The 69596-nt window shown below is 49.6% G+C and overlaps 3 protein-coding genes across 6 annotated transcripts in view; 2 read left to right on the top strand and 1 right to left on the bottom strand.

Annotated features, from left to right (window-relative positions):
- TINAGL1 (tubulointerstitial nephritis antigen like 1) overlaps positions 1-7139 on the top strand; it is a 9918-nt gene extending 2779 nt beyond the window's left edge. Inside the window, exons 4-12 of the mRNA XM_066269827.1 lie at positions 2744-2836; positions 3048-3162; positions 4236-4359; positions 4444-4594; positions 4944-5133; positions 5233-5278; positions 5550-5673; positions 6486-6531; positions 6626-7139. Coding sequence (XP_066125924.1) covers positions 2744-2836; positions 3048-3162; positions 4236-4359; positions 4444-4594; positions 4944-5133; positions 5233-5278; positions 5550-5673; positions 6486-6531; positions 6626-6766 — 1030 coding nt within the window. The 3' untranslated portion in view covers positions 6767-7139. The remainder of the gene's footprint in view (positions 1-2743; positions 2837-3047; positions 3163-4235; positions 4360-4443; positions 4595-4943; positions 5134-5232; positions 5279-5549; positions 5674-6485; positions 6532-6625) is intronic.
- Positions 7140-31828: 24689 nt separating this feature from the next.
- Positions 31829-39814, top strand: HCRTR1 (hypocretin receptor 1). The gene is made up of 8 exons (XM_066265102.1): positions 31829-31998; positions 32178-32513; positions 32713-32891; positions 33901-34144; positions 34486-34601; positions 36059-36285; positions 37276-37397; positions 39038-39814. Exons 2-8 carry the CDS (start codon positions 32315-32317, stop codon positions 39226-39228), a joined length of 1278 nt encoding a protein of 425 aa, XP_066121199.1. The 5' UTR covers positions 31829-31998; positions 32178-32314; the 3' UTR covers positions 39229-39814.
- Positions 39815-41961: 2147 nt separating this feature from the next.
- Positions 41962-69154, bottom strand: PEF1 (penta-EF-hand domain containing 1). Of its 4 annotated transcripts, XM_066269824.1 has the most exons (7): positions 69019-69061; positions 58656-58973; positions 50119-50395; positions 45225-45380; positions 44609-44752; positions 43412-43464; positions 42816-42951 (listed from the first exon to the last, which is right to left on the bottom strand). In XM_066269824.1, the coding sequence occupies exons 1-6, from the start codon at positions 69040-69042 to the stop codon at positions 43421-43423; spliced, it is 963 nt and encodes a 320-aa protein (XP_066125921.1). In that variant the 5' UTR covers positions 69043-69061; the 3' UTR covers positions 42816-42951; positions 43412-43420. The 4 variants fall into 4 exon arrangements, with proteins under 4 accessions (XP_066125919.1, XP_066125920.1, XP_066125922.1 ...); XM_066269822.1 differs by lacking the exon at positions 43412-43464 and having other exon boundaries at positions 41962-42951; XM_066269823.1 differs by lacking the exons at positions 43412-43464; positions 69019-69061 and adding an exon at positions 65969-65986 and having other exon boundaries at positions 41962-42951.
- Positions 69155-69596: the final 442 nt, after the last annotated feature.

Raw genomic sequence — 69596 nt, 5'->3', positions numbered from 1 at the left:
GTGCATGAGTCTGCCAGTCCTGATAGGTGCCTCTGGACTCTGAGAGGTTAACGCTCTCTTCCACGCCTGTCCCTGGGGCCTGGCCACCCCAGAAGCCTCTCTGGAATGCTGGGACCTGCTGTCACCAGTCCAGTCTAGACCTGCTTGGACAGCCCTGGGGGAAAAGGGGAGGTGGCAAGCAAAGACTGACCAACCCACTGACCCCATGCCAGCTCTGGACAGCTGTGCTCCCTGTGCTCGGCACCTGAGGGAGGGTGTGGGGCCGCGCCTGTGGGCCTTCCAGGCTGTGCGCGCCCTCGATGGATGCTTGGATGGATGCTTGGAGAGAGTCCCAGGCTGCAGGGAAAGAGGAGGAGGAGGGCCTGCCTTCCCCACAGTCTCACTGGCCCTCCCTGAAAGTGCCCCGCCCAATCCTGGGACTGGAGAGCCCAGCCATACTGGGTCTTGGTTCCCCTGAGGCTCCTTAAAAGGCAACATTGGAGGCGGGAGCCGGCGGGCTTGGAAGGAGACAATTTAGAATCTTGTAATAGCAGTTATGAGCTTGTAAAAGCGTCGAAGAATTCATAGAATGCAACTGTTCAGTCCACACCTGTTTTTTAAGGACCTACTATGTGCAACTGGAAGGCACAGGTCTTTGTCCTTGCACTGGAGCTTCCATTCGGGTGGCGGAGAACGAGACACACAAACGTCTCACTGCAACCTCCTATACTGTGTATGGGGAAAGACAGAATATTGGGGGACCCTGGTTTAGAGTGGGTTGGGGGCAAGGGAAGCCCACTCAAGAAAGGTCATTTAATGCTAATAGCAGGGAGATGGGAGGCCCGGGATGGAACATGGGAGGAACAGCTTGTCGGAAGACCAGACGGTGGGACCCAGCTCACTGCAGCTGGAGCTGTGAAACAGGGAGAGGCCCCAGGAGGTTAGGGTGCAGGCCACCTCCCATGGGTCTCATAAGCTGTGGCAACGATTTTGCATTTTGTTCTCAGTGTTGTGAGACTCCACTTAGAGGGCACACAATCTGATTTACAATTCTTCAAAGATCTCTCTGGTTCCAGAAAGGGGTGTGGGGGATCATCAAAAGGCAGGGAGCCTGGGTAGGAAGCCACGGCCATGGTCCAAGTGAAAGGCGATGAAGGACCAGGCAGATGGACTCAGAGCCTTTTGTTATGTGACTTCCTGCCCCTGCTGATTGAGGAGGCATGGGGTGGGGGTGGGGGAGGAGTGGGTTCAAGAGACCACAGATTACACAGAATTCTGGCTTAAACACCTGTAGATAAGGTGCCATAATCTGAGTTGAGGATGTTAGGCAAGCAGCAGGCTTGGGGAAAGACAGGACATTTTAAGTCTGAGGTGACTTTTACACACCCAGAGGAGCTGTCAGGAGGCCAGTTGGATCTGAGTCTGAAACTCCAGAGGGGTGGGGGTGGGGGCGGGGTTCCTGTAATGAGAGCAATCATGGTTGATAACAATTCTGGAACACTTAAGATGGGCCTGGCCTTGCACTAAATGCTTTGCGAGCCTGCCATTGCTCCCCTGAAAGGTGGTACTGGTATTGTCCTTATTTTACAGACAATAGTTTAAATAACTTACCTGAGGTCATGTGACTAGTCAACTAGGACTGAAACCCAGGATTTGAATTTCAGAACCTATTCTCTTAGTCACTCGGCTATACTGCCTCATTCATTCATTCAACAAACATTTATTGGGTGCCTGCTATATGCTAGGTTTTCTTTTGTAGGCACTGAAGATACCAAATAATACCTGCACTCAAGGACCCTAGAGACTATGAGGAAAGAGGTCTAAAATAACTACATACGTAGTGTGGCAGGTAGTGATGGATGCTGCGGGGAAAAGTAAAACAAGGAAGGAAGATAGGGAGAGTGGAGGATGTTGGATTGTAAGATCGGGGGCCAGGGCCGGCCTCCCTGAGAATGTGACATTTGAATGAAGATGACATTTGAATGAAAACTTGGAAGAAGTGAGTGAGCCATGCGGTGCTGGAAGAAGAGCAGCTCAAAGGCCCTGGGGCAGGAGTCAGAGAGAGGACAGGAGGACAGATCATGCAGGACTTTGCTGGCACCATAAACACGTTGGCTCTTATTCTGTGATGTGAAGCCAGTAGAGGGTTCGGGGCAGAGGAATGACGTGGGTTTAACAAGATCACTGGCAGCTGTGTTAAAAATATACTGAAGGGAAGGTGCAGGGCCGAAGTGGGGAGAAGAGTGAGAGGCTGCAGCATAATCCAGGTGAAAGGTGATTGAACCACGGGGTCTACAGGAAAAAATGAGACATGGTTTGGATTGTGGATGTGTTTTTAAGGTACAGCCAACAGGATTTGCCAATAAATTGGATCAGCAGATGAGAGAGTCCGGCTTTTGGCCTGAGCTCCAGGAAGGATGGAGTGACTCTTTTCTGGGGACTGTGGGCGGCGCAGGCACGGGAGTAGGGGAGACCAGGAGTTCAGTTTGGGATGTGTTAAGTTTGACCCGTTAGTAGACACCCCAGTGGTGATGTTGAGTAGCAGGAAGATTCTTGAATCTGGAATTTAGGGAGAGATCTGGGAGGATATAAACTTGAGAACCGTGAACTTGACATTTAAAACCAGCAGGCTGGGTGGGACCATCTAAGGGTCTTGCCACGCACACTGGTACGGAATCACAGGCCCGCGTTGACCTCGGAGGCCCCTTCCCTGGAGTGGCTGCCCAGCAACCCCTCACCTCTTCCTTCCCTCCTGTTCTCCCAGCACTTGCCAGGAGAAGGGGCAGTGGGAGTGTGATCAGGAGCCATGCCTGGTGGACCAAGACATGATCAACGCCATCAACCAGGGAAACTATGGGTGAGAGGCCCCGGAAAGGCCTTGGTGGGCACACATGCGCATGCACACGCAGCACACATGCATTCTGTCCGCGCTGCGTGTCCTGCCAGCACACCCACCCTCAGACCTCATGTATGTGCACACGTAGCCGGTACACGTCTCTCCCACCACAGGCACATACCTCCAGGGCCCCCTGCTTTAGCAGGTCTGTCACTCGCATCCCCTCTTTCAGGTGGCGTGCTGGGAACCACAGTGCCTTCTGGGGCATGACCCTGGATGAGGGCATTCGCTACCGCCTGGGCACCATCCGCCCATCTTCCTCCGTCACCAGCATGAATGAGATTCACGTAAGTCCATCCTTGCCCACAACCCTGCCACCTCGTGGCATAGGATTCGAGGGATCTTGGTGCCCTGTGCCCTATTCATCCAAGGGCCTGGGCCTATCCCTCTCTACCAGGCTGCGTGACACTGGACAAGTCACTCTTTCCCTGGGCTTTCCGCTCTTGCCTATAGCAAGATGTGCTGCGCTGGAAGAACTGATGCTCTAATTCTGAGTGTCGTGGCTCCAGCCCGAGCCCCTTCTTGGCCTGCCCAGCCTGGGAAAAATGCTGTTGGTCCCAGTACGGCTAAGTCATGGCCCAAAGGGCCAGGAGGTCACCTTGGTATTTTGGGAAGGGAAGGACAGACACTCCTCCAGCTCTGGCCAGAGAGCAGCAATTCTCGGAAACAACTCAGTGGAAGCTTAAGGGAGGAGGGGGCTTCTCCTTTCCCACTCGCGGGACCCTCTCAGGGGTGAAATGGGAACCAAACCCAGAACAAAGGGTGAGGAAGGGGCACATGCTGGAGGCTCCATCTCTCAGCGGTGGGTAAGGGAGGGGGCTGGCCAGAGTGGCCCTCCCTGAAGAGGGACTCGAGCTCAAGGCTGGGCTAAGCAGAGCCTGCCTCTGCCCTTACTCCCTGGGGCCTCTGCTGTTTGCCTCCTGCTGTTTGCCTTGGCAGCCTGCCCGGTCACGGGACCTGACTGCTTCTTCCCTCTCCTGCTCTTTGCGGCCCGAAGCCCAAGATCCTGATGGGAAAGAGGATGCAACAGACTAGAAGATGCAGAAGAGGAAGGAGGCAGGGGTTAAGGATAAAAAAGCAGGGTGACTCTGGCCTGGCCTCTTCCCTGTTGCTGGCCTCAGTTGTCTCATCTGTGAAACGGGACTAGTCACTCCTCACCTGATACTAGGAAGGGACCAAATGGTGGTTGGGTCTTCTATTTGAGTCACCATGGAGGTTGCTGGAATCCCTCCAAAGCAGGAGGTCTCAAGATCAAACCACGGAAGGCCTTGGACTCTTGGTGGCCCTCCAATGCCAACAGGCCTCTGAGGGGCAGGCCAGGCAGAAACAGGAGGCAGACTGAGTGACTTTTGCCTTGCAGACAGTGCTGGTCCCAGGAGAGGTACTGCCCACAGCCTTTGAGGCCTCTGAGAAGTGGCCCAACCTAATCCATGAGCCTCTTGACCAGGGAAACTGTGCAGGCTCCTGGGCCTTCTCCACAGCCGGTAAGTCCGAGGGCAGGGCTGGCTCGGCCGGAAAGGAGGCCACAGCCTGAGCCCTCTGATGGCCCTCTCGCTTCCTTCCACCAGCCGTGGCATCTGATCGCGTCTCAATCCATTCTCTGGGGCACATGACACCTGTCCTGTCACCCCAGAACCTGCTGTCTTGTGACAAGCACAACCAGCAGGGCTGCCGTGGAGGGCATCTGGATGGCGCCTGGTGGTTCCTGCGGCGTCGAGGGTGAGCAGTAGGGGGTGTAGGCAGGGAGGAGGGCATGTGGCAGGGCCTTAGAAGAGGCCATGCTGCCTGACCTGTGGTGGCGCAGTGGATAAAGCGTTGATCTGGAAATGCTGAGGTCGCCGGTTCGAAACCCTGGGCTTGCCTGGTCAAGGCACATATGGGAGTTGATGCTTCCAGCTCCTCCCCCCTTCTCTCTCTTCTCTCTCTCTCTCTCTATCTCTCTCTCTCTCTCTGTGTCTCTCTTTCCCTCTCTCTCTCCTCTCTAAAATGAATAAAATAAAATAAAATAAAATAAAAAACGAAGAGGCCATGCTCACTCTGCCTTTGCTCCCTCCTGCTGCCCCCTCAGGGTTGTGTCTGACCACTGCTACCCATTCTCGGGTCAGAAACAGGACGAGGCTGGTCCCGCACCGCGTTGCATGATGCACAGCCGTGCCATGGGTCGGGGCAAGCGCCAGGCCACGGCCCGCTGTCCCAATCGCGATGTCCATGCCAATGACATCTACCAGGTCACTCCTGCCTACCGCCTTGGCTCCAGTGTAAGTCTGCACTTGGGTGAGGGGGCAGAGGAAGAGAGCTGGAAGGCTGGCCAAAGGCTGGAGCCTCACTGCTAAGGGATACTCTCCTCCCCGCTCCAGGAGAAAGAGATCATGAAGGAGCTGATGGAGAACGGCCCTGTCCAAGGTAAGTGCTCCTCACCCTGCTCCCTGGCTCCAAAAGCTTGTGCCTGCTTAAGATGGGACACAGCAGCACAAGTGGTCTGTACAGCATTGAGCAGCAAGTTCACTGGGGCCAGGAGTGGGGGGGGACCATGTCCCCTCCCCATGGGCAGCCCCTAGGGGGGCATATAGATTCTTGGTAGGAGAGGCCCTGGGGCCCGGGCATGCATCTCCAATCGGGCTTCGGTGCCTGTGCTAAAGGGCTGAGCTGGCCCAACTTTGACCTTTGCCCACAGCCCTCATGGAGGTACACGAGGACTTCTTCCTGTACCAGGGTGGAATCTACAGCCACACACCAGTGAGCCTGGGGAGGCCAGAGCGATACCGCCGGCACGGGACCCATTCGGTCAAGATCACAGGGTGAGGGGCTTTGGGGGCAGAGGAGGTTGAGGGCAGTTGAGTTGACACTGGGGGCTCTAAGCCTACCTTGAATCCAGACCATCTCTCTGAAAAGCCCTATTTCAAAGAGGAAAACTGAGACTTAAAAAGATGGAGGGACTTACCCTAGTCACACCAAAAGCTGGGTGCTTTTTAAAGTTTCCGAGGACTGCTCCTTCCTTACACGTTGGGGTAAAATAACTCCAGTGAAATACAGACAAGGAGGCAGGAGCTGCTCACCTCTCCCATCTCAGCGCCTGCTCTCAGCTCTGCCTGGCTCGGCAACTGACCTCCCCAGCCTTCAGTTTCCCCGCCTGAGATAACAGGAGACGTTCGAGTCTCTGACTTCAACTGTCCAACCATTGAGGTGTACTTCACAGCGGGAGTTTGGGTCCTAAGTTACCCACATTCTCTGAGTCTCTTCTTTCCGGTCCCTGGCACCCACCCCTCCTCGGCTCCCCAAGGGAGGAGGGAGGGCAGGCAGAAGTGCGAGGTTGCAGAGAAATGGCCCGCAGGATGGGGGTCCCTGGAGGACGGAGGCCCACGTTGCCCTTTTTCTGCACACCCCTCAGTATTCCTTCCGGTGCCTTCCCCCACACTGGGCTCGGCCACACAGACTTAGAGATGTGGAGACCTAGGGAGGTGCAGACAGGGACAGAGACCTGCCCAGGTCCTAAGAGTTTACCCAAATGACCAAAGGCAACAGGGGCCTGGCTAGGGAAGGTCCCCGGGGTGGGGAGCTCTGAAAGCAGGTGCAGTCAGCAGCCCTGTCCCTGCCTGGTTCTGGCCCACAGGTGGGGAGAGGAGTCACTACCTGATGGGAGGAAACTTAAATACTGGGTAAGTCCCTGGGCTGTGGGCCCTGCAGCCACTGTCCCCTTCCCCCAGGCCTCCGCTTCTCCATGCCACTGCTCACCCCCCTCCTCATTTCCAGACCGCAGCCAATTCATGGGGCCCAGCCTGGGGCGAGAGGGGCCACTTCCGCATAGTGCGTGGAGCCAACGAGTGCGACATCGAGAGCTTCGTGCTGGGCGTCTGGGGCCGTGTGGGCATGGAGGACATGGGTCACCACTGAGGCTGTGGGCACCATGCCAGCCGGCAGAGGAGCCCCCCGTGGGGTGGTGCCCCTGCCTCATCCGTCTGCCCGATCATGCTCCAGACCTAGGCAGGCGCCAGGAGCCTAATCCTCGCAGGTTCCGCTGACTCAGCGCCCGGCCTGGGAGCCGGGCAGGCGAGGCTGGTGGAGCCCCCAGACCTCCCAGCGGGTACGGGACAGAGCCTGGCCTGGGAGGAACCAGCCTGAGGACCTCAGGCTCCCCGCACCTCCACTCAAGACCACTGAAGCCAGGACACCTCCAAGTCTCCAGCCCCACCCCCCTGTACTCTTACTCTCCAAAGATATTTATTTTTGTTTTCACTGTTTTGAAATAAAAACAAAGTATTGATAACTCTAGTAATTTGGAACTTCTGGGAGTAGAAAGCCAGGCCAGAGTTGGGGTGGCATATGGTTAGAAAGCAGAAAAGACTGCCTGAAGTCTGGCTGGATGGCAGGGTGGGTGGACTAGATACCTTAGTCTCCATTCAGTCCTCATTGGCAGTGTCCCTGAGCACTGACCTCTTTGGAGGTGGAGCACGGATGGCGTGACCTTTGGCCCCCAGAGAGATGAGAGCCCATGGGAACCACCTTTCAGATGCCGAGTCAGCACTACCTGGGGAGTGGGCAACCCACCAATCATCAGAACTGGCGCTGGTGCCCAACAGGCGAGAGGGGCACAGCCCCACAGAAGCTGAGCCTCTGTCTTTGCAGATCAGACTCTCCAAGCCACCCAGGCGAGGGGGACCCCCCCCTTCCTCTGCCCCTGGGCTGAGCTGAGTCTGCCTCTCTAAGCCTTCTCCTTACCTCATCTTCCCAGGCTCCTAGTGTCCAGTCTCAGCCGGCTTTCAACACCATCAGGACCCGCCTGACCAGCATCCTGACAAGCTTCTTCACCTTGTGCCCAGGCAACTCCAGAGTCCCCACTGCTCCTCAGATGTCCAGGACACATGCAGACCACTGGGCATTTGCACATGCTATTCCCCCAGTCCAGATACCTTTCATTCTACCTACCCTTTGTCCCTGCCCCACTCCCATTCAAAGCCAACTCCAGGGTTCCTTCGTTCAGACAGTTCCTGAGGAGGGCCACTGATGTTTCCCAAAACACCCCACCCCACCTAGCACGGCTTAGACAACTCCGCCCTAAACTCACCTGCACCCTGCCCTTTCACCCAGGAGTTCACCAATCTGGGTGTCTACCTACCTCTTCCATTATGCTAAGGGCAGAGATTGCGTCTGGTTCATTAGTGTGTGCTGGTACCCACACAGGTTCCCTGGCATAGGGTGGCACTACAGTTTGTGAAATGGTTGAGTGAATGTGACTCATTCTTTCCCTTCCACTTGCCTCCAAGACCCGAACTCCATCCAGCCCATCCAAACACTGATGTCAGTAGGGAGCCCCGGCCTTTCCAGGAGCCCAGCGAGGCTGTGCCTGGGAGGAGGCTCCCGCGGCAGGAATCTTCCTCACCCACAACCCAGTCACTGCGGAGTGGCCGGGCGCGCGAGGCGAGGGGGGCGGTCCTCCTCCCTGGCTGGCAGCCCCTCGGACCCGCGGAGTCCCCTGGCTTTGCGGGCATCACCTGAAAGGAATGCGGAGCCGATAAGGAGCCGCCTTTGTCTCATTTCCTGTTTGCCAGGACGTCCCGAGCCTGGCTCCCCCGGCGGGCCCGCCCATACCCAAAAAGCCGAGGCGGGCCAGGGGCCCTGGGGACGCCGACGGCGGGAACCCCCACCAGGGAACGCGCGCTGCCGCGTACCACCGCCTCGGGATGCGGCCGCCGGGACACACCCCGCCGCTCCCACCCGCTGGGAAAACCCCGTCCAGGGGCCGCTTGGCCCGGAGAGGCGAGGCTGCAATTTTCTACAAGGATCTTTGGCGGAAGCTCCAAGCGGTTGGGAAGGGGAGGGGAATAAGGGAGCAGCCGGGGCTTGAGGCTTCAGCTCCGGCAGCCTTGCTGAGAGTCCCAGCGGCACTGCAGACCTTGAGCGGTCAGCCCAGCCCTTCCTTAGTCCTGTTCCCGGGGGAGGGAGCCCCAGGCCAGCCCGGCGCAGGGAGAGGGTTGGGTGAGACTGGCGGGCGCGGGGCTTAGCCATGCCCAAGTAACCTCTATGAGCCACCACCCCTGGTTCTCTGATGTTAGTAATGGACATGTTGTTTTAAAGGTCCAGGCAAACATCAAGCCCCACTTCTCAACCAAATGACTGACCTTGAGTCTGTCCATAAGAAATCCTAGTACCCCAGCCCCTTGCTGTGGTGTGTCCTGAGGCTAGTCCCTTCCTGTCTCTGGGCTCGGAGCATGGGTCATTAGACAATCCTGGGTTTGAACCCCTGCTCTGTTTATTCCACACTGGCTATGTAATCTTGCCTGTCAGAGCCCATTTTCCTATATTTAATGGAGTTAATAGCACAGTCCTGGACAATTAAGAAGGGGGCTATGTTCTGAGAAATTCATAAGGTGATTTAGTCATTATGCAAACATCATAGAGTGCACTTACAGAAACCTACATGGTCTAGCCTATGATACAGCTGGGCTGAATGGTATAGCCTACTGCTCCTAAGCTCTACACCTGGACAGCACGTTGCTGCACAAAATACCACGAGATTAAAACAAGTACAAGAGAAAATGATACAATCAAGAGGCAGGTAAATACGAGATGGGGCTGCTGCCCAGTATAACACAGCGCACTGAGTGACAGCAAGCTTTTTTTATAAGTAGAAAGAGTGCACTTTAAAATAAGGATAAAAAATATAAGATAGTAAATACCTGAAGCAGCAACATAGTTGCTTATTATCAAGTATTATACTCTGCATATAATTGTGTGTGCTTTCCTTTTATTCAACTGGCAATACAAGAGGTTTATTTACACCAGCGTCACCACAAACAAATAATGCATTGCGTTCCGACCTTACAACAGCTACAACATCACTAGGTGATATGAATTTTTCAGCCCCATTATAATATTTTTTTTAATTTAAGGCGTGATATTGCTCAATAAGAGTACATAGGTTTCAGGTAAACATTTCTATAGCATTTGAACTGTTGATTGCATTGTGTGTCCACCACCCAAAATCAAGTTATTTTCTATCACCTTATATTTGTCCCTCTTTACTCCTCTCCCTACCCCCCACCCCCTGGCAACCACTTCACTTTTATCTATGTCCATGAATCTCAGTTTTATATCCCACCTGTGTGTGAAATCATATAGTTCTTAGCTTTTTCTGAGTTACTTATTTCACTCAGTATAATGTTCTCAAGGTCCATCCATGTTGTCGTAAATGGCAACATGTCATCATTTCTTATGGCTGAGTAGTATTCCATTGTATACATGTACCACATCTTCTTTATCCAATCTTCTATTTAAGGACACTTTGGTTGTTTCCATGTCCTGGCCACTGTGAATAATGCTGCAATGAACATGGGGGTGCATGTGTCTTTGTGTACCAACGTTTTCTAGTTTTTTGGGTAGATACCTAGTAGAGGGATTGCTGGGTCATGTGGTAGTTCTATTCTTAATTTTTTGAGGAACCACCATACTTTCTTCCATAATGGCTGTACCCACCAGCAGTGAATGAGGGTTCCTTTTTCTCCACAGCCTCTCCAACAGTTATTATTACCTGTCTTGTTGATAACAGCCAATCTGACAGGTGTGAGGTAGTATCTCATTGTAGTTTTCATTTACATTTCTTTAATATAAGCTAGCGAAGATGAGCATCTTTTCATATATTTATTTGTTGTTTGTATGTCTTCAAGGGAGAAGTGTCTGTCCAGATTCTCTCCCCATTTTTTAATTAGAGTGTTTGATTGTTGCTGAGGTTCCTGAGTTCTTTATATATTTTGGATATTGGATCCCTATCAGAGCTGTTGTTTGTGAATATCATCTCCCATTTGGTTGACTGCCTTTTTGTTTTGTTGTCAGTTTGTTTTGCTGTGCAGAAGCTTTTTAGTTTAATATAGTCCCATTTATTTATTTTTGCCTTTACTTCTCTTGCTTTTGGGGTCAAATTTATAAAATATTCTCTACAGCCAAGGTCCATAAGTTTAGTACCTATGTTTTCTTCTCTGTAATTTATTGTTTCAGATATCATATTTAGGTCTTTGATCCATTTTGAATTAATTTTTGTGCATGGCAGCTCTATTGTAATTTATGGAACCATTGTCATATATGTGGTCATTGTTGAGTGAAACACTGTTATGTGGTGCATGACTGTATTCATCTCCTGGAGTTGTGGGAAGATTACATGAGACAAAGCATGCTGAGCATTTAGCACCACGGTTGGAACTTAGGGGCTCAACAAATGGTAACAGCTCTAGTCATTTTAAGGGGATTGGACTGAATTGATAATGTAAAGGTTTTTCTTTTTTTTTGTTGTGTTTTGTGGGTTTTTTTTAATAATTTTATTTTTTAATGGGGCGACATCAATAAATCAGGATACATATATTCAAAGATAACAAGTCCAGGTTATCTTGTCATTCAATTATGTTGCATACCCATCACCCAAAGTCAGATTGTCTTCTGTCACCTTCTATCTAGTTTTCTTTTCCTTTCCCTCTCCCTTTCCCCCTTCCCCCCGTAACCACCACACTCTTATCAATGTCTCTTAGTTTCACTTTTATGTCCCAGCTACGTATGGAATAATGCAGTTCCTGGTTTTTTCTGATTTACTTATTTCACTTCGTATCATGCTATCAAGATCCCACCATTTTGCTGTAAATGATCCGATATCATCATTTCTTATGGCTGAGTAGTATTCCATAGTGTATATGTGCCACATCTTCTTTATCCAGTCATCTATTGACGGGCTTTTTGGTTGTTTCCATGTCCTGGCCACTGTGAACAATGCTGCAACGAACATGGGGTTGCATGTGTCTTTACGTATCAATGTTTCTGAGTTTTGGGGGTATATACCCAGTAGAGGGATTGCTGGGTCATAAGGTAGTTCTATTTTCAGTTTTTTGAGGAACCACCATACTTTCTTCCATAATGGTTGTACTACTTTACATTCCCACCAACAGTGTATGAGGATTCCGTAAAGGTTTTTCTTAATAAGCTAAACATTTATTGAGTATTTAACTGCAACATCACCACATTGCTCTGACGGCTTTACATATGTTATCTCCTAAATACAAATGATTTTCTTATTTTGCAGATAAGGAACAGAAGCATAAAAGAGCCTGAAGTTTGTTTGAGGCAGGATTCAAACCCAGACCATCTCTATCCTCAAACTAATCAGCTCTGTATGAATAGTGGTTGATTGGAAGTGATAGTTCAATGTCCCTTTCCAAGTCCTTTCCTTGTTGGCAAACTTTTATTTATCCTTTAAAACCCAGCTAAGATGTCCCTTCCCTGGAAAGCCTTTCTTGGCATCCATGGAACCTGCAGGAACTTCAGCATATATTCCTGGCACAGAGGGAGGATCTGTTGACAACTTTTTTTCCCACAAAAGGATGGGGCAGAATTTTTTTTCCTTAGCCCCATTCTTTTCCATCCACCAAGTGTTCTGCTGGGCATTCCTTCTGGTCTCCTGTGGGGCTCCGCAGGGTCCCAAGGCACCTGACTCTAGTTTCCTAGGAGCTGCTAAGTTACATCACTTCGCTAGTGCTGATGCCTCACATCTTCCTGGTATCTTGCCAACCCCCTTGCCTAGTGCCCATTAAGGGAAAGGAATTCATGCCTACTGAGCCTGCAGTGGGCCAGGCTTGCGCTGAGTTCTTTATACATTTGAGCTCATTTGATTCTATGCACATCCCTGTGAGAAAGTATGTAATTGGAAACCACTGCCAACCAGCGAGGTGATTCTCAGAATCTAAGCGGGTGAACTCCCAGGTAGCGAGCTTTCTCCACCTCAGTACCTCTTGCTTACTGTAGGCTTCTTGAGAACCGGGCTGCGTCTCATCCTCTCCGCTTCCAATATTGCCCAAGATACTGCTGGGGATGGAAGAGACACAGGAGCTCTCTGCTGGGAGAGGGGAGGATTGACTAAATGAACCGGTGTGCCCAGGCAGGGCTCAAAGGTGCTGTCAACCTTGGCAGCAGGGCCCCCTGGTGGCTGAATCTTCACCAGCCACAGCCGAGAGGAGAGAAGTGAAGAGGCCTGTGCCGAGTTCCAGATCTGAGCAACTACTGTGGACTGGGCGTCTCACATACATTCCCTGGCGAGTCCTCATGACTGCTCCGTGAGGCCTGGACACCAGCACCCTCACTGCTGTGGCACCCCTCACTCGGATGTTGTACCTGGCTTGACTGGGAGAGGGTGCCAGTTTGGCTTTGAGGTTTCCCTCAGCTGTGGCACTGTCCTTCACTCATGCCTTCGCTCGGACTCCGCTGTATTCCCCCAGCATCCACACACCTCCCTCGGAAAGCCTCCAACTCCGAGCTAGATGGAGCCAAGCTCAACTTCCAGCTCCACTGGACTCCCGGAAGCTCACTTTCCACTCTGAGCCTCAGTTTCCTAGTCTGCAAAATGAGAACGGTGATCTCTGTTACCTCTGCGCACCCTAGATTGAGGATTTCCCTGAGAATGAGGAAATGAAGTTAACAAGCCAGGCTCCCGGAGAGTTAGATGGAAGAAATCGGTACCTAATGAATCAGAGCAAAGACGTGCGATGTCACCTTAAAGGGCCAGGTTAACTCAGGGTCCTGCAGAAGGTGACGGGCACAAGTGAAAGGACTGACCCCTCTGGAGTAGTGAAGCATCCTCAGACAAGATGAGTCCCCATGACCCCAAATGTTGAGTTTGTCCAGAGAGAGGCAGCTCTGGCCATCGGACCAGGGGCCAAATTGAGCCAGTGTTGACATGGACAAAAGGGGGGTGGCTGGTAGACTGTGTAGTTCCTTTCCCCTTGGCAGGATGGTGCGCTGCAGACCTGATGCGATGGTTCTCTGAGCCTGGGACCATTAACCCCAGTCTCTGCCATCTCCGCTTCAGTTGTCTTTGAGATAAGGCAGATACAAGAGTGAGCCAGGAGTGTCAGAATAGGAAGTAGTGAGGCCCGTGTCCAGCATGCATGGGAGAGTGCACATTTGCCTAAAGGCATTCAGAATCAATGACTTCTAAAAACATGATGCCAGCCTGCATCACTCAGGATCCCAACAGGAAACAGATGGCGTGCTCTAATGAGAATTTGGGCCGAGTTTATTTTCAAAAGGATTAATGACAACACAAGAGAGAGTGCGGCCTCAGGCTAGCAGCAGCATAGCTCTCACCCCCCAGGCCTGCAGGGGGCCAGAGCTCTGATGGAGAGATCCTGAGAGCAGAACTGACCTCATGGTGAAAGAAGTGAGGATTAAATACTCCAACCTCACTCTCTTCCTCCACTCCCATCGCCTGCTGGGCTCCTCATTTACCAAATACCACAAGAATGGTGCTAAAGGTTTTTAAGTAAACAGGAAGTACACCTGACCAGGTGGCGGCACAGTGGCTAGAGCATTGACCTGCGATGCTGAGGACACAGATTTTGAAACCCCAAGGTTGCCAGCTTGAACTCAGTCTCATCAGCTTGAGTGCGGGGTCACTGGCTTGAGCATGGGATCATAGACATGACCCCATGGCCGCTGATTTGAACTCAAAGGTTGCTGGCTTGAGCAAGGGGTCACTGGCTCGACTGGAGCCCCCCAGTCAACGATTTGATGCTTCTCATCTCTCTCCCTTCCTGTCTGTCTTTCTCCCTCTCACAAACAAACAAACAGGATGTAAACTTCTGTCTTATTTAAGCCACTGTGAGGGTTTTGTGTAACAGCAGTCGAACACTTACCAATACACTGAGAAGGAACTATCTGCCAAGAATATATAACAACCTTGAACTGATAGGTATCATGAACTTATATTTATTTATTTTGGTGAAATATATAAAGCAAATCTGGCAGAACTGCCAGGAGAAAGTCACAAATATATAAACCAAGTGGGAAGTTTTCATTAGACTCTCTTAAAACCAAGTAGCAAATCAGTTAATTTGCCCATTGTTTTCAAGTTGACAAAGAACTTTTTTTTTTTTGGAGGGGGGGTGGAGAAGCAAATGGGCGCTTCTCCTATGTGCCCTGGCCGGGAATTGAACCCGGGTCCCCCGCACGCCAGGCCAACGCTCTACCACTGAGCCAACCGGCCAGGGCCGACATAGAACATTTTTTAAAATGTAACATACATGGCCATTAAAGAAGTCAAAACATTTTTCACAGAATCAATATCATTCAGTCACATTCTCTAGTACCAATATAATCAAATTAGAAACCAACAATAAAAAGCTGGCCAAGGAAACTCAATATGTTTGTTAACTTAAAACCTCATTTCTAAATAATTCATGGGTTGAGGAGACCATTATCACGAAAATTATAAGATATTTAAAACTGCATAGCAATAAGCTAAAGTGGAACTTGGAGAGAAAATTATAGCCTTAAATGCATTTATTAGAAACAGGAAGGCTTGGCAACAGATGAATTAAGCATTCAACTCAACACTTGAGGACAAGCCTGACCTGTGGTGGCGCAGTGGATTAAAACGCCAACCTGGAACGCTGAGGTCGCTGGTGTGAAACCCTGGGCTTGCCTGGTCAAGGCACATATGGGAGTTGATGCTTCCTGGTCCTCCCACTCTTTTCTCTCTCTCTCTCCTCTCTAAAATGAGTTTTAAAAAAAAGGATTTGAGGACGAGACCATAAGAAAAACCCAAAGAGAGTATAAGAAAGCCAATAATAAAGATAGAGCAGACACTAATGCTATGAAAAGCAACATGTTGAACTAATTCTTTTAAAAGCCTTAATAAAATACACAAATCACTAGCAGAAAATACACAATATTGGGAACAAAAAGAAAGATGCGACTAGAGAGGCAACCAAGGTTTTTTTTTTTTTAAAAAAAATCACTAAAAAATATGCCACAGGGATCTTCAGTTCTGGCAACATATCAGATTAAGCTAATATGAAAAACCAAGGAAGTAAACCCTGAAGGAAGAAGTAGTTTGCAAGAGGAGAGGTGGGGAAAATGATTAAGCTAGAGAAACTCAGAGAAGCATGGAATTTATTTAAAAATATTTAAAGAATGATTTGGGAGAATGAAATAAATAAGAAACACCAAAAAACTGGAAAACAATCAAATTATAGGCAGGAAGCTCTGATCAGAGTTCAAAAGCATCCTAGGTTCCTTTGGGTGTTCTAGAGGAGGAGATTGATTAACTTTAGACTTTGTTAACTGAAGTATGTTAAAAATTTAAGGATGACTAATGACAGAACAGAAATAGAATGTAATCTAAATCAGCAGAGAGGAAACAAGGGGGATAAAGGCAGTCCAATCAGTCCACCTCCAGGCAGGAAATGACAAAAGAAGCAAAGGAAATCTTGGTGTAGTGGCCAGTTCCTAGGCTGACCTCACTGACCTCTGCCTCTGGGGACCCAGGCCCTTGTGTAGCCCTCTCCCATAACATTACTTGTTTCTGTTCAGTAGAACATGGTAGAAGGGAGAGCATGTCACTTCTGAGCAGGTGGTCTGTCTAGGAAGGCAGCCCGTGCTCTCCAATATAATGCCGCCCTCAGAACGGCTCCGCGGTGGTGTAATGTTCTGCTCTTGATGACTTGAAATTCCTAAAAATACTTAAATAAGGAGCCCCACAAACTATGTAGCCTGTGTTGCTTCCAAGAATAGGTTATAAAATAAGGTTGCCAGATAGAATACAGAAAGCCCAGTCAAATTTGAATTTTGAATAAACAATGAATAATTTTTTAGTATAAGTATGTCCAATGAGAATATTGAAATATCTTGAAATTTAGATTCAAGTGGGCATCCTGTATTTTCTTGGTGAAAGCTGACAATCCTATTAGGAAAGACCTGTGGCTTCTGTTTTGGTTGCTCTGTCGCTGAGCTCTGCATGTCTCTCTCGGATCACTAACTCCAGGGAAGAAGACATCACGAGCAGCCCAATGGAGAAGCCCCCAGGTCGATGAACTGAAGCCTCCTGCCCCCAGCCTTGTCTGTGAACTTGGAAGCCAACCCTCAGCAGACCCTTGAGATGGCTGCAGCCCTGGACAACAGCTTGACTGCAAACTCCCAGACAGCCTGAGCCAGAATCGCCTAGCTATGTGGCTCCTATCCTGACCCAAAGGGATTGTGTGAGATAATAAATGTTTGTTGTTTTGTGCCGATCAGTTTTGGGGTAATTTATTACATAACAGTCAATAACTAGTGATAATACACAGGGAAATAGAAAACACAAAATAAGATTTAGAAATAAAATTTTAAATGATGGTAATAAAAAATATATAAGTGGGCCAATTCCATTTTATAGATGATCAGCATGCAGGAAAACACAAAATCCAGCTATATGCTATTCATGAGAGGCAAGTATAAGAAGCAATAAACAACTAAAGTGAAGCAGGTATGAGTTGATCTCATCTCATTCCTCCCCCTCTCCCTCTCCCTTCTTGTCTCTTTCTAAAAAAATCAAAAAGAAAGAAGAAAAAAAGGAAGGAAGGAAGGAAGGAAGGAAGGAAGGAAGGAAGGAAGGAAGGAAGGAAGGAAGGAAGGAAGGAAAGGAGGAAGGGAGGGAGGGAGGAAGGAAGGAAAGAAAGAAAGAAAGAAAGAAAGAAAGAAAGAAAGAAAGAAAGAGAAAGAAATAATAACATTAAAGAAGTAGCTGTTTTTATCTTTTAAAGATTTTTTTTATTTACTGATTTTACAGAAAGAGGAGGGGGATGGAGTGAGAAGTATCAACTCATAGTTGCTTCACTTGAGTTGTTCATTGACTGCTTGTTGTATGTGCCTCAACTGGGAAAGCCTGGGGATTTGAAGCGGCAACCTCAACATTACAGGTCCAAGTTTTACCCACTGCACCACCACAGGTCAGGCTGTTTTTATCTTTTAAATCTCTCCTGGATCTGCAGTTATTGTATTCTTTTTATTCTTAATATTTATTTACCTGTATGTTTTCTATTTTCATTTTCATACAAATTAACCTTAGGGGTTTGACTCATTTAGTAATCTTTTCTAAGAACCAACTTTTGGCGTCATTAATCCTCTCAATTGTGTCTGGTTATTTTGTGTGTGCGGGTTTTTTTTTTGTTGTTGTTGTTCTTTATCATCTCTTTGTCCTACATTCGTTGGGTTTATTTTATTGTTTCCTTTTATTTCCTAAATTAGAGTAAGCTATAGAATTTTTCAGCATCCTGCTCAAAAATTGCCCCAGACATAACCACCATTCTGACTTTTATCACCATAGACTGATTTTGCCTGCTTTTGAATTTCATGCAAACGGAATTATCGAGCATTTACTCTTCCTGCCTTCTTTCACTCAACACTCTGTGAGTTTCTCCCATCTTGTTGTCTGCCACAACAGTTGCTTGTGTGTGATTTATTTTGGTGTGTAGTATCTCATTGTATGAATATACGACAACTTATTTAGCCATTCGACTGCTGATGAACATTTGGGTTGTTTCCAGAAGTGTGTATTTAAATTTCCAAACAGGTGCAAATTGTTTGTTGTTACCACTTCTTAACTTAATTGCCTTTTGCTCAGAGAATATGGCGTGCATGGCTGACTCTTGACAGAAAGTCTTGCTTTGTGGCCTGATATGTGGTCCGTGTTTGTCAATGTGCCATGTCAATAGGCTTGGGAAGAGGGTGTTGGGTGTTGGTTTCTCTTTGTGTGAATAAATCACACTTGTTAATTTGTTGCTCAAATCTTCCATATCTCTCCTATTATTTTTCTGATTAGATGCATCAATCAATAAAGTAGGAGTTTTGAACTATCCCATTTAGAACTGTGTATTGTCAATTTATTATCATCACTAATGATTTTGGTTTGTCTCTACTGTTTTACCTTTTGCTTTCTATTTGTCCCACTTTTGCTCTGCTTTTTGTTGTCCTTTTTTTTTTTTAATAGAGACAGAGAGAGGGATAGACAGGGACAGACAGACAGGAATGGAGAGATGAGAAGCATCAATCGTTAGTTTTTTGTTGCAACACCTTAGTTGTTCATTGATTGCTTTCTCATATGTGCCTTGACCGTGGGCCTTCAGCAGACTGAGTGACCCCTTGCTTGAGCCAGCGACCTTGGGTCCAAGCTGGTGAGCTTTGCTCAAACCAGATGAGCCCGCGCCAGCTCAAGCTGGCAACCTTGGGGTCTCGAACTTGGGTCCTTGGCATCCCAGTCCAACGCTCTATCCACTGTGCCACCGCCTGGTCAGGCTGTTGTCCTTCTTAAAAGAAACTGAGTTTCTGTTTTCTTATTCCATTTTTCTGTCCACTGATTTGGAAGTCATTGGTTCTCTCCACTTGGCTCTATTCTTAGAGTGGCTATCCTTAAAATTTTACATTACACACTTAACCAAGCCTGAATTTAATATCACAACCTTCCTGTCAAACAATACAGGAACCTGGAACACTAACTCCCTTTCACCTTGCATTCAAGTTTCATCTTAGCCCTTTTCTGTAGCCCTCAAATTTGTCCTCATGATCATTATATTGTATTATACATTGTTTAGATTTATCAACAAGATTATCATTTTCTTTTCTGAACCATCTTCACATCTCAGACTTGTCTTTTTCGATCGTTTTCCTTTTTTCTAAGCTACACATACTTAGAAGTTCTTTTAATGTAGGTTTGGTGGTGGTGAATTAATTTTTTCTTATATTGAGATCATTGTATCTGAGAGCTAGAGAGAGCCACTGACTTGAAACTACTTTAACAAACTTTCAGGGTTCCTGTTCAAAGTAGCAATCTCAGACTCAGACTCAACTTGCTGTTGGCCTCCTCAGTGCTCCTGGTTGCTGTGCTGAGTAAGCAATTGCCATTAGGTCACACCCTTCTCTGAACGTGTGCCCCTATTAGCTCTGGGTTCAATTCACAATTTTGTTTTGTGGTATTTCATCTCCTCAGAGATTTCACTTCCTGGAAAACCAGCAATAAAATTTTTCAACTTATGGGTGTATTCTTTACAGTATCTGGTTCTTTAATTTTTTTTTTAATTTTTATTTATTTATTTATTCATTTTTTAGAGAGGAGAGAGGGGGGGGGAGAGAGAGAGAGAGAGAGAGAAGGGGGAGGAGCTGGAAGTATCAACTCCCATATGTGCCTTGACCAGGCAAGCCCAGGGTTTCGAACCGGCGACCTCAGCATTTCCAGGTCGACGCTTTATCCACTGCGCTACCACAGGTCAGGCCAGTATCTGGTTCTTTTGGAGTGGGAGGGCCTTTCAGAATATGTACCTAGTCCACCATACTCCCAAGAATGAATGTCCTTTCTATGCAAAGTGGTATAATTGTGCTCCTCTTGTATTATCCTTGAGCAGGTGATAGTATTGTTTTACCTGTTTCAAAACTTAATATAATATGGTACATATCCTTCTGTCTTTTATATTCAATATGAAGTGTGAGATTTGTCCATGTTAGCACACAGCACCTCACTTAGACCCTTGCCCTCTTCCACAGGTTAAGGCAGGGGTCCCCGAACTTTTTACACAGAGGGCCAGTTCACTGTCCCTCAGACTGTTGGAGGGCCAGACTATAAAAAAACTATGAACAAATCCCTATGCACACTGCACATATCTTATTTTAAAGTAAAAAAAAAAACGGGCCCTGGCCGGTTGGCTCAGTGGTAGAGCGTCAGCCTGGTGTGCAGAAGTCCCGGGTTCAATTCCTAGCCAGGGCACACAGGAGAAGCGCCCATCTGCTTCTCCACCCTCCCCCTCTCCTTCCTCTCTGTCTCTCTCTTCCCCTCCCGCAGCAGAGGCTCCATTGGAGCAAAGATGGCCCGGGCGCTGGGGATGGCTCCTTGGCCTCTGCCCCAGGCGCTAGAGTGGCTCTGGTCGCAACAAAGCGACGCCCCGGAGGGGCAGAGAATCACCCCCTGGTGGGCAGAGCATCGCCCCTGGTGGGCGTGCCGGGTGGATCCCGGTCGGGCATGCGGGAGTCTGTCTGACTGTCTCTCCCCGTTTCCAGCTTCAGAAAAATACAAAAAAAAAAAAAAAAAAAAGGGGGGGAACAAATACAATATTTAAACTAAAGAACAAGTAAATTTAAATCAACAAACTGACCAGTATTTCAATGGGAACTATGGGCCTACTTTTGGCTAATGAGATGGTCAATGTTCGGTTCCATATTTGTCACTGCTAGCCGTAACAAGTGATATGACGCGCTTCCGGAGCCCTGACGTGTGCGTCCTGCATCACCGGAAGTAGTACTGTACGTGAGCAACCGGCGCTGACCACCCCCCTTCTGGAAGTGCGGTGGGGCTGATAAATGGCCTCAGGGGGCCACATGTGGCCCACGGGCCGTAGTTTGGGAACCCCTGGGTTAAGGAGTTCAGGCCTACCCAGAACCCTTCTCTTTCTCTTCTAAACCATGGTTGGGATCACAGAATCTTAAAATTCCCCTCATCCAAGGGTGCAGAGCCTGTCTCTAAGGCCAGAGCAGTAATTTCCCTAGGGTTCCTCCTCTAGGTGACCACACAGCCACACACACATAATCCTAAGGAGAGGGCGGGGGGGTGGGGGGGTGGGTCTGTTCCTGGCAGATGGGATAAGTAGACAGAATTTGGGCAAATGAGCTGAAGTGTCCTCAGCCTGCCCCTAATATTTATGAGACCCAGGGTCAGAGTAATCTGGAGGCTCAGGGCCCATCTCTAATCTCTTCCCATTCTGGCTCCGTCCCACCCAGTGAGGGCCCTCCATGTCCGCCTGATCTTTGCTGCAGAGGGCCACTTTATTTTCATTATACGGGACAGTAAGCAAATCTGCCTTCTGCTCCGGAAGGGGACTCTTTATATTTTAGAGACAGTTGGCACACAAACATCCCTGAAGAGATTGTAAAAAAACAACAAACTAAAGTCTAATGCAAAAGGGCAGTCAGTATCTCTGTAAGGCATCCAGAAATGCAGCAGACCCATGAAAACTCGTCTCCTAACGTGAATCCTCTCAATAGTTTTACTAGTTTTTCTGTAGAATCTCTTTGATTTTCTAGGTAGACAATCACATGATCTACAAATATAGGAGGACCATTTTGTTTCTTCCTTTTCAGTGGTTTACACCATTTATTTCTTTTTCTTTTTCTTATTGCACAGGCCAGGAAATTCAGAACATCTTTGAACAGAACCGGAGATAGTGAACATCCTTTTAGGTGATTGACTTTAAATGGAATACTTTCAGTTGTTACAATTAAGGGTTTGCTTACTGTAGGTTTGAGAAAGACACTCTCGATCATATGTCACATTAAGGAAGTTGCCTCCTATTTTGAGTTTGCCAAAAACTTTTTTTTAAACTGCTTAATTTGATATGGTCATAAGAGTTTTGTGTCTTTCAATCTGTTAAAGCTGAGACTTAACATGACAGTTTTCGAATGTTGAAATATCCTTGCCTTCCTGGACTAAACCCAACTGGGTCAAGATGTATTTTTTAATATATTGCTGTATTTAGTTTGATGATATTCATATTTGAATCTATGTTCATAACTGAGAGTGGACCTAAGATCTTTCCGTCTTAAACTGTCCTTGTCTAGGTTGAGTACTAGCCACAGAAAATGCAAAGGGTAGTTTTCCCTTTTTCTATTTTTTGGTGCAATTTCTACAAGATATGAACTGTCTGCTCTCTGACTCTGTACCTGAGCCCAAGATCCCTGACTCATAGCCACGTGCTAGCAGCGCAGTGGATGAGAGAGGCGTGGCTGAGACTGCGAGCCCGCCACATGTAAGGGGTCAGACCATCCCCCTCGGCAGTCAGTGATGGCCATGGTGGAGGCATGGTCAGCAGATCCTTTAGCTCTTACCGTAAGCTAAGGCCTCTCACTTTATCATCGACAATGAAAGTGGTATTTTGTCTCCTGTAATTACTCCTTCAGTTTATTTCTGAGCATGTCAGAATCAGGCCGAGGAGGAGAAGGACTATTTAAAGGAGACCTCCTTGGAGGCCCAGACTGGCAAGTACACAGAGAAAGCTCAGACAATTGAGTAGAGGGTAATTAACACAGTAATTAATTGAAGACATATTCCCCAGAGTATGGTACATGCATGCGCCACTGCTATGATGACATTTAGTGGTAAATAAAAAACCCTCTGTCATCTTGAAAGTTATGTGTTTATATTACTACAGATAAGAAAATATAACTATATAGTTGCAAACAATAAGAGAAACAAATACAGCACCAAACTTGCAACTTCACAGGTATAGTGTAAGGCTAGGATAGTCAATGTGAAGAAAAACCACAAGTAAATACTAATACAGGCAACAAGAAGATATGGCAAAAATTGAAACAGTGGCATGGGAATAATCAAAGTTTGGAAAATATTCAAATAAAGGCCTGTGTCATGAATAATAAACCAGCATCTGCAACCAACTCTCCCCTGCAAACATACACACAGAGAAGACATGGGGGGGGGGGACTAAAGAACAAGAGAGGAATGTTTTCTAGAGGAATTGAATGCTCTTTCTCAAAAGGACTAGGGTTCCCACTCAGAGTGTTGACGTCGAGAGTAAATCCCTCCTTGTCTTGCCCAGACTGGCAACCGGGGGCATCTGCTTGCCTGTCTGCCCCCTTTCACATGCCCTGCTGGTTCATCTTCCCACTCCATAAGGTAAGTGGAAGAACAAATTAAAGACATTTTCAGACATGCAAAGATTCACAAAGCTTTCCTTCCATGCACTCCTTTTTAAAATGTTATTTGAAGATATACTCCAACAAAACAGAGATGAAACCAGAAGAAAGAGATACTGGATTCACAAAACATTGGAATGAACCCTGGAGTGCAGTGAATAGAAATACCAGAGGTTCATAAAATCATCAGTCAAAGTTAGAACAGGAAGTCAGAGGGTTTGGAGAAAACCGTCCTTAAGAAGGAAATGGGTTTCATTCAAGAAATAATGTAATTAAAGAAGCTGGAGGGGTGTTTTTTTTAGATTTTATTTATTCATTTTAGAGAGGGGGGAAAGAGAGAGAGAGAGAAGGGGGAGGAGCAGAAAGCATCAACTCCCATATGTGCCTTGACCAGGCAAGCCCGGGGTTTCAAACTGGTGACCTCAGCATTCCAGGTCAACACTTTACCCACTGCACCACCACAGGTCAGGCAAGCTGGAGGTTTTTAATGACCTGATTTAAAAAGGCATATGTTTTTTTTTCTCAAGAAGAAAAGAGAAAAGCAATTAAAAACTCCAGTGGAACAAAAAGTTGTATAAGAAAGTCATGCTCCAAATATGAAGCAAATTAAAATTTAACATGACTATCTGAGGGATTGTAGGAAAATATATTTGAACTTGAAGCTTGGAGCATTTCCCTTTAAGCAACATTTAAACCCTAAGATATAGTTTCTTCTGATTGTGTCTCAGGATGCTAGTTAGCTCTGCAGAGAATAATGTTTACATAGTCATAACATTTGTTAAAAACACTATTGATTTTCAAGTTTTGAAATTCAGAGATAGACAACACACAAAACCAGGACATTAATTTGGATACAGAATGAGATGCAAATGAAGTGGTTTATCGGAAGAAGGTGGGAGAACTGGGCAAGAGGATGAAGGATGTCTCCTTTTACACAGTGGGGGGTCAAGAGTCAGTGCATAAAATTAATGGCACAAGAAACCAGAGCTGGAAAATGTGTATCTATTCAAATTCTGGAGGGAGGATACCTTTGCTAACCTTCTGGACCTTTGTGCCAGACTCTGTTAGTTCTTCAGTAACCATCTCCCCAGCTTCCTTTAGTCATCGAACCCTTACATTTCACTGGGCACCTGGTGACCCCCCAACACACACAAATGATATTCCCCGACCACCCTTGCAGCTACATGTGACCAGGTGACCAAATTCATGTCTAGTAAGTATAAGCAGAAACGATGTGCCTCCCTGCTAACTGAAATATGGATGTGACCAGGCCAAGAGTTTTTGCCACAAATGGTAAGAACTTGTATATATGCTAACTATGAGTCAGGCACTTTCTAAGTGCTTTAAGTATATTGACTTATTTAACTTAATGAGGATGTATATTAATTTCTTATTGTTCTTATAATAAATTAGCATAAACTTAGTGGCACTACATTATCCCCATTTTACAGATGATGGAACTCAAGCACAGAGAAGTTAAGTAAAATGTCCAGGGTCACACAGCTTATAAGTGGCAGACCCATTATTTAAACCTGGACAGTCTAGCACCAGAACCTGTGCTCATAACTGAGATCGTCTTCTATTCTGGCAGAATTATAACTTCCTGATATAATTCTGAGGTAGAGCCACCTGGCCAGCCCTGGATGGTCTGCAAAGAAAAATAAACTTCCATCTGACCTGTGGTGGCGCAGTGGATAGGGCATTGACCTGGAATGCTGAGGTTGCCAGTTCAAAACCCTGGGCTTGCCTGGTCAAGGCACATATGGGAGTTGATGTTTCCTGCTCTTCCTCCCTTCTCTCTCTCTCTCTCCCCTCTCTAAAATAAATAAAAATCTTAAAAAAAAGAAAAGAAAAATAAACTTCCATGTTTCTAAGCCACTGTCTTCTGGAGAGTCTTTGTTACAGTAATTGTATTCTAATACAGGAGTCACTAGCTATTCTACAAAATTAAAAAATAATCATTTTACTTTATTTTATTACAGTTTGAATCTTTTACAAGGGAAAATATACTCTTTATTTATTTCAAATGTTTTTAAGTTGAGGGCCTGACGGCCAATCTGTCCAAATCACAACTTGCTTAAACCTTCTGTGTTCTTCCTGCTTTTGGAATTGAGTCAACACCCTCAGCCTAGACTCAAGGCCAGCCCTTTATTTACCTGTCTATTTCTCATTGCTCCCCTTCATGGGAGCACTGTCAGGCCAAACTAGTGTTTACGGTGGCCCCAGAACAGCCCTTTATTCATGCTGTCCCCTCAGAATTCTATGTTTGGACTCTCACCCCTTCTTCCTCTCCCACTCCTGCCTAGCGTGATTCACTTAAAGCTCATCTTTAAACTCCTATTCATCCCTCAAAACCCAGTGCAAGTTGCCTCTGAAACTTTTTTTCTGTTCATGTTGGTCTTCGTCTGTCCTATTAAATATTTCCCACAAATATCCAGTAATTCAGGACATAGCTCAAAACCCACCAGTCTACACACATGTGCGTGCACGCGCGCACGCGCGCACACACACACACACACACACACACACAAGATAAAGTATCTCCCAGAAAAATCAGCCTGCTCCTTTTCTTTCTCCTTGGGTGTTCCTGTTTCAAAATAACCGTCACATCATCATTTATTACTAATATGACTTCTTATTATTTTATGATTTAGATCTTTAGCAGCCTCCTGTACCACATATGACTCAAAATAAATACCAAATGACAAGATAAGCATAAGGATGTCTGACAAAGTCCTGATTCTTCCCATGGTGACCTCTCTGTTTTTTTTTTTTAATATTAAATGATTTTTAAACCAGTATGAGTCTCCATCTTGCTGGTGCCCAGCCCCTGTGGCTCTGCACACCTGCCATTGCGTGAACCCTTCCACAACTTGATATGGCCAAGGCTCCTGGGGCTCTTGCCTTATAACCAGTGAAGCGCGGCACAGAGAGGTTGTTTATATAAGAGTCCTATGGCTGCTGTAACGATTATCACTAACTTAGTGGCTTAAAACAACACAATTTTTTTCTCTAACACTTCTGGATATTCAAAGTCTACAATGAATCTTCTGAGGCTAAAATCAAGGACTCGCCAGGGCTGTGTTCCTTCTGGAGGCTCTGGGGCAGAATCTGGTGTCTTTTCCAGCTTCTAGGAGTCACCCACACTCCTTGGCTCATGGCTCCTTCCAGCATTGGCATCGCTCCAACCTCGTCTTCACCATCACTTCTTCTCTTCCTGACCCTCCTGCCTTCCTCCTAAAAGAACCCTTGTAATTACAATGGGCCCATCTGGATAACCCAGGATAGTCTCCTCGTCTCGAGATGTTTAACTTTGTCACATCTGCAAAGTCCCTTTTGCCTTGAACCATATTCACAGGTTCCAGGGGTTAGGATGTGAACGTTGTTTTGGCGGGGATGTGAACATCTTTGGGGGGCCATTACCCAGCCTGTCACAGAGGTATAGTGACTAGTCTAAGATCACACAGCTGGAAGCAACAGAGTCAGGAACTTTCTGGCCTTTCTGGCCCCCAATCCTGTGTTCCTAACCTCCTTTCAACACTAGACTTAGCTTGACCAGGTGGTGGCACAGTGGATAGAGCATCAGACAGGGATGCTGAGGACCCAAGTTCGACATCCTGAGGTCGCTGGCTTGAGCACGGGCTCACCAGCTTGAGCGCAGGGTCGCCAGCTTGAGCATGAGATCATAGACATGACCCCCTGGTTGCTGGCTCGAGCCTAAGGTCGACGGCTTGAGCAAGGGGTCACTTGCTCTGCACATATGAGAAAGCAATCAATGAACAACTAAGATGCCACAATGAAGAACTGATGCTTCTAATCTCTCTCCCTTCCAGCCTATCTGTTCCTGTCTGTTCCTCTCTCTCTCACACTAAAACAAAAACAAAAACAAAAATACACACACTAGACTTAACAGACAGGGGTGTTTGGCTTGTTTTTCCTTTGCGTTCACATGCACTATCATTGTGGGCTCCAGTCTCAACCTGGCCCCCCCTGCCCTGACTACACGGGCTCCCCTCCTAATGCATTTCATGCCCACACCCAGCCATTTGCTTACCTGGGGTCCCCCAGCCTAACCAGCAGGGCCCCCGTCTCTGCAGTCCACCTGCCAGTGTTCGTTGACTAAGGATCTGACTGAAGGAACAGATAGAAGACTGCTGTCTCCAGCACCTTCCCTCTTGCCCCTGCCCATAGTTTAAAGATGCCCTCAAGCTTGTGAAGCCCCCAAGACACTGGACTCTGGGCCCTGAGCCTCCTGTACTCACATGGATGTTGGTTCACCCAAACCCTGAAAGAGGGCCAACCCTCCCCAGGGAGAAGAAGCACAAAGGTTAAGCACCATGAGGTCCCTGAGTCTTTCCCATGGGGCTCCAGGGGCCAGAGCCGTTGGACCCAAGGACCAAAACGTCCCCACTGCCTCAGTGGCCTGACCAGAATCCCCCTTCCAGGCCCACAGCCCAGTGACTGCTGGCCCTCCCGCACCCCACCCCACACCTCTGCTTGTTTTCTGATCTCCGTCCTTCCGAAAAGCACCTCTGCCCTGCCCAGAGAGTTCCCATCCACATCCCAGGTCTGTGGCAGCATTAGCAAGTTGAAAACCTAATTACATTTCGATTACTCTAGCCCTAGCCAGACAGAGGTTACTTGAAGTCACACTGGAATTGGAAGGGAAAGGGGATAGCACCTGGGGCCAGTGCTGGGGCTGACAAAGATGGATGTGACAGGGATCTGTGGCTCAGAGGCTCAGGATTAGATCAACAAGAGGTCATGTGGCCACCGGGTGACAGACAGCTCGGGCAAAGCAAGGCTTCAGGCCACCCTCCCTGGGTGGAGGAGGTGTCAGGACTGAGTGACCAGCCTGGAAATGGAGGACATGAGGTCCCTGGGTCCCTTGACATGGCACTTTGCCAGCAGCTCCCAGAGGCCCGTGCTGTTGGGCCCAAGGACCAAAACACCACAGCTCCTTGTGGGTCTCCATAGCGTTACTGGCCCCCCTTGGGCCCCCTCTGAGTCTGCACCTGGGGTCTCTTCCTAATGCCCATCTAGGATGAATATCTGGTCACCCCCTGCCCCACTGTGGCTGAGGGAGCCAGACTCAGGACCAGAGGGACCTGGGGACCCTGAGCCTCCTGCCTGGCCAGGGTCTGATACAGGAGGAAGAAAGATCTGCCACCTCGGGGTAGCAGGAACCACTCCCGGTGCTTTGTCCTGGGGAGCAGCCATCTCTGGGTACCACTGGGTGAAGAGGGGTTGGCAATGGAATCCCTCTTAAGGATGGATGGAACTGGTTCTGTAAAAGTGGATACTGCGGGTGAGAGGGTAGATTCTCCCACTGTGTGTTGGTCTCCTTCCCCACAGACACATGCACCCCTATATAAGGATTTGGGGGGGGCCCAGGGAGCCCCTGCTCACTCCAGCCCAGGGTGCCTGAATTGTGGAGTCCTGAACTACGAGCTGAGCTCTAAGCCTGGCTGTGCTGGCTCGTTGGTGCCCTCCGCCCACGCCCACACGCACACACGCGTCTGTGCCTTTCACATCACATCTGCAACTGTCATTTCAGCGTCTCCTGTGATCTACCTCCCATCCCGCAGGTACTGCAGCCCTCTCCCCTCATGGCAAAGACTCCAGCAGCTTTAGATGGCGGGGTGAGCGTGGGGGGATTAGATGAGTCATCCCTGTAGGGGCAGACATACCAACTTCCACATACACACGCTTACAGAGCCGTGGACAAAGGCATGCCCACACTCACAGGGAACACACTGGGAAGCCAATGTTCGTCAAAGCCATGCTGTGCATCCAGACACATAGAAACAGACACCTACACACACACACACACATTCCTCAGAATATAAAAACACCGACACACCAAATACACACAGACACCTATCCAGACACATCCCACACAGGGTGACCTCCCCTACCTAGTCATCAACCAGAGCCTGTCCCCTATCCACACGCACACTCAGAGACACAAACACACACATGGATTCCCCAAACACTCACAGCCCTTACTCGAATACAGACACTCACACACACACATATGCGCAGGCTCAAGTGCAGGGAAATGGCGCGCGCGTGCACACACACACACACACACACACCAGCCATTCCTCTGTGTTGCCTCATCCCTCCCCTACCTCTGCCAGCACCTGGGCAGGCAGGACAGAGCTTTGCAGCCAGAGGGATCCATGACACATCATCCTCTGTGCAGATGCAGTGTCTGCCCAGGACAGCGTCTGCCTTAGGGTTACCTCCACTTCTCCCTCCTGCTCTGGAAGGGGGAAGGTCCTATCCCCCCTGTGCCACCCCAGCTCTCCTAACAGCACAGCTCCAGAGCTTTGAAAGGGAGCTTTGGTTGCAATAGGGAAGATAGAGGTTACATTTCGGGCATCACCTGGGGGGGGGCAGAGGGAGGGGAGAGTAGGTCTGATGTGCTAGGCAGGTCCTGTCCTGAGGCAAGAGACAGCCAAGGTGACTGCCTGATGCCTGGAGGTCACCCTTCACCTACTATGTTTCCCAGAAGGCCTGAACTCCAAATCTTTGCACCTGCTGTTTCTTCTACCTTGAATTTTCTCTGCTGCTATCACAATCCTTGGGCAGAGCCGCCTTCTCATTCTTCAGATCTGCATGTGCTGGTTCCTGCTCTAGGAAGCCTGACCTGATGTCCTGACTGAATCAGTCTGTCCTGTGCCTCACAGCCCCCTTGGGTTCCCTCACAGCTCTCCTCACACCATAGAGAACTTCAGGCCAGCCTGGGCTCTTCTGTCTGGTGAGGAGGCAGATAAACCTGGAGAGAAGCTCTCAGGCTTGAATCCCAACTGTGCCTCTGCGGTGTGACTTTGGGCAAGTCACTGAACCACAAGAGCGCAATGTTTTCATCTATAAAATGGGGACAAGAACAACTATCTCACCGGACTATACAAGTGGCAGCTTTATTATTGTATCTCATTGCCTGGCACACTGCTTAGTAAATGTTTGTTAAGCAATCACCCCTCTGACTTTCTACTTCCTACCCCCACCTATGGTGTCTGTTTTGAGAAGGGGAACATAGGTATGAACAAAAATGATTGGCGGCGGGGATATTTGCGGCTGGGAGATGGGCGCAGGGCCTCTCACGTCACTGGGAGCTAGCAGCTCCAGCCAGCTCCAACCTCAGCTAGAGCTTGGCTGGAGGTAGTGCAGGCGTCTCTCACTCTGTGACCCACCTGTGCCATCCTCCTCCTCAGTTAGGTGGGGCAGCGAAGAGAGGTGGAGCTAGGATCCCCTCTGCTCCGTGACTCTCCGAAGTTGTTCAGGCAGGGCCCGCCAGCACACAGTAGGTGCGCTCTGAATGCGGAGTGGCAGGAGGCAGAAATATTGAATGAATGTGAAAGGTATGATTAAACAGAGGGATGCATGAACGGAAGTGTAATGAATGGAAGCGTGAAGTGGGAGACGAGGAGGAATGAGCATTTCCCTCCGCCCTCCGGGTATCGAGGCTGGGAAACATGAAGAGGAGACTGGCTGGGGGGCTCCCCTCCCCACCCTGCCCCTCCCGCCCTGGCCACCCCGGCTGGCGGCGCGCAGCCCAGCGGAGCCCGCGCCAGCCACAGCCCGCTTTGGAGCCACAGCACCCCCAGGAGCCCGGCCTTCGGGGCAGGGAGGCGCAGTCCCCAGTGCAAGGTCCGGGGATCAGCAACCGAGGACGCCGGGGTCCCGGAGCCAACAGGTGCGGGGTGTGGGAGACCCCCAGACCCAGGGTGGGGGTTCCAAACGACCCTCGGCGGCAGCCAAAAATCTCTAGGGATAACCTAGGCGCTGGGAAGCTGAGTCCCCAGCAGGCTTTCCTCACGGCAGGTTCGTGCAAAACCCCTAAAGCGCTCTCTTCCCCCAATCCCGCCCAGCCCTGCAGCCCCCTCACAGCTCCTGAGGTGCAGGGAGGTCCCGCTTAGGGAGCCGGTTCGCCAACGCTCGGTGGGGTATGAAGGAGCCCCTTCCCCCTGTCTCAAGGGGTCTCCAGTGCAACCCTCCTACACAAGTACAGGGTCGTCCCTACCCAGCCCGGGAGAAGGAGGGGTCTGAACCAGACAGGAGGGGCGGGGAGCGAGGCTGGATTTATGAATGGAGGGAGCGTCCTGCGAGCCGGACCCCAGCGACCCCTGGCGGCCTCCGGGGCGCATCGCGGCCCCGGGGATTCAAGATGGGCTAGTCTGGGGGCCGAGCTGCCCCGCCGCTGGGTCTGGGGTTCTCCACCCACTTCCAGATAGGTCATCAGTTCCTCCCTGCACCCCTTCCTCACCGTGTGTGCGTGTGAGTGTGCGTGCGTGTGTGTGTCCACCGAGGAGGGTTGGACCGGTCTTGTGGACGTGGCCTGGGTCTCTAAAGCTTCCTTTGACCCTTTTATCCAACCAAAAATTCAGGCCTGTGAATTGATTGAAGGGAGAATAGTTGCAATCGGATGGCTTCCCCTCTCAAATCTGTGGTGTTTGGTGGATTCAGACAGACCTGGCAAAGTAGCGTTGTGACCTTGAGCAAGGGACTCAACCTCTCTGGGCTTCCATCTCATCTCTGCAAAGCAGGATTCGCTAGCATTGGGGAAGCCGTCTTCCCGCACCACTTTCTGGGTAAAGCACTAGGCATGCTTTGGAGCTCATTACTCTCCATTTGAGGTAGGTATGGTCAGTACTCCATTAAACAGATGGGGCATCCGAGGCTGGACGGGGTGCGGTCTGTCCCTCTCCACCATAACCCACAGCACAGAACTGTGAGAATTAAAGGAGTTTATATGCAAATTGCCTGGCACACTACCTAATGTTTCTTTTCTTCCTCGCTCCTTCACTTCCTTCAGGAGGTTTGGGGCTGGGACCCCAAAAGACCTGAGTGCAAGACGCCGGGTTCCCAGAGAGAAGTGGGCTGAGACCCAGCCCGGCTCCCCTCCCTCCTGGGAGCCCAGGATGCCCCTTGGCCGCAGCGGCTCCTGAGCTCATGGAGCCCTCGGCCACCCCAGGGGCCCAGACTGGGGTCCCCACTGCCAGCGGGGAACCGTCTCCGGTGCCTCCCGACTACGAAGACGAGTTTCTTCGCTATCTGTGGAGCGATTATCTGTACCCGAAGCAATACGAGTGGGTCCTCATCGCAGCCTACGTGGCTGTATTCCTCGTGGCCCTTGTGGGCAACATGCTGGGTAAGTTCCCATGTCCTTGTGATGCTACGGGGTTCCCTTGCAGACCGGAAGGAGTCCTGGGCCTCGATTCTCTCCCCCTCCCTCCAGCTTCTCTCTCCCGGCGCTGGGTAGTGTGGGAGGGGCGCTCGCTGATGGGCCTGCAGCTAGGAGGGGTGTGGCTCTGCCGCTGGCTCCCCCTCATCCCTGCCCCGCCCCGCAGTCTGCCTGGCAGTGTGGCGCAACCACCACATGAGGACCGTCACCAACTACTTCATCGTCAACCTGTCCCTGGCAGATGTACTGGTGACGGCCATCTGCCTGCCAGTCAGCCTTCTGGTGGACATAACTGAGTCCTGGCTCTTTGGCCATGCCCTCTGCAAGGTCATCCCCTATCTACAGGTGAGCTCTGCGGGTGCCCCTCCTTATCCCCTGTCACACCAAGTACAAAAACTTGGCCTTCCCTAAGTCTCAGTGACCCTCAGACCCGCCTTTCAGACAGGACACAGTGGCTCAGTACCCATGTGCTGTCTTCCTCTACTGTCAGCAAGTGCAGGCTATCAAGCCCCACACCGGAGGACAGACACGGCCTCATGCACCCACACAGAGATCCCCCTGATCACACACACAGACTCAGACAGCCATGTGCGGACACATGCACAGTCACCTCCAGGTACACGGCACCAGCCCACAGTGACAGACAGACACCACAGCCTTCTGGGCCTGCTTCCTGATCCCAAGGCAGGCAGATTTGAGGGGCCTCGCTGTAAAGCCCCTCCCCAACAAGGCAGAGGCACTCCGGGAGGCAATGCTCACCCATCCCTCAGGCCTTGGCTCCTCTCTGCCCCCAGAATGGGGACTCTCTCCTAACAGCCTGGGGAAGGGATGCCACCCCAGGGCAGAGGGAAATGCCTTTTGAATGCTCATTGTTGACATTTTCCATTAACTGATTAACTATAGCAATCCTGAGAATATTAAATATTCTCAACCCTGGGTGAGGTATTTAACCTTTCTGTGCCTCAGTTTTCTTATCTGTAACATGGGGCAAGAGTCCCTGCCTTATGGTGTTGTTGTGAGGATATGAGAACCATGTCTGGTACGTAGTAAGTTCCGTAAGTATAAGTTATTTATAGTAAGGAATACCTACTCTCAAGCCAGGAGGTGGATGTTTTCTATCAATGGTTGCATTTATTTTCATGAGAATCCTGCTAGGTGAATGGCATATTCCCATTCCACAGGTGAGGCTCAGAGAGGGGGAGTGGTTTGCTCAACTCTACACAGCCAGCAAGTGGTGGAGTAGGGATGGGCACGGCACCTGCCTGCCCAGTGTTTCTGGGCTGTGAGCCCCCTCCCTCCCTCCACATCTCTGAGTGGCCCCCAAGAAGACTGACAAGGTGTCTCCATGGGGCAGGCTGTGTCTGTGTCCGTGGCAGTGCTAACTCTCAGCTTCATCGCTCTGGACCGCTGGTATGCCATCTGCCACCCACTGTTGTTCAAGAGCACCGTCCGGCGGGCCCGTGGCTCCATCCTGGGCATCTGGGCTGTGTCGCTGGCTGTCATGGTGCCCCAGGCTGCTGTCATGGAATGCAGCAGCGTGCTGCCCGAGCTAGCCAACCGTACCTGGCTCTTCTCTGTCTGCGACGAACGCTGGGCAGGTAACGGTGGTAGCCTTGGGCAGGCATTCCCGAGTGGGCACCTCTGGGGCACACCCCCCTAGGGCAGGCATCTGTCAGAACACCCAGGGTGTTAACTGAGATGACACTTTATAGCAGGCATCTACCGAGGATACCTTCAGGGTGGGTACCTCCTCTAGTATAGACATCTGCTAGCGAGGGGTCCTCCGGGATGGGCACACTCAGATCGGGCAACTCCAGGGGCTCTCTGCCATGATGCCTGTATGGGGCCCAGCTGCTTGCTTTGGCCATAGCTGGAACCAGTTGTCATTGCCAAGCAGGGTAGGCTGAGGGCCCAACCTTTGTATCTTTGACCCCTGCAGATGAATTCTATCCCAAGATTTACCACAGTTGCTTCTTCATTGTCACCTACCTGGCCCCGCTGGGCCTCATGGCCATGGCTTATTTCCAGATCTTCCGCAAGCTCTGGGGTCGCCAGGTGAGGCCCACTCTGGTGTCACTGTCGGGGCTGGGAGGGGATAGGGCACTGGTTTAAGGGAGTCAGTAGTCCTCTACCTTCAGAACATGCCGTCCTGACTGCGATCAAGAGAGGCAAGATCCAGGGACTTTCAAACTCAAGGCCGGAAGTGCTAGAGGTGACCCTAGCACTGCGTAGTGTCAAACACCATTCTAGGATCAGTAGCTGCCACTGACTGCACCGTGCACTTGCAGCTAGTGCTGCATCCTCTTAACCACCATATATTATCCCCAACCTAATATATGAGCAAACAGAGTCAGAGAGGCAAAGCAACTCCCCAAATCCCTCAGCCAGAGAGGGGAAGGTCAGGGAGTCAAACCCAGACTGGTGGGCTTCAGTGCTCTGGTCAGTGCCACAATAGAGGCACCTCCATGTTGCTTGCCAAATTATGCACTTTGCTCCCAATGTCTTCACAACCATCTAACCAAAGCAGCGATGCTGAGTAATGGCAACCAACTCGCCACAGCCAATGAGTGTGGAACCTCTCTGGTTCCAGGGCCCGCCTTCTTTCCTCTCGCACAAACTCACCCATGGCAGGTTCTGTGGGGCTTTTCTGTGGGGGTAGGAGTGTACTCAGAGGCCCCTGGCACCAGCAGGAGTGATTCCTGGGCCAGTATCTGGGCAGTGAGAGCATGTAGACTAGAACATGACCAGCCTTTCACTCCGCCAACACCTGCTCCTCACAGCCCCCAGTCAAGATGGCAGCAGTCACTCTCCTCGTCTAACGGACAGGAGAACTAAAGCTCAGGAAAAGACAGTGAGTTGGCCAAGGTCACATAGCTCATGAATGGCTGAGCTAGCCCTAGACCCCAAGTTTCCTGGACTCTAGCCTCATGCCCTGTATTGTGGGTGATTCAGGTGTCCAGTGGTAGGAGAGGCTTCGGGGAAATCTATGGCTGCTCCAGGGGCCTGGGACCATGACAGGTTTATGGGCACCGACCCAGGGCGGGACCTGTGCCCTGAGGCCCAGGCCATTCCATGCTGCTCACCTGCTTACCCCTTACCAAAGGTTCCCTACAGGCAGGCATGGGCCAGAAGGAGGCACAATTCACCTCCACCCCGCCCCCTAGGTCTGACAGAGATGGTAATCTAAGGAGGATGGATGGGCGCTGGGAGGATGTTGTCAAGGGTCCCCTGCATCACTGAGTTTCAGTTGCCTCATCTGTAACAGAGGGTCAACAACCTTTCCCAAAGACGGTGGAGCCTCATAATGAGCTAATGGAAAATAAAAGTAGGTTGTGCACCATCAGTCCAGAGTGTTGGTCTCTATCAGGAATATTAGGCTCCTTCCTATTGCAGGGGTTTCTTCCCTTCACCCCCCTCCACCTGCCCCAGGGTCCGGCCCAAGCAGGGCCCAGCAAAGAGGACTGACCTCCCAACGAGCTCCTCCCACCATTGCTGTCTCTGTGCGCGGACAGATCCCCGGCACCACGTCGGCCCTGGTGAGGAACTGGAAGCGGTCCTCAGACCAGACGGAGGAGCAGGGGCAGAACGTGGGCGCAGAGCCCCCGCTGCGGGCCCGGGCCTTCCTGGCTGAGGTGAAACAGATACGTGCTCGGAGGAAGACAGCCAAGATGCTGATGGTGGTGCTGCTGGTCTTTGCCCTCTGCTACCTGCCCATCAGTGTCCTCAACGTCCTGAAGAGGTGAGAGCTCTCGGAGAGAGGGGTTGGGGTGAAGGCGTGGTTGTGGGGGGCTGAGGAAGGACTCCCTCTGCTTTGGAGAAAGACCTGGCTCCATCCCAAGGCCATGGTGTGACCTTGGGGCAGGTCCTTTCTCTTCTCTGAGCCTCAGTCTCTTCCTCTGTAACATGTGAAAAATTAACAGTGCTGACCTCCTAGGGCTACTGTGAAAACTCAGTTGTCAGATGGTAGGGCTGGGAACACCATGAGCAGTGCTCAAGACAGTCCTTGCCTTCAGGGAAGCTACATCCAGTGGGAGGGAGAAATAAACATATAAAGCCAGGTAGATAATGGCTATGAAGAAAAGTAAAATAGGGTAAGTGCATAGAGAGTGACGGTGATAGGTGAGGTTTTACAAAAAAAATCTTTTTAAAAATATGGTTATTAAAAAATAAAAAGGCCTCTCAGAGGAAGTGGCATTTGGCAGAGAGCCAAAGCGAGGTACCAAGCCCTGCAGGAGGACCAGCATGCTAAGCAGAGGGAGCACGGGGGCACAGCAGGCGAGAGGCCGCGGGGTGCAGGGAAGAACATGGGCTGACTGACACGAGACAATCTCAGTGTGTTTGTGCTTGGCAACTTCCTTGCTGAGTGATCTTGGGCCTGTCACTTGACTTCTCTGAGCTTGTTTCCCTTTTTGAAAAATGGATAGTGTCTATGACTCATCATGTTGCTGTGAGGATGGATGAAAACGTGGATGGGGAGACCCAGGGGATCAGATAACTGGTGACTGAGCAGATGAGCCCTGGTGCCTCTCCCTGGGCCCACTCTAGTTATACTCTCTGTTCAAGAACCCAAAACTGGTCAAGACCCCAGACTCAGGCCCAGGGAAGGGCCACCGGGTAGATGGAAGGGCAGGAACTCCTGTACTTTATAGCCCTGTATCTTGAATTCTATGAGCAACTCACATACATATGTCTTCCCTATTTCTGGCTGTCGTCCCCACCCTGGTCCCAGGGTGTTCGGGTTGTTCCGCCAAGCCAGTGACCGAGAATCCGTCTATGCCTGCTTCACCTTCGCCCATTGGCTGGTGTATGCCAACAGCGCTGCCAACCCCATCATCTACAACTTCCTCAGTGGTGAGTGGGCTGGGGAGGCAGTGCCTGAGGGCAGCAGTCGTCCCCAGGACAATAGTCTCCCTGTCCCCAGTCCAGACTACATAAAGGATGGCGGTAGGTAGGGGGCAAGATAACTGCTCCTTCCTGGAAATCGTGACCCTGTTCTGGTGACTCCCACTCAGGCGGAAGACTTAACCCCACCCAGGAGCTCTGGTCTGAGTGGGAGACTGGCCACACTCCCAACTGAGGCCAAAGAAAGCTGAGCAGCACCCAGGACCCAGCTTTGCAGATTATGCAGACCAGTGAGTGGGTGGGAAGGACAGCAGCCTGGCCAGCTCATCTCCACCCTGCCAGGTGCCCGCAGGGCAGGACCTCCACTCAGCTGTCTGGTCAACAGGGCTCCAGAGGGAGCCGGGCCTGTGGGAGGAGGGCCTGAGGGATGACTGCATGAATGAGGCATCAGGGCAAAGGGAGAGTCACCAGCGGAGGCAGTCCTGGACAGGGAGAGAGCTGCCCCATGCCCAGCTAGACACACTGGCAGAGGAGTCAGAATTTGAGGCGCTACCCCCTGGATCCACCCTCTTCCAGCGTCAGCTCTTTTGCTCCTCCCTCTGGAAACCCAGCCCTCCTGGTCCCCTACCCAACCCAGGCCTCCTCTCTGCTGTCCCACAGTTCCCACGCCCTCCTTCTAGTTCCATTTCAGGGTGCATGCCCAGCTCCCCACCCTAGCCCAGCAAACGTGTGACTCACCAGATCTCTTAACTCTGGGACATGGCCTAAAGAACTGGTCCAGATGACTGTCCAAGCCTGGACAAAAATAATCTTCAAGAAAAGATTAAAAGGAACCAGGGGTCAATATTATAACCCTCAACGAGACTCAAGGATTACTCAAAGGCTGGCAGTTTCCACTCAGAGGAGAGAACAGAAGAGTGCTGCGGCAGATGACATGCTACATGCCTCTGTTTGGTCTGCATTTACTGAGCGCCTACTGTGTGCTTGGCCCTCTGCTGGGCACCTGAAATGATCGAGGGGGTTCCGGTTCCAGATACTGTTTCCCTGGTGTCCTTTTGATGAACATGCAGAAGTTGGCAGGCCCTCCTTCTCCACTGTGTCTTCCCCTTTAAACAAAGGGCTTTAGTGTTAGAACTAGGGCCCACTTCTAGGTGGATGGCCTTGGGTAAGCCAGTGCACCTGTGTCTCCTCTGTGACAGGAGGATGAAGGGCCCCACCCAGCCTCTCTGGGTGCTGAGGCACCCAGCATGGTGCCTGGTATGCGGGCTGCTGCTGCTGTCCTTTTCCTTACCTTGGGACAGAGATGGAAAAGCCTAGGTGAGCCCTGAGGCCCTGCACCTACACACCACGAGGGACAGAGGTGATCTGAGTCCCCTGAGCCAGACACCCTGTTTAGACTTGGGCTCAGAGCCAGAGTGCAGTCAAGGAATCAGATAAAAATTGCATTTCTTCTTGGGAACCGGCTCCGGGGCCTCTGTTCTCTCTCCCTGGCAGTGAGGAGGTGGCCCTGAAGCTCTCTTCAACCCAGCTCTATTCTTCCCTCCTGCCCCCTCATAGGCAGCCTGGTCTGAGCTGCGTGGTTGTCCCTGGGCCCAAGGCCCCTTCCTGCCGCATCCATCTTCTTATAGCTGTGTCTTCTCTCAACCAAGGCAAATTCCGGGAGCAGTTTAAAGCTGCCTTCTCCTGCTGCCTGCCTGGCCTGGGACCCTGCGGCTCTCTGAAGGCCCCCAGTCCTCGCTCCTCTGCCAGGCACAAGTCCTTGTCCTTGCAGAGCCGGTGTTCCGTCTCCAAAGTCTCAGAGCACGTGGTGCTCACCAGCGTCACCACGGTGCTGCCTTGAGCGAGGGCTGCCCTGGTGGCTCCGTGGGGTGCAGCCTGTTCCCTGCACGGGCTGCTGCTGGGCTCCCGGGGGCCCAGCTCTGACTCCTGGCGGAAAGAATGCTGAATGCAGTGCGAGGCCAGCATTCTGGTCCTGGTTTTCTACCTGACTGACTCTGGGCAAGTACCGTCCCTTCTCTGAGCAGTGTCCCCTAAACAGGATTGATGTGAAGATTAAGCATGTTCAAGAAAGTGGAAAGCTCTTTGTAAAGTGTTATGGACAAGATTATCATTGTATTCCTCTCACTTGGCTATACCTCACAGTACCATCGATCCTTATCATCCTCCCAGAGCTTGGCCTTCTTCCCAAAGACCCCTCTCCTACCCGACTGCAGGCCTTTCTCAAGTCCACTGGAAGGGCCCCAGCAGCATTTCCACCGGGCCCAGCGGCTCTCTCAAGCCCAGGCTGCTTAGGAGCAGCCCTGCTCTGCTGCCCCTAAACGAAGCTGGGCCCAGCCCTTCCCCTGCGGGAAGAGCCCCACCCTCACCAGGTGCCAAGTGCACGCACCATGGACTGGATCCTCGTGGCTTTGTAGTGTGATAAAACACTTTCCATGTGACCATTTGACGTGGAGGCCAGCAGCCCAAAGCAATTGTAATTAAAAGCCTGGCACTGAATGTTCCCTTTCCTTGTCATTGCACAAAATCTGTGCTGCTCAGGCTAGGAGCAAGGAAGGTGGGGAAGGCGGTGTGTGGGGGCAAAGGATGGGGAAGACAGCGCAGCACCGGGATGCTGTTATCTGCTGACTACTCCCGCCTCCCATCCCCCAATACACTGGCTCCAGAAGGGCTCCTGGCCAGGCCTCAGAGCACACGTGGTCCTGCTTCCTCAGGCACTGCCAGTTTTCTGACGCCCAGGACCTCAATCTGTGACACATCTGTCTGCTCATGGCCCAGTGGCCTACGGAAGATAAGGCGGATAGGGTAGGCAGACAGCAGAGTTAACAGACTGACGTACTATTATCTTCACCTTCTTAGAAATCAGGGCTGGAGTTTATTCTCTGTTGAACTCACAGGATAAAGAGAAAGCCACAGACTTGGCTAGATGTTCTCCATCTGCCACTGAGATGATTAGAGGGCTGCCAGAGGCCCTGATCCTTGTTGCCAGAGGAGGAGGTGGAACCAGCCTGCAGCACTGCCCTGCCGAGAGCAGCGGGAGACATCTGGCAGAGGCCAGTGCAGCCGTGCGCACCACCAGGTCTGCTTAACCTGATTAATGAAGCTGTGGGCTCCCCCTGACCTCAGCCCTCAGGAAGTGGGGCAGAGCCATGGTCCTGCCAGGGCCCAGCCCAGGAATGCTTCAGCGCCCTCCTCTTAGGCACCACCAGGGCAGGTGGAAGGTGTTGTCTGTCACCCTACTCTCCAGATGATTTAGCAGCCTGCTCTTGAGGACATTTCCACAGATGTGCAGTTGTGGCCAGGCGGGCTGGGCTGTCCTACTCATTTCGGACTCCTGTGGCCTTAGGGTCCAAAGCTGTTTGTCAAGTTTGCAGCCAGGCTTGGAGTGTGCAGTGTGCAGAACGAGGTGTGAGAGCTGGCCCCCAAGCTCAGAACCAACCATGCCCACAAGGACCAACCTAGGTCCCGGGCTCCTCAGCCCCAGCTGAGCACAAGGCTATTTTTGATTGGCATCGTTCTAAAGATGTGTTTCAGTAGACACTTGGCTCAGTGGGAACAACAGAAGCTTCCCCCCTTATGGCAACAGTTTTTACTCTATTCTCTGCTGGTTGAATCCAGAGCCATGCTGAGCCTTAGGCCTCCAAAGCAGGGTGACCTCCAGGGGAGGTGACCAGGATGACAAGGGGAGAGATGCTCAGCGAAGAGCTACTTGAGTCCAGGACTTGGCAGAAATGCGGTGACAGATTCCCGGTATCTAAAGGTTGGCATGACGAATGAGCTACCTGGAGAGGCACTGAGTTCCTTGTCATTGGAGACTGCCAAGCAGAGGCTGACCTCACAGTGGGGCCGTGGAGGGACCCCAGCCCTGGGTTGTGGCTGGCCTTTGGGAACTGATTCCATCTAATTCTGTGACAATGGGACTGAACTGCTGAGCTCAACATATTTGCTGGGCCTCACTGAGCTGCCAAACAGCCCAAGTTTCTTTTCCCAACCATCCACTGAAGGGAGGGGAGCCCTGCTTAGGGCCTGGAGTTCTTATCTCACCCCCCAAAACAAAAGGATTATCACACTATTACCCATAAGGTCCCCCAAGCAAACCAGAATGTCTGGTGTCCTGGCTTTTGGCTGAAATTTTGTCAGCTCACTATAAACATTCATTGTAAATTCCTTATCACACTGATCTGGAGACCCATCAGGCAAGTACAGATGTCTGTGCTTAATAAAAATGGGGGGAAAGTTATGACTTAATAAATGCAGTTTGTCTGGAAGATAAAAATAGGGCTTGAGATAACAAAAAGGCCGGGCTGTAAAAACTTTGAGGTGGCTGCTTCCAGCCCAGAATGCCAGTCCTAAAACTGTTACAAAACACACAGTCGTAAGCCCCCAGACCCCTGGCCTTCAACTTCACCCTGGTCACTGACAGCGGCCTCGAGTAGACGATGTTCCCCTCACCTGCTGCTTTCTGTATGGCGCAGTATATATATAGTATGTATTTAAATATTTGTTTAATGAAAGAATGAGTGACTGAATGGATGAGCATATACATAGCTGGGAAGGTGTGGTGGGAAAAGTGGAACAGAGTTTTATCCTTTTATTGAAGCTTACTGTTTCACTGAACTTTTGGCCCCAATGAAGAACAAAAAGGCATTGGCAGTGGGAGGAGGCAACTGTGCCCTGGGGGCTGAAACCAAGCCGAGAATGGTGGGCAAGCAAGGGGTCCGAGCTGAAGAGCGCAGGAACCTGGCCCAAGATGCCCAGGGAGCCGACTGCCCAAGTTCCCTGAGCAGCGACGGCCCCCAAGCGGCCAGAAGTTAACACACGGACTTGTGGATGTAGGGTGGGGGAATCCAAGCCACTGGTCCCTTGGGAAAATCTCTTTTCATGCTTGGTCAGATTCCACTCTGGAGAAACTGGCTCTGACAGGACAGCATGGGTGAGGGGACACAAGCACTAATGGTAAGGCCGGCCACTGGTGTCAGGGCACAGGAGGGAGAGCGAAAGGCGGGGCCCAGTCAACGGGACACAAACTCCATTACAACAACTGGCATCCTGCTCCTGCTGCAAGGCTGTGCCACTTAAATGCTCGGGTCTGTAAGGACATTTAACTTCAGTCCTCTTCTCAGTCAGGCCCCTACCTGCATGGCCTTGGCCCAGGACCCCACTATTTGGTGGCTATGACACAGGACACCCAGCCCTCTTGGGGAAGGGTGCGGCATCAGTCAAGGGAGAATCTTTTCCTAGGAAGGGCAGGAATAGGAGAGAGGCCCACATGCTCTCCCACTCTGAAGAGCCAGGAAAGGCCCCTCGGTGCACAGCACTCTTTAATGATGAGCAGGTCATAGCATCCGGGAAGCTGTCATGGTGACGAAGTCCTCGAAGCTGAGCCGAATGTTGCCCTGCACAGCTGTGTCCTTCTCCCGGAAGGCCTCAGTCAGCACCTGCAGCTGGGTGCACACCTGGATGAAGCGGTCTAGCTGCATGGCGGGACTGGCAGAGCGCGGGCAGTAGCGGGAGATCAGGAGCTGGATGAACTGGGGGCTCAGGTTGTAGCCCATCTGGGACAGAGCTGGAGAGGAGGGGCACACAGCACAGACACGAGCACATGAGCACTACCATCGGCCAGCTGCGCAAGGCACAGCACTTCAGGGGACTTGGAGGGGCACCGCGGCAGACAGAGGACAGAAGTCCCAAGGGTCTGTCAGGATGGGAGGAGCACAATAGGGCGCTCTGCCTAGACGCTCCCCTAGCTGGAAGGCCTCATTTCTCTTTCTCAAAATCTCCATCACCCTCTGTTTAGTCAGGCTCCTGGGCCCCAGAATGACACCAGGCTGTCCCTGCTCCTCTGTGACTCGTCCGCATTATGGAAGGAGACCTGAGCCCCTCAGGGCCGCACTGACCAGTGCGACACCAGAGGCAGCACGGGGTAGGGTTCCGAGGGCCTACTCTAAAGTCAAAATAGCCCCTCGGCAAGTTACTTATTAACCTTACTAACCTCTGACTTATCCTTAAATGGGGGTAATACTTACCTGGTCGGTTTAGTAAGGATGAAGAAAGGTTCTGTGAAGCATGGGCACAGTGCCTGACACAGAACGGGCACTCAGTAAGTACTGTTACAAGTACTAAAATCAGCATCACCCCAGGCAAGGCTGCCGGCCAATTCCAAGGTCTCAGCCTGTGCTGCCACCACATCCCTCCACCTGGGAGGCTTCTTTCCTTCCTCTCTGCACAGCCTACCTGACAGGCTAGAGTCTCAGCTCCCCTTCTGCTATGTAGCCCAAGGGCGTGTTACTGATACCAAGCCTCAGTTTTCTCATCCATGAAAGGACAATCATAAGGGATCCCTCAGCTAAGGGAAGGGTGAAAATAAACAGTAACTATCACACGGGGAGAACAAATGGCGTAACACATTTAAAGTGCTTATAACAGTGCCTGGCATACAGCCAGCATTCATTCAATAAATATTAGTTTTGCTGTGATAGTATCACCCTTACCAGTCTCACGACAGAACCCCACAAGGGTAGCTGATCAGTACAGGTCGCCTCCTTTCCTTTCTACCAGGGCACAGATGCGGTGTGCTCAGACCACCCACAGAGCTCCTGAGGCGACTGAAACCCGCAGCCAGGGCGGGGCTGGGCTCTCTGGGGAACCCCTTCACTCTCTCCGGCAAGCTCCCCGTCAGGCTCTCACACCCCACTAACCACTCATCCTCTAGAGTCAAAGCTGGAACCAGACCTGGAACTGGGGTGCAGGTCATCTTACCCAGCTGCAGCACTGACAGTGGTCGGGGACCAGAGTTGGGAAGGTAACTGCTTTCTAGCAGAGCCAGCAACATAAGCCATCTTTCTGAGCCCCTATGCAGGGCTCTTTCCACTCTGCATGCTAGAGACTAGAGTGGAGAGAGCCACACCAGCCACACGTACTGGTCTCGCGGTACCCTGCGTTACTACATGTCCACCCCTGAGGCCCCTGCCGGCTGGGCCTGTCTCGCTAGCACCGCCTGGAGTCCAGCTCCAGGAGTCCAGCTGTGGTCCTGGACCCAGGTGTTCCCTTGCCCTAGATCTTGGCTCGAAGCTCGGCCAAGCCACAGAAGGGGTGGAGAGCAGGCCTGGGCTCAGGGCAGCAGGCTGCAGCGCAGCTGGACCCCAGTGGCCAGAGGCTAGAGAAAAGCCTGGCTCTGCCTTGGGGAGTAAAGAGAACCCTGCTCGGCCCTGCCGTGCCCTCACCTTGCTGCAGCTCTGTGTGGCTGATGGAGCCCGAGTGGTCCCGGTCATACTGCTGGAAGAGGTTCTTCCACCGCTGGATGAATTTCAACAGGGCTGAGAAACCGTACACATCGATGCGGCCTGACTTGGTCTTGTCAAACATGTCTTGGGGGAAGGAAAAGGAGGGAAGGAGGCTTTGAGTTTGGGCAACGATCTTCTAGCAGCATTTCTCCCCAGGCTGGATGGAGTAGGAGACTCCATTGAACCCCAGACCTGAGGCCCAGTGTCTGTACCCAAGACATACCCTCATCAACACCACACTAGCCCTTGCCCCTGGCCACCCCTTCCAGAACTGCATTTTCTCTGCAGGCTTGAAAGATGACCCCTCCCTACTATCTCCTACCTGAGCATGGAGCCCCATTCTGCAGGATAGGGAACAGAGTTAGCCTGTGACTCAGTAGGGCCTAGAACTTGAGAAAAGCTCTAAGGGGAATATCTCACCTTGAACCCATTTTCCTGCCTGAAATCCTCCCTGGCCAAAAGATTTTTCCTCAGCATGGTCACCCACCCGCTTACTGTCTCAGATTATCAGGTGGTTCTGCCCCAAGCCTGACCATGGGGAGGGGCTAGTACTCACTTATCATCATGAGGCATGTCTCGTCATTGAATGAGGACCAGTTGGAGTTGAGCAGGGCCTGCTTCAGCTCCTTGATGGAGATGTAGCCACTGTGATCACAGTCCACTGACTGGAACCAGGAGTAAGTCTCAGGATCCACATTGGGAGGCGCGCCACCTGCAGGAAGGGGCGCAAACCCCGGGAGGAAAATGAAGGTCTCCACCCAGGCCAATCTGCAGAAATGCTGCGAAGGGCCAGTGAGTGCCTCCCTGACCACGGGTTCTCCCTATCCACAGTCTCACAAACCTACCTACTCATCTTCCATCAAGCCAATGCCCTCACTCTGATGGAAGGGGACCCTCAGTGTACACTCACGAATATTGGGTTGATTTCTACTCTGCATCCATCGGCTTTCCTAACAGTGCTCCAGTCACTTGTCTATCTGGTTTTAAGTTTCTAAGGAAAAAGGGCCTGTCCAGATGGTTAAGAACTCTCTGAAAGGAGGGATTATTTCTTCCCCAGAGGCTGGAGACCCAAAAATGTTTGCTGAGCACCTAACACACATAGCCCAGAGACAAGTAATGAGAGTCCCAGCAGCAGGGAGCCATCGGGGCAGGAACCAGGTCTGACTGCCCTGGCACAATGGGGAGTTGACGGTCTATCAGGAGCCGATGGTATCAGAGTGTGGGAGGCCACAGAGCTCCACCCCTCTCCCTTCCCAGTCACTGCTGATGTGTGCTGTGCACCCCATCTCCGAAACTCTCCAGACATCTCATCCCACACATCTGGGAGCTGATTGTCAGTTCCACACACAGGCATCTCCTCCTCTCTGTCCTCCTGCACCTGCCCAGGTTCAGATACCTCCCACCTGCAATGTGTAACAAACCAAAAAGCCTAACCACACCATCCTTATGGCTACTTTCCACCACCCTTCACCTGCTACCGAGTAATCTTTGTAAGATTCATCTCTGTTCTCACCAATTTCCCCCCAACCTCAACTCAAAACTCTTCAAAGGCTCCCACTGCCTTCAAAACAGTCCAACACCCTTAAAATAGCATTCCAGGGGCGCCCACAATGGGGCCTACTCCCGTCCACCTCTCCCCCTTGGTCCCCGCCGCCACCCATCTCTGGCCTGGCCCAGATGCAGCAGTACACTTGCTCTTACCGTGCCGGCACACTCCCACCGCAGAGCCACTGCCCTCCCGGTCTCTGCCTCATTCCTCTTCGCCCTCATCTCTTTCCATCCTTTTCCTTGCACCCTTCAAGACCCAAATGAAATGTGTTCCTTCCATAAAGCCCTCCTATTTTCTATCCCTGAAAAGGCCTTCCTCCCCTCTCCTTTCTACTCCTTCCCTCTTACGGCCCTGCTCACTCCACTATGCACGTTTCCAAACCACCTTCCAGGTTAGACTTGGAGCAACATGTGGGCAGGAGCCTAACTCATTTCTGAATCCCCAGGCGCTAGCACCAAGCCAGACACAGAAAGGCAAGGTGCTCAATTCATGCTAGAGTTGGTCTCAATTCAAGTCTCAGCCCCACTTTGTAGCCCTAGTTATTTAAATTCTCTGCGTATCAGTTTTCTTATCTACAAAATGAGGACACAACAGCCTCTACTTCATCAATTGGGAATATATAATTATATGAAATTTCTTAAATCAGCGCCTGCCACAATCTAAGCACTGTACAACTGCTGGTTATTAGTGCTGTTGCGGTTCAACGAGCTTTGTGTCTGTTGGTGCGTGCAAGCAGCTTGGTGTGTGTGTGTCAGTAGAGGAGGACAGGATCAATCACTTGGAAAGACATGCAGGGTGAGCTGGAATGTAGGGGAAAGGATGGTAGATGAAAGTGGGGAAGCACAGAAGACTTAGGAAAAGCCAGAGCTACACAATGCTGCTAAAGCTACCGACTGCACAGGCCACATTAAGGGCCCCTTCTCACACGTACTCTCAGAGGCAGCACGGGCAATGCGGAGCACAGAAACCACCACTGTGCCAGAGGTGAGGCCAGAGGTTCGCCCGACTGAGGGACTACCTGACCTCGTTGTACAGGAAACCTTCCTAAAACAGCAGCTTTGCCATGGGGGAGTGAGGGCCACAGCCCCCAGAAGGGCAGTCTCTGTAGCCTGCAGTCCCTGCATCAAAGAGGTGGGCCTCGGGAAGCAGAGTCCTGAGCCTTACCAGCTTGTGTGGCTTCAGCCAAATTGTTTTATTTTCTGAGTACTAGTTCCCCATTTCTAAAAATAGACTTACTTCCCAGGGTGATTGTGATGATTAAATAAAATAACAAAAGGAAGATTTAGCAAAGAGCCTGGAATGTGTGCAGTCCTGGTTCCAGAGGAAGGAACTGGATCTGAAGGCCGATAAAGACTTGAGATGGGGAGAAGGAAAAGCACGTGTTAGAGGCACAGCAGGTGTTCAGAGTACTCTGAGGGCTCCTGGGTAGACAGGAGGGAGGAGCGGCTCAGGTGAGGAGGCTGGAAAGGCCCTTTGGGTCTGAGTACCTTTAGGTTATTTCCTGTGGGCAGCGGGCATCTGCATGGTCATACCTGCCTTACAGAGCAGTGGTGCTCAAACCTTAGATCATGGGTTCAGTGGGGCCAAGGTGGGGCTTCAGGTGACCACCACAGGTGACAGAGGGATCATGCTTTAAGCAGCACTGTTCCAGGAGGCCACCAGCTGCACTGGAGAGGAGGCAATGGTGGCCAGGTGATGGGAAGCTACAGCGGGTGAGCAGCTGTAAAGCCAGAAGCCAAGGCCAGGGCCACTATCACAGCAGCCTTCTGGCCTATGCAGGTTCACATTGGATTCGGACAGTCGGTAAAGAAACAACGGAGCCACAAACTGGTGGGCCATAGTCCTTAATTCTAGCTTGCACCCGGTGGGCAAGTAAAAATACACACTGGGCTCCAAAACCCACTCACATGCAGTGCTCACAAAGCTACTGACTTATCCAAGTTTCCTAGAATCAAAGGTTTCTAGCTCACCAGACTTATTCTCCTCAGTTCCCCATCTCCTTCCTTATCCCAGATACAAACACTACACAAACTGGCATCTCACTCAGCACTCCGCCATCTTGGCTGCTTCTCCTGGCCACATGGCCTCTTTCTGCTCTCTGCTCTGCTCCCTCTGCTCTCTCATGCTAATCATCCCTGGAACCAAGAGCAAGCTCCCGTTCTGTCCCCATTTTATAGTGTAGATTCAAAACCTTTAATCCAATATACAAAATAGGGAAGTCTCTAATACAAAGTCACTTCTCTGAGGCATGATTGGATTGTACCGCCCCACATCAAAAAGGGTGGGAAAGGCTTAATCCCAAAACCAAGCCTCAGGCTACAAGGATTCTCAACACACATTAATATCACCTGGGCAAAGGCCTCCACGTGGGCAGTGTCATCTTTAACAAAGTGAGCATAATATATTTTATCTGCCCAACAGCAGCTAAGAGCCGAGGGCACATCTTTTCCTTCCTCTGGAGCCCCAGAGACCATCTCTGGCCTCAGACCCAGGAAGGATAAGCCTCTCAGCCAGGGGCTCCTTTCCCTGCAAGGACCTCATGTAGACACAGACACAAGATTTTAAAAGGATGAGAAAATTCATCATGAAGCTGCTGAGCTAAAAGCAAACGGCCAGAGCTCTGACAAGATAAATGCCACGGCACACAGTGTTTAGAAACCCCAAGGTTTGAACATCTCCCTCAGAGCCTCCTGCTGGGCTGTGTATGTGAAGCTGCCACAGCTTCCCAGAACTGCCATTCCCTGGGGGCCCTGCAGGTGCACCAGAGTGGCCCCAGGCTGCCTTGCTGCTGGCTTGGTCTCCTGGGAACAGCACTCCATTAAGAGGCTGACTGAATAGGCTTGGGAGGATGCAGGGGACGGGGCACTCACCTTCCCTGACCCCGTCTGAGACCATGGGCAATCTTCCCAAAGGTCTGACCCCAAAGGCCTCACCTGAAAATCTCTGCCTGCACTGAATCGCCAAGCCCCGGCCCATACCCCGCCTTGTCCAGTACCTCACTGTCAGTATCTCTGCTCTCTATCCCTCCCCCAGCTCATCCATCATTCTGCCTGCCTCAGCATCTTCAGTGGAAAGGCCTTTGGCACCTCTGCAATCACATTAAATGCCAAATCTTTGCTAAGAATGCCTCTGTAAGTCCTCTCTCAGAATCTTAATAAGCCCTTCCAATGTACCAGATACGGTGCTTATGTTTACCTGCACGTTATTTTATCTTTATTAGCAATCTTGTGAGAGACATTTACCCATTTTACAGATGTAAACACTGAGGCTTAATGGGGTTTCTCCCATGACAGACTGTATTATTATCTCCAAGTATTTGCTAATCTACCCCCCGAGCCTCGCCTTCCCTGTCAGAGCGCCGTAGGTCCTCTCCACTGCCTGGGGGCTTGCGGAGCCCCTCCAGGGGAGCCGGACCCTGCTGATCAGGCTGGACCAGGGGATGTAATTTGGCCAACAGAACGAGAGGAAGAGATATAGAGTCCCTGAAAGCAGAAGCTTTGAGAAGCATCACACATTGCTGCTAGCTCTCCTGCTTGTTTTGTCTGCCACAAGAACAAGGTATCTCAAATAGGGCTGTTCCTCCAGCCTGGATCCTGGAAAGAAAAGACACGTGGAGCAGAACCTCAGCAGCCAAACCCACAGCTGCCGACAGGGAAGCAGGAGCAAGTGACTGTGAGCAAGCAACAGAAATCATGTTTACCACTGTAACCGGAGACTTTGGAGTTGTTATCACAGCAAAGCCGACCAACAGATTTCTTATTCTGCTAATGCAAGTAAAGCTAGAATCAAGATGCTAAGGTGTCAGAGACCAGGCTCTGGACATCCACAGAAAGGGCAAGGATGGGCTCTGGATAACTCAGAACAAGGTCAGAGGCATTTGGAACCCAAAATCCTGACTTACCTGGAGGAGGTCCCTGTCCATAAGACCAGGGATGCTGGGTGCCGTAGGGATTTGGAGGTGGCTGACCATAAGGGACCCCTGGGGCCGTACCGCCATATGGTCCTCCTGGTGCTCCAGAGGGTGGCCCCCCAGGGTTGGGAGGTCCATAAGGCCCTCCAGGGGCAGGACCTCCTCCATAACTGCCACCAGGGGGTACCCCACTGCCATACTGTCCTTCAACAGGAAAGGAGCCACCTGGAGGGGCCCCGGGTGCTTGTCCTCCAGCTCCAGGGCAGCCCTGCAAGAGCAAGACATCAGTCAGAATGACAGGGTGAGAAACCAGTCACAGCATGGCACCTGACAGTTGAAAGCACTGCCATTCTTTCAACTGATCCTACAGGCAAGGCTGGAATCCTACCCTCCTAGGCCCCCCTTCCTTACATGCCAAGGGGGCTCTGCAGGGCTAGGATCATGTCTGGTTTGCCAGACTCTGTCCGCAGCGCCCAGTGCAGAATGAATGCTCAGTAAATATCCAGTGCAGAAATGAGCAGGTAAATGAATCAAATAGAATTACAAATCCTCACCCTGTGGTACCCCCATCTCTATCTGCAGAATTCATAGTACAGAAGTGTCTCTCTTCAGTCACAAACGGTGTATCCAATGCATAGAGTCACCTTTAGCATGCTTCCTTACCCCACTCTAGCCCACGATGCAAAAACATTTCCCACCCTCACTCATGGAAGTATGAGCCAGGCAGGCATGACCCTATTTCTAAGGCGATATAGGACAATGGTGAAGAGACAAAAAGATCAGTTCAGGCTCTGCCACTTACTAACTGGTCTAATGACTTAGCCTCTCTAAGCCTCAATATCCTGTGCTTTAAAATAGGAACACAGTGGTGGGATTCAAATAACTTAACAACCAGTTCTCTACCCTAACGACCGTTTTAAGTATAAAAAGACGATATAATGAAAGGTAGTTATTATTTCATACACTTGATACTTAAATAAGAACAATAAAACAGGTACACAGGCCTGACCTGTGGTGGCGCAGTGGATAAAGCGTCGACCTGGAAATGCTGAGGTCGCCGGTTCGAAACCCTGGGCTTGCCTGGTCAAGGCACATATGGGAGTTGATGCTTCTAGCTCCTCCCCCCCCCCCCCCTCTCTCTGTCTCTCTCTCCTCTCTAAAAAAAAAAAAAACAAAAAAAAAAACAGGTACACACAACTAGATTATGTTATGAGTTTTAAAATATTAAATATATGACAAAAAACCCAATAAAACTGTTATTTAAGATATTTCCATTATTGCTTCTCGATTGGCGTCCTCACTTGCAATTCTTTTCACCTCTGGACGGAATGAACATTACTACAGGTGCTTATAATATGCTGTTGCGCAGATGAATGTTAAAAGAAGAGTAAGGAATGTAAATTTGTGATTTCTACACTGGGTAGCTGCCCAGGTGCCCACCTTAAAGAGAACCCTGATTACAGGTGCCATTTTAACAACCAGTTTGCCAAACTCAACAAAAAATGAGGTATCAGTTCTACCGAACCAGTGTGACCCGGCTGAATCCCATCTACTGGAATAACAGTAGTCCCTGCCTAGGTTAGTATGTAAATGAAATAAGACCAGTCACATGAAGCACTTCCACACAGATCTCAGCACAGAATAAGCACTCAATACACATTAATAACAGCACCGTTCTACAGAGCATGAAACTCAAGTCTAGAAAAATCACGACTGTGTGGAGGGGCTGATGCCAGAATCCAGGTCTTTTGTCTGCTAAGCCCAGGCCATCTGTACATTAGAGCACACAGAGGAGCACCCCGTTCTTGTCCATATCCCCATGCCTCTGGCCAGGGATGCCTGAGGCTCAGGGTGTTCAGCGCCAACTCCCTAAATAGCCCGCAAAAGGCCCTGCAGAGCACAGCCCCAACACATCTGTAGAGAGGCTGAGCTCGAGGACACAGAGAGTAGCTGGGCCAAGCTCTGAGAGCCGTGAGGGTGGTTAACACCTAGACCTGTTCTAGTCCAGCTCAACCTGCAAGGCACACCAATGGTGTAGCCACTGACAGCTTGGACTTTCTCTTTTTATTGTGTTTCATAATTTCTGGGACAGTTATCCTCAGGGCTAAGAACAAATTCACACTTTATCTAACAAGGCTCTGCCTGCTTGAGGAAGGGAGGCTCCTTGAGGGAGCACAGGAAGCGGGCCCTTCCACCTTCCCCACTCGGCGTCATGGGAGCTCTTCTGCTAGAAGCTGCCAGAGCTAGATGTGAGACCCCTTCACAGACAATGAAGTAATAGGCACATCTCAATTCAAAACTCTGCTCTTGCAGCTGAGTTCACAACCATGGGACAGCGGCTTAATCACTTTAAGCCTCTTTCCTTATAAGTAAAATATAACAATTCCTTCCTCAATGAACGGTTCTGCAGATTATAAGAAATAAATGCAGAATTTTATTGGCTTAATTTTGAGCTAAAGCATCTTTTGATAAAACAAAAATTTAAAAAATGGTTTCAGAAAGTTTCTCTGGCTGAAGCAAGGTGGAGGGTTCAGAGCAGGACCTGAGGGCCCCTCCCTGGCTAGACTGTGAGGGAGCTCAGCAGAACCCTCACTGACTCAAAGATAGTCTGAAACCATTAACGTAAGAAAAATAGTTCTCACAATAGTGTCTGGCATAAAGGAAATCATCAATAAATCACAGCAGCTACTGTTATTATGATATTATTACCAGAAAAGCCCCAGGCCAAGTAACCTCAGGGCTGGAGAAGGCACAGAGAGAAGAGGGAATAGTTCTGAAGGAGCTCAGTTAATAGGAGAGGTATGGAAACACTCTCTGTGCCACCTAACAAAACAGCATAAGGAAACCGGTGTTTAAAATGGATGCAGAGGCCATGTGCCATGGGATCACAAAGGAGAGAGAGGGTTTTCGTAAGAGAGCAGCATCTGAGCTGAGCTGAGACTTAGAAGAATGAAAAAAGATTCCTAAGGAATTTGGAGAGGCATGATGGAAGAGGTACCCAGGAGGCCACTCACCTAACTTAACCCCTTCGGCTTACAGATAAGGAATTAGGCCTAGAGAGGGGAAGGGACTTGTTCAGGTCACACTGAGCTGGAGATGGAGATGGAGCCTGATCACTTCCCACCCACACCCACGCCCAAGGACTCCCACTGCCTCCTGTCATAGTTTTTTCCTAGAGCAATAGAAAACAGGACTCCAGCGCAGGACAGAAAGGGGGTGGGGATTCTGCAGAGTCTGGGCACACCCAAAGAACAGGCTGAACACCAAGTCTTCTTGCAGCTACTCCACAATAAGTCCTATGAACAACAAAGCAGGTGCTGACAGACAGGTCTTTTGACCTTCCCTATCACATTCTAGAGGCCTGGTGTACCCTGGCAGCAACTAAATCCCTTCCTTTCCATCCTGCATTAACGCCTTCATGCACAATCTACAAAGCACTTTCATATGCACACAAATGCTACTGGCAGAATCCTGTCAACAATCCTCTTAACATAAAAAAGGAAGAAAACTATAGGCCCATTCTCAGATGAAGAACCTGAGGTGCACAACTGTTAAAAGACTTTATTCAGCTAGCATTTACAAAGCAACAGTATTGTCCTACGCTCTGTGGTAGGCCTGGAGGCACAAAACTAAATAGGGTCTGACCTCGAGGAGCCCACAGGTAATTACAATACAGTCTGATCAGTGCTATGAGAAAAATCTACTTAAATGCTATCAAGAAGGCATGGGCAGAGGAATTTGTTATGTCTGTTGAATGATAAATGAGCAATAATATAACAAATGCATGAAGTGGGTCAAGGAAGGCTTCCTGGAGGAGGCAGGAATAATATTGGAGCCAGTAGTGAAGGATGCATAGGTTTCTCCATAAGGAAGACAAAGCCTGACCAGGTGGTGGCGCAGTAGATAGAGTGTCGGACTGGGATGCAGAAGACCCAGGTTCGAGACCCTGAACTCGTCAGCTTGAGAGCAGGCTCATCTGGTTTGAGCAAAGCTCACCAGCTTGGACCCAGGGTCGCTGGCTCGAGCAAGGGGTTACTCGGTCTGCTGAAGGCCTGCAGTCAAGGCACATATGAGAAAGCAGTCAATGAACAACTAAGGTGTCACAAGGAAAAACTGATGATTAATGCTTCTCATCTCTCTCCATTCCTGTCTGACTCTCTCTCTGTCTCTGTAAAAAAAAAAAAAAAAAAAAAAGGAAGACAAAGAAGGACATTCCAGACAGAAGGAAGAAGAGAGACAAAGGCACCAGACCTATGAGCAAGCTTGGAGTGGTCAAGGAATAGGCTAAAATGCAGGGGGCAGAGGCAGGAGTTCAGAATGGCAGGCTCATTACATACTCCCTGTCCAAGCACCTCTCCTGATGCATTTGTTAGCTGGTGAATAACTGGTGTCTTAGTTTCTGTCTCAGGCGTCCCCAAACCACGGCCTGCACATGCAGCCCCCTGAGGCCATTTATCCGGCCCCCGCCACACTTCTGGAAGGGGCACCTCTTTCATTGGTGGTCAGTGAGAGGAGCACTGTATGTGGCGGCCCTCCAACGGTCCGAGGGACAGTGAACTGCCGCCCCCTGTGTAAAAAGTTTGGGGACCCCAGCGTAGTATGGTCTCCACCACCTAACAGTGAGCTCCTGAGGGGCTGACACTTTGGCCTCATTCATCACAGTGCCCCAGGGTTTAGCACAGTGTCTGGCACCTGCAAGCCTCCATAAATATCTAAACAAATGAATACCACTCAAGAGTTTGGGCTTTATGCTGGAGGAAACAGCACCATAGAAGGGTTTCCAATAGGGGAGAAACATGATCAGAGCCTTGTTTAAAGCATTAGGCAGTGGCGGTGTGGAGGATGAGCTAGTGGGGGAGGCAGGAGGCTACGCGTTGGGCCAGCAGGCCCTGAACCAGACAGCAGACCTGGAGGGGGAAGAGAACAGGACGGATTCTGAAGCTATTTCAGATAGACTAGACATGACTTGGCAACTAATTAGGTTAGGGAAGAGCTAAAGGGAGGGAGGTGGGAGGAGGGAAGAAAGGGAAATGCTTGGAATGACGCAGGTTTCTAGCTGCACAAGAACACGAAGGAAAGGGAGCCACCAACTGAGGCAAAATCCAGGCCGGGAAAGACGGTCCCAGCATCAGAGTTGTTAATAGAGGTCTGAATCAGAAATGAAAACCAAAGTCTCTGATTCCAGGTTCCAGGGGTCCCCAAACTTTTTACACAGGGGGTCAGTTCACTGTCCCTCAGACCGCTGGAGGGCTGCCACATACAGTGCTCCTCTCACTGACCACCAATGAAAGAGGTGCCCCTTCCGGAAGTGCGGCAGGGGCCGGATAAATGGCCTTAGGGGGCTGCATGCGGCCCGCGGGCCGTAGTTTGGGGACGCCTGTCACTATTCCATGCTGCCAACATTTTTGAGAGTTGCTCCAAGAGCATTTCATGCCGATAAATACAAGATCATGAAAGAAGAAAAGAAAAGGCTGGAAGAGTCCAGTAACCATGGTTTCCAAAGCATCACAGACATATTGTGGGGAGGGGGCAATTAACATTTTATTGTTCTCTTTTTTTTTTTTTTTTGTATTTTTCTGAAGCTGGAAACGGGGAGAGACAGTCAGACAGACTCCTGCATGCGCCCGACCGGGATCCACCCGGCACGCCCACCAGGGGCGAAGCTCTGCCCCTCCGGGGTGTTGCTCTGCGGCGACCAGAGCCACTCTAGCGCCTGGGGCAGAGGCCAAGGAGCCATCCCCAGCGCCAGGGCCATCTTTGCTCCAATGGAGCCTTGGCTGCGGGAGGGGAAGAGAGAGACAGAGAGGAAGGAGGGGGGGGTGGAGAAGCAAATGGGCGCTTCTCCTATGTGCCCTGGCCGGGAATCGAACCCGGGTCCCCCACACGCCAGGCCGACGCTCCACTGCTGAGCCAACCGGCCAGGGCCAATTAACATTTTATTGAAGCTCTGCTCAATGCTTCTAGTTCAACTGGCTCTCACTGATCCTCAGTCATGTACGTGCTATTGTTTCCATTTTACCGTGTAGAGTTTAATCTAGTGCCTGTGATGATGCAGCTAGAATAGGTGAGTTGGTATTCATCTGGGTATGCCTGATGACTCGACTACATTACCCTCTTCTGTGTGTTCACTCAATAAATGAGTGGGCATCTACTATAAAAAGCCAAAGGCATAGATTAAGACCTGAAAACCAATTATGGGGATCTAACCAGTGAGTGATACCTTCAAGCTGGGCAAGAGTTAAGTTTTGCGGCCCTGGCCGGTTGGCTCAGTGGTAGAGCGTCAGCCTGGCGTGCAGAGGTCCCGGGTTCGATTCCCGGCCAGGGCACACAGGAGAAGCGCCTATCTGCTTCTCTACCCCTTCCCCTCTCCTTCCTCTCTGTCTCTCTCTTCCCCTCCCGCAGCCGAGGCTCCAGTGGAGCAAAGATGGCCCGGGCGCTGGGGATGGCTCCTCAGCCTCTGCCCCAGGCACTGGAGTGGCTCTGGTCGCAACAGAGCGACACCCCGGAGGGGCAGAGCATCACCCCCTGGTGGGCAGAGCGCCCCCCCCCGTGGGCGTGCCGGGTAGATCCCAGTCGGGCGCATGTGGGAGTCTGTCTGACTGTCTCTCCCCGTTTCCAGCTTCAGAAAAATACAGAAAAAAAAAACACAGTTAAATTTTGTGCCTCTTGCTTGAGTTGTAGCATTTGTTTTTGTAGTTTAACTTGGACATCACGTATGTGCTGTCCCAAAGGGGAACGAAAGGCGCCATGAAGTTGGCGCTGAGTATTTCCCAAGATTTCATGGAATTAAAGGGAACAGGGGTGACACACACAGTATGGAATTCGGTGTCACAAACAAGCCGCTGATGATCGCACATAGCTTGTTGCCTTTCTCCAATCCAGAGAACAGTGGCCTCCAAAGCATCTAGCCTTTGTAGGATTTCTTGTTCAGTTTGTGCTAAGAAGTTCTGAAGTAACCTGAAGGTGCTGGTTACCATGCTGGGCAGTCTGAACTGAGTGGAAAGCGCCACCGCAGTGGTAGCAGCCGTGGCTGCTGGAGCTGTGGCAGCAACAATAGAGGCAGCTAGGATTTGCACAAACCCTTTTACCCGCACCTTCTCACCAGCCCAAGTGACTTGCTCAGGGGCAGAATTACTCATCCATAGCCTGGTAAGGTTAACGGGAACCCAGGCCTGTGAGCGCTGGCAGATTTTATACAAGTGGGTTATGTAGAGGGTAGTACATTATGGTGTGATATGCAGGGAGTAATCCAAGTAACGTTAGTGAAAAATGTGGTATTAAAACGTTCCCTACGTCGCTCCACAACAGAGGTAAAGTTGACAGTGGTAAGATTTGGAGGGTTAGAGGTCATATGAAAAATATAAGTACATATAATAATTTGAGTGATGCTATCATTAGTTACCCATGTAGTGGAACTGTATTGTCCACGTCATAAGATTCTAGGGGAGAAAGGTAGAACAGCCCCACATACATATTTTCTAAGGCGGGAAAAGACTGACTTCCCTAGGTAAATGCAAAGGAGCCTCAAGAGGGGCCCCCAAAACCTGGGTTCCATAAAGGACACCCATTAATATAATGAATGACAAGGCATATTCCAATTCCAGAAGTGATTGGAGGGCTGGATTAATAGATCTTGAGGTCCCCAATTATTCAGTGTTCTACTGCCAACTAAGGGAACTGTGGAAAAATTCACAGAATGACATATTGTTCAACTCACATCTGTAGCATCTTTGAAAGAAAGTCAAGGATGGAGACAGATAGGAACATGAGTCTTTGAGTGATTTCTTTCCTGCTGTGGGGTACCCTGAACACCAATCGCTTGAAAAAATACTTGGTGGTGAGAGGCCCCTCGTCTGTTAAATTATGATAAATGTAGTTCATGCACCATTATGGAGGAAAAGGAATACACTGATAAGAAGAATTTCCATTCTCGGGAGAGGAGCGATTCTGTAAACATAGAGGAAGCTCCTTTGAGAGAGAAAAAAAACAATCTTGGGGGATCTTATACCACCCACTATGATAGCCTTCTTAACCACAAGTATCTCCACAACTGCAGAGAGGCCCTGAGGAGAGAAGTCATGAAGCCCCCATAATTTGGGAGTCACTGGAAGAAATAGGAGGTTCAGGGTTCTCCCAGGTAATAACATCAAAGTGATAGGTAAAATGGCTACTCAGCCACCATCTTAACAACAACGCAGGCCTGAAGGGGGAAAAAGGACTTGCTTACTTAGTAATCTGGCTCAGACCTCCCTTGCAGCTAGATGCTGATAAGGGACAGTTGAGTCAGAAGCAGCAGCCTCAGCTTCCCTTGCCCAAGTCCACATAAACCCTGCCCTATCCCTCCCTTGGTGCTGGTCTTAGTCTGCCTGCACCCAGGTGCTTTTCAAATAAAATTTCCTTTTGGAACACACAGCCCCACGTTTTCTGCCTTTCACAAATATAGGAGGATTTAGAATATGAGCCCAGTAAGTTAAAGGCTGAGTGAACTTACTGTAAATAAAGAGCAAACGGGTAAGTAAAAGTTTTACCTTTCCTGCTTGCGACTCAAGGGTAATAACGGAAAGCATAGAAAGAAAGAGGGTTTCTGGGGTGGCGGGAGTCCTGGTGCTCTGCAGTACCATCTCAGCCTGGCTGGTCAGGCTCTTCAAACTGCCCCAAGTAAGTTTGGAGGCATTAGCGGTTGAGGACAGAGGCTCACGCTTCCTCTTCTTCCGTGACGCTTTCATGTCTGGGGGAGTGCTCTGTTCGGGTACCAGCTGCTGGGTATTTGGTGGTAGGGGGTCCCCGCTGGGTTGATGCTGACTCATGGCACGGTTTAACATATCAGTCAGGAATCCACACAGGACCTGTAAGTGACAAAAAAAGCAGCATATCCTCTCCCCCAAGTAAGCAACTCAACGGGCCCCTTCCAATCAGGACCTGCAACAGGGTCCCGATACAAAACTAATGGTTTTGTTTTGTCCACGGGAAGACAGAAATGTTTTTCAGCTGTGGCAATCCTGTGGAAGAAATGTTTAAAAAATTCGAAGTAAACAAATATAACGGCCCCGAATAGGAACACAGAACAGGGACACAGTTCGGTGCCCTAAGGCAAAAGCCACAGTGGCGTCACCGGCGGAGAGTACTGCACACAGTACACGAACGCACGTTCTAGGGATAGAATCAGCATTCTGATTAATCAATATGTGGGCTAGATGAGCTACTTCCCTTGCCTTTTTATCTGCTCTAAGAAGTTCCCCCTTCCTGACTTCCTCATTCTTGTCTCTGCTTCTATTTGTATCAATCAATACCCATAGGGACTGGAGGTCCGGCCATTCTCATGAAACCAGGATGAGGGACAGTGAGGAGGTCTCCCCTAGGTCCCTCAGCACATTCCACTCCATCTCATCTCTGACTAGTTACTGTCTTCACGACAAGTGGTGCCCCACGTGAGGAACGAGAACGAAATGACCTCCCAAAGCCTGGAAAAGGGGAAGGACGCCCAATCCACCCTGGTAAGTGGGACACAGGTGATGGAAGAATAGCCTCCGAACATCTGCGGCAAGGTCAATAGGTTTCAGACCAGGAGACTCCCCACTTTATCCCTCCCTTTCCTTGTTTCTTTCCCCTGACCGTTGTGAGGAATTCCCTGACCCCTGAGCAGCAAAATCATAAGCTCCAACTACAGGGCCTTTTATGAGCAGCTGGCTGTAGAGTACCAGACAAACAACTCACTGATTTACTCCTAGTTATTTGGCAACAGCATCCTTGGTATCCTCGTGAAAGGAGCCTGGACATTGAAGACTGGGAGCAAATGGGTCCAGTTAACATATCAATTCCAATAGGAATGCCAGCTCCTAAATTTTGCATGGCCAAGTGCTTAGCAGCATCCTGATAGTCTTGAAGCTAAATTGTGCAGTTGTTAAGACAGTTCTTATTAAGCTCATTAGTCCCATGGGGTCATCTCATAACTTGTACCGATGGCTTCTAACATGCCTTTAGTAAAGGAGCTTTGCAACCCATTTTCAGTTAGACTTTTGTGAAACTCCTTGTAGACTTGAAAAGGGAGACTCTCATGTCAATCCGGTTGTCCTGGAGTTCTAACAATGGGGAAAGCCTGTGTAATTTCGCCTTCCCTTTCAAGTCCTTTCCGCAAGCACTTCTCGACCATACTTTCTTCAGGGGGTGGAGGCAAAAAGGGAGAATTGGGGGGAGGGTGTTAGACTTACTGGGTGCCAAAGGTTCATCGGGACTGGGTAAGGCCTTTTCCTTACACTGAACAGGGCGAAGTGCTAGCCAGTAGGAATTCCAATCAATGAAATGTTATACTGTAACCGGGCCAATGGAATTCCGCAACCATCGCCTGACCCTTTCCTAGTCCTCAAGATCAAGTCTGCCTTCCTTGGGGTACCTAGGGCATTGTTGACAAATCGTTAGCAAGAGAGCTGTAAGGTTTCTATCCCTCACCATTGCTCGGCCTGCAAGAGGCCCCGCAGCTGGAGCTTGTGATTGATTACGATGCTCCAAGGAAAGGAAATTTCCCATGCAAGGGGGCAAATGAAGGAGAAGGGGGGAAAGGGAGGGAATCCCCTGATCTGATCCCTATTAAGACCTCACCACAAGCATCCAGGGGCTTGTCCTCTGCCACTCGTGTCCCTTACCAGGATGAACGAACATCCTTTTCCTTTGCAAGGCTTTGGGAGGTTGGTCTGCTCCTCACTCAGGGCACCACTTGTCGCGTAGTCGACAGTAACTCGGAGACCAGATGAGCTGCACCGAGACCACCCAGACCGCTCACAGAGAATCCAGAGGACAGACAGCCCAGCCCAGCCCATCCCAGCCCACCACAGTCTTGCTCAGATATTTATTAGGGGGAACAAACAACAGGAGGAGTTTTGGGGGTGGGGGAAGTGAAGGGAAGGGCAAGAAACATGTTGACTCCTCAGGTTAACTTCATGCTCATAGAATCCTGCTTTGCTGTTTTCAGCAAGAACATCAGAGAACCCCTAGACTTTGTCCCAGCGCTGGGCTTTTGCCCAAAGGGGTCTCTGGCTTCTAGCCTATTCTCAACCGCATTTCCTATAATCTAGCATGTGCTGGTGCCAGGGAGTGTCATAAATTATATCTGTCAAATACATACACACACACACACACACACACACGATTTCTACAGAAAGGTTTGAAGGGAGAAAGGTTGGATTAGTGTTCTTCAGAGGCTTCAAGCGCAGAAATCAGGGAGACTGAGACTGAGACTCAGAAGAACTACTCTTTTTTTCAACCCAGTTTCTAGACCCAATTTGAGAGCCACAGTATTGTAAGAGATCCCAAAGACTCTACAGTCCAACCTCAGTCAATGTTGGACTCTGGCTGTATTCCTGCAGGTGGGGGGGAACTCACCCCATCCCAAATAATCCACTCAGAAAGTCCTATATTTTCTTTTGGTTCTGAGAGCTCATTCTTTTACTTCCAAAACCCTTGTGAAGCTCAGAGGGGTCAAAGGTTTGTCCACACTGAGTCCTGATGGGGAAGAGAGTAGACTGCATTGCCAAGACAAGCCTTTGCTTGGTCGGAGCTATCCCTCAAATGCCTGCTGGAGGAGGCTAGAGCCCATACAAAAGGGTTAAACAATCACAATACAGAGACCTGACCAGGCGGTGGCGCAACGGATAAAGTGTCGGACTGGGATGCAGAGGACCCAGGTTCAAAACACTGAGGTTGCCAGCTTGAGCACTGGCTCACCAGCTTGAGTGCGGGGTCACTGGCTTGAAGCATGGGATCACAGACATGACCCCATGGTTGCTGGCTTGAGCAAGGAAGGGGTCACTCTGCTGTAGCCCCCCAGTCAAGGCACATATGAGAAAGTAATCAATGAACAACTAAGGTGCCACAATGAAGAATTGATGCTTCTCATCTCTCTCCCTTCCTGTCTGTCTGTCCCTATCTGTCCCTCTCTCTGTTTGTCTGTCTCGGTCAAAAAAAAAAAAAAAAAAGTGGTTCACACATTCACCAGCAAAGCCTCCTAAAATATTTAAAGGCTAGAAACCTGTAGCCAATAAACAGTGAGCCAAGAACTGTCCCAAAATCTCAATTATCATGTCTGTGCTGACATTCCAAATGTTTCCCTCCAGCATCATCTGACACAAGCTGCAGACCCACATATCCAACAACCTCCCAGACCTTCCCTCCAAATCTATTCCTCTCTGCGTTCCCCTCAGTGGATGAGATACCCTAGTGCCCTCTTGGGCACCTTCCCTTTCCTCCTCTCTGAAACCTCAATTAGGCACCAAGTTTAATCAACTCTGCCTCCCAAATGCTTCTCAAACCATTTTCACCAGGTCACTGTTCTCTCTAACCTAAATTAGTTCAATAGCTTTGAAACAGCTCTCCCTGCCTCCAGTCTCTCCTGCTTCAACCCATTTTCACAGCGCCCCATGGTAATAGCCCCAAAGCACAAATGGAAGAAAACTCTTAGCAATTCCCTCATTATTCTTAGGCTGAAGTCCACACTCCTCAAAAAGGCTTCTGATCTCTGCTTACCCTTCTCACCTCATCTCACCTTTCCCCTCTTTACAGCATGTGGACTGATCTTCTTAAAGTCCTCCAAAATATTGGGCTCTCTCATTTGCTTCCTAGTCATTGTGCATACTATTTCCTTTACAGGAATACCATTCCTTTCTTCACTCAGCTAACTCCTACTGGAGATTCAATTTTGGGTTTAAATGTCATCTCCTTTAAGAAATCTTCCTTCCCCAGTGGTTGAGTTAGGTATCCCTCCTGTGCTATCTTAGTACCTTACACTGATTCCCATTTAATACTTATCACACTGACTCTACAATTTACATATCTGCATCCCTCTTCCATTTGAGAGTATCTCTATTATATGCGGCTTAAGTGTCTGTTTGTCGCTGATAGCTTATTGGTTGCTTGCGTAACTGTACTAGCCAATGGGGTGAAGTTGCCACGGCATTCAAATAGTCCCACCTTCTGGCATGCCACCTCACAAATTGAGGTTAAAGATTAGAGCAATTATTATGCTGTTAAGAAATCTTAACACCAGAAGGGGTCTTTGCAATGGTACAAGACTAGAGGTTCTCCAATTGAAAAATAATGTCATAATAGCTAAGTCTTTGACTGGCTCCTCTAAAGGTGAAATACATGTCATTCCAAGAATTGATTTGGCTCCATCTCAAATAGGGTTGCCGTTTCAATTGAGACATAGACAATTTCCTGTAAAACTTGCCTTTGCTATGACCATCAATAAGTCTCAGGGCCAAACACTTAAGCATGTTGGCATTTTTTACCTGAGCCTGCATTTGGACACGGTCAACTTTATGTTGCCTGTTCAAGAGTTCGTGAAAGAACGGACGTAAAATTAAAAATAATTGATGGTCCTCTGCAAGGCGAGCTTAAAAATGATGGAAATATCTACACAAGAAATGTTGTGTACAAAGAGATCTTTGACATGTGAATTAACATTTTATTATTTAAATCACCTTTATTTATTGAGCTAGCGGTGGCTCTTAAGAAATGTACCGCCAGTGGTTTCCTTCATTGCACTCTACTTAGGAAACCCCGAGGGGCACTAAGCAAAGGGGCGTCCTCACCGCCTGCCCTGGGTAATTCAGTTTGAATTAGCAGACACCTTTGCACAAATTATTTTAATTACAATTTATAATATCTAGAACAGCGGTCATTTCGTATGACCGCCGGGCTTTCTAGTTTACTATATGCCAAAACACTATATCAAGAACTTTACATGGACTGTCTTGTTTAAATCTTTACAGTAACTTGAGGTGGGTACTCTTATAATCCCGTTTTAAAGAAAGGGAAACTAAGCCCTGGCCGGTTGGTTCAGTGGTAGAGCGTTGGCCTGGCGTGTGGAAGTCCCGGGTTTGATTCATCAGGCACTAGAATGGCTCCAGTTGCAACGCCCTAGATGGGCAGAGCATCGCCCCCTAATGGGCTTGCCAAGTGGATCCTGGTCGGGAGCATGCGGAAAAGTCTGTCTCTCTGTCTCCCTGCTTCTTACTTCAGAAAAATATAAATTAAAAAAAAAAAAGGAAAAAACTAAGCCTCAGACTTTTCTAAGAAATTTCTACAAGGAAATGGCAGAACAGAGATTTGAAATCTCTCTGGCCTCAGAGACTAAGCTCTTAAGTGTTGAAACCAATCAGGCTGGCTCCTCCCCAGGATTTACTACTCTAACTTCCCAGTCCATGCTTGAGTACCCTGGGGCCAGAGGCAGTGGAAAACTAGTTTTGACTCCTAATAAGCTGGAATCCTCCAGGGCTACGTACTAGGTGGAAGGGAGGTAACACTAAGCCAGTGACTCCCAAACTTTTTGAAGTCGGGGCACACTTAAAATCCTACAAATAATTGTAGGAGCACTATATACAAATTTCTGAGAAATATGTTATAATAATTAAGTCAAATATTAAAGAAAAAAATATAAAGTCCAAGCGTGCTTTTATGGTAATTAAACAAAATAAATATGACAAAATTAAATTTATTCTGACATTAAAAGTATTTTTATGTTACATTTTTTGAGTTATGCTTTTTAGAATTAGTAAAAAAGAGGGGTTAAAAAATTTAAAAAGTGACAAAAAAGTTATCTCTTTATATATTTATATGTATTATAGATACATTCTTAGTAAGATTTAGTAAATTTGGCAGGTCCCGGCGTGAATGTGTTAAGTTTTTTCATTCTTGTGTTTATGAAAAACATGAGCCTGATGTGTCCTAGTGATTTATTCAATGTTTGGGCATATATCTGAAAGGCAAACTCTCATTTCCTCATCAATACATTGAAGAATTCCTCTCTTTTTACTCTTAATTGTGTTGAGTTCAGAAAACCCCTAGCATACACATCATCTTAACTTTACACCAAACAAAGGATAGAAGAAACTTGCCTCCAGTCTTTCTGGGGAACATGGGGGGTAGTGTAAACAATCCAGCACCACAGCTTAACAGCCTTCTGCAACTTAATCACGCAAGTGAGGTGCGGGGTTGGGCCAACTGTCAGCTTATAGCCAATTCCCCACACCTCTGTCCCCCAGAAATCTAAACTCCAAAACCCCTGTTGAATTTTTGGTCCCCAACAGGCACATATTTCTCTGGAATACCACAGGGCACACCTGGAAATCTTCTAGGGTTTTGAGAACCACTGTGCTAAGCCTTTGAATGCTTTAAAAACAACCCATTTCCTTTCTTGGGACACCACAGACCAGGAGCTGAACAGGTAGACAAGAGTATAATGGAAGAACAAACTCATTTCTTCTTCTATTCCAGACATGCTTCTCTCTGTACTTCCCAATATTTCACTGAGCATAAGCCCAGGCTGCATGGCATGATAACAGCAACTGCAGCAGCAAGAGTTATGCCTTCATGCACTGGCACACACTATGTATTAGCAGTGTGCTAAGCTCCTATCAGTTTTCTATTTCATCCTCATTTCAGCCCAATGAAGTGTTAGTTCTCTCCTTTTAAAAGTAGAAAACTGAACCTCTAAGCCCTTAGATAATTTGTTCAAGGGTATATAACTATTTAGTAGTAGATTAAGTATTCTGGCCTAATTCAGTCTAACCTGGAAGTCCAGGTTCTTAATTTCTATCTCACTTCTTCTAGGACACATAGAAACTACCTCCAAAAGCTTATTAAAATGTAGGGCCCTTTCTAGATGAACAGGTCTAAGGTAGAACCCCGAAGTTCGTTTTTTTAACAAGCTCCTAGGTGATTCTGATGTAGATCATCCACTGAGAAACACTACACTATGGCAATGTTTACCCAAACTCTTTCAGGAACGCTAGTGTTATCCAAAAACTGACCAGACATTAAAAAAAAAAAAAAAAAAAAGATGCCTGACCTGTGGTGGCACAGCAGATAAAGCGTCGACCTGGAATAATGAGGCTGCCAATTCGAAACCTCAGGCTTGCCTGGTCAAGGCACATATGGGAGTCGATGCTTCCTGCTCTTTCCCCTGTTTTATCTCTTTCCTCTTTCTCTCTCTCTAAAAAAAAGTGAATAAATAAAATATGTAAAAAAGAAAAAAAGAGGTGGGAGATCCCATGGTTAAATAAGGTTAAGAAATAACAGTCATCCCTCGCCACATCCCAGTTCACTTTTCGCAGTCTCACTGTATCGTGGATTTTCAAACTGTATATATCTAATTTTGTATCACAAATTTTTCGCTACATTGTGGGATTTTACAGTATATAAGTATTTTATATATTTATCATTTTAATTATTTTTGCAGTAAAATAAGCATTTTCTAGCCTAAAAATTCAAAAACTATATAAAAAATATAAAGAATTTTAAATCGAAATAAAATATAAGATCACTACTTCGCAGATTTTTGCCTATTGCAGGTGGTTCTGGAACCTAACCCCTGCGATAGACAAGGGACCACTGTACCGCATATTCTAGCCCTCTCTGGCATACTTACAATGTGTGTGTGTATATATATATATTTTTTACAGAGACAGAGAGAGAGTCAGAGAGAGGGATAGATAGGGACAGACAGACAGGAACGAAGAGAGATGAGAAGCATCAATCATTAGTTTTTCGTTGCAACACCTTAGTTGTTCATTGATTGCTCTCTCATATGTGCCTTGACTGGGGGCCTTCAGCAGACGGAGTAACCTCTTGCTGGAGCCAGCGACCTTGGGTCCAAGCTGGTGAGCTTTGCTCAAACCAGATGAACCTGCGCTCAAGCTGGCGACCTCGGGGGTCTCAAACCTGGGTCCTCCGCATCCCAGTCGGACGCTCTATCCACTGCACCACAGCCTGGTCAGGCTACAATGTATATTAACAAATTAAGAATTCTGAGATGCCCTGTGAACTTATTCAGCTCTATTTAACAGAGTACTCCCCAAACTTGTTTAACCACAGAATCCTCTTCTATTAGCAATACCTATTAACATCTCACAAGACTCAGAAAATGGAACAGAGCTTGGGAAACGTTGCTAGGTTATACCTCCTCCTAACTCCAGCCCATGCTAGCCTCTCTTTTTCCTACCTCTGCGAAGTATGCAATGAAAGGAGTTTAAGTTCAGTCCTGCCCTCTTCCCCTCACTTACTATATATGACCTTGAGCACTTAACCTCCTTGGGGTGGTCCCTCGGTTACAAAATGGGGGTAATACTCCCGGCTAGTATGTCTACTGGGCCTCCATGATTGAAATAATGAAAATCTCAAATACAAAAACTCGCCGCAGCTGCACTCCCCCAGAGGGTTCTTGGGCCTTTTTTTGTTATATTAACTATACTCAGTTGGGCACTTTGTACTATCTGATATGATCTTGTTTAACAATTTCTCCCACGTGGGTTTTATCTCCTAAATTAGTGTGATGTTGGATAACTCTGGAACCTTCTGGGCACATTTCTTCCTTTTAAAATGAAGGGACTATTTTTTTTGAGAGTGAGTCAGAGAGAGGGATAGACAGAGACAGACAGGAACAGAGAGAGATGAGAAGCATCAATCATTAGTTTTTTCATTGCGCATTGCAACACCTTAGTTGTTCATTGATTGCTTTCTCACATGTGCCTTGACCCCCAGCCTTCAGCAGACCGAGTAACCCCTTGCTGGAGCCAGCGACCTTGGGTCCAAGCTGGTGAGCTTTTGCTCAAACCAGATAAGCCCGCGCTCAAGCTAGCGACCTCGGGGTCTCGAACCTCGGTCCTCTGCATCCCAGTCCAACGCTCTATCCACTGCGCCACCGCCTGGTCAGGCTGAAGGGATATTTTGAAGGCCCTTCCAGTACTGACCTTACAGGCGTCCCCAAACTACAGCCTGGGCCCCGCTAGCGGCAAGGGGCCCCCTGAGGCCATTTACTCGCCGCCCCCTCCCCACCCTCGCACTTCCGGAAGGGGCACCTCTTTCATTGGTGGTCAGCGAGAGAGGAGCACTGTATGTGGCGGCCTTTCAACGGTCTGAGGGACAGTGAACTGGCCCCCTGTGTAAAAAGTTTGGGGACCCCAATTTAAGAGTCTAGTAAAAATCAAAATACTAAAAGGTAACACCTGTTACACTTAGTAGTACCAAATAGCTTACAAGCATCACTTCGTGACTCTTCATAACAGCTCTGGAGACCCTATTATTTGTCCGTATTTTATAAAGGAGGAAACTTCCACTCAGAAAGGCAAAATAACTTCCTTGCTCAGGGGTTCAAACCTTTTAAGTGATGGAGCCAAGTTGTGAACCTTCCTATGACAACAAACTGTACCTAATCATTCAACCATTCTACCATTCAACAAAAGATTCCAGCCACAGTATCATCCTACTGTGGGGTTCTTGGCTGGAAATTAGATGGGTCTGCAAGTGTAAGAGCAGCATTTGCTGAGAGCCCCAGGGTCTGCTGCCTCACTGCCTGGTGACTTTAGATACGTTGTGTCTTCTCTGGGTTTCATTTTTTTCCTGCCTGAAATGGAGGTGTTGGACTAAGTAGTGAAACAAGGTCACTTGTGAAGCCTGCTAAAACCAGTCTCCTGATTTTTCGCATGCAGTACGTCAGGGATGTACTTTTTATACGACTCGCCAAATGATACCGACGGACCAGTGCTCTAAACGTTCTGTCGGCGTTGATGATCCCGCCCGGGGACCCTGAGGGAGCCTTGCGAAAGCATGGGGCCCAGACCAAACCCAGCCTGAGTCTGAGTCTGTGGGGTACAAGGTCCCCAAATCCTCGCGTGCGCAACGTCAAAGGGCGCGCGACACGACATCCCAGACGTGTAGTCCTGACTGACGTTGAGACGGGCGCGACCGACCATCCCTTCGCCCTTCTCACCGCGCTAGACCTCGCTGAACCGACTGTAGCGTGAGAAGGGCACGGAGAAACCGTAAAGAAAGCAAAGTCAGGGTCTGAGCCTGGACTTGGCGAGGCTCCTGCCTGGATTCGCCTGCCCCTCACACACTCACCTCCGCGTAGGGATGTCTATCCATGGCGACTCTGACGTCACATTCGGCCAGGGGCCGGGCTTTCGGGTTTCAAGCCCGCCCCCGCCTAGGCCTAGAGACAGACACGTTTTTGACTGGAAGGCGCGTCTATCAATCCTGGGGGCAGGGGTCAATGAAAGTGACGCTATAGGGCGCTGGTTGGGTACTTCCGGCGAGGTGGGCGGAGCTAAGGAACCGATGGGGTTTTGGGAAGTTTTGCTTTATGTTGAGGGCGGTTATTGCTTCCTTTCCTGCGGTAGAGGTCAGCCCCAGGTGTTTAATGACAAACTTAGGTGGGGTGTTGCGGCAGTGGCCATGTTTTAACCTGGCAAATGGACACATGATAGTGGCCTAGTTGCTGTCGTCCATCCAAGTTTCCGCCGGAGGTGTGCCTAGGCAGTTACCGTGACAACGAAGAGGCCTCCTGCACAGGATAAATGCAACGGTGGAAGTATATATTTCACTCTAATGTCAAGACACCAGGGACAATTACTAGCTTTGGAGTGGGACTGATGGTCTTTGGAGAGGAAAATCCCCAACTGTCCTAGTGGGAGAGGAGA

The sequence above is a fragment of the Saccopteryx bilineata genome, chromosome 3, assembly GCF_036850765.1.
Source record: "Saccopteryx bilineata isolate mSacBil1 chromosome 3, mSacBil1_pri_phased_curated, whole genome shotgun sequence".
Taxonomy (NCBI): domain Eukaryota; kingdom Metazoa; phylum Chordata; class Mammalia; order Chiroptera; family Emballonuridae; genus Saccopteryx; species Saccopteryx bilineata.
This window is presented reverse-complemented; position numbering and strand designations above follow the sequence as displayed.

Bases quoted from the DNA above. Each gene is read 5' to 3' on its own strand.
- HCRTR1 (XM_066265102.1), top strand. From the start codon at position 32,315: ATGGAGCCCTCGGCCACCCCAGGGGCCCAGACTGGGGTCCCCACTGCC. The intron at 36,286-37,275 runs GTGAGAGCTCTC...CCCTGGTCCCAG, and splicing joins GTCCTCAACGTCCTGAAGAG to GGTGTTCGGGTTGTTCCGCC. The intron at 37,398-39,037 runs GTGAGTGGGCTG...CTCTCAACCAAG, and splicing joins CATCTACAACTTCCTCAGTG to GCAAATTCCGGGAGCAGTTT.
- PEF1 (XM_066269822.1), bottom strand. From the start codon at position 69,042: ATGGATAGACATCCCTACGCGGAG. The intron at 58,974-69,018 runs GTGAGTGTGTGA...TGTCACTTACAG, and splicing joins ATAGACATCCCTACGCGGAG to GTCCTGTGTGGATTCCTGAC. The intron at 44,753-45,224 runs GTGAGTACTAGC...CCTTCCCCCAAG, and splicing joins GACATGCCTCATGATGATAA to ACATGTTTGACAAGACCAAG.